The sequence below is a fragment of the Coffea eugenioides genome, chromosome 6, assembly GCF_003713205.1.
Source record: "Coffea eugenioides isolate CCC68of chromosome 6, Ceug_1.0, whole genome shotgun sequence".
In the NCBI taxonomy this organism is placed as follows: domain Eukaryota; kingdom Viridiplantae; phylum Streptophyta; class Magnoliopsida; order Gentianales; family Rubiaceae; genus Coffea; species Coffea eugenioides.
The window spans coordinates 18032958-18105046 of NC_040040.1; the positions used below are offsets into that span (position 1 = coordinate 18032958).

General features: G+C 35.2%; 5 protein-coding genes and 3 pseudogenes across 6 annotated transcripts; 7 read left to right on the forward strand and 1 right to left on the reverse strand.

The window, feature by feature from the left end:
- The first annotated feature begins 14281 nt into the window (after positions 1 to 14281).
- On the forward strand, positions 14282 to 15591 carry LOC113776510 (annotated as a pseudogene).
- A 2202-nt stretch (positions 15592 to 17793) lies between these two features.
- LOC113776508 (zeatin O-glucosyltransferase-like) lies at positions 17794 to 25425 on the forward strand. Its single transcript, XM_027321691.1, has 2 exons — positions 17794 to 17991; positions 23957 to 25425. Exons 1-2 carry the CDS (start codon positions 17797 to 17799, stop codon positions 25313 to 25315), a joined length of 1554 nt encoding a protein of 517 aa, XP_027177492.1. The 5' UTR covers positions 17794 to 17796; the 3' UTR covers positions 25316 to 25425.
- Positions 25426 to 29221: 3796 nt separating this feature from the next.
- Positions 29222 to 30893, forward strand: LOC113776509 (zeatin O-xylosyltransferase-like). Its single transcript, XM_027321692.1, has one exon. It carries the CDS (start codon positions 29335 to 29337, stop codon positions 30769 to 30771), a length of 1437 nt encoding a protein of 478 aa, XP_027177493.1. The 5' UTR covers positions 29222 to 29334; the 3' UTR covers positions 30772 to 30893.
- Positions 30894 to 39792: 8899 nt separating this feature from the next.
- On the forward strand, positions 39793 to 41458 carry LOC113774548 (zeatin O-glucosyltransferase-like). Its single transcript, XM_027319089.1, has one exon. The coding sequence runs from the start codon at positions 39846 to 39848 to the stop codon at positions 41280 to 41282; it is 1437 nt and encodes a 478-aa protein (XP_027174890.1). The 5' UTR covers positions 39793 to 39845; the 3' UTR covers positions 41283 to 41458.
- Positions 41459 to 45633: 4175 nt separating this feature from the next.
- On the forward strand, positions 45634 to 52081 carry LOC113773737 (annotated as a pseudogene).
- A 1721-nt stretch (positions 52082 to 53802) lies between these two features.
- LOC113773738 lies at positions 53803 to 55249 on the forward strand (annotated as a pseudogene).
- A 7485-nt stretch (positions 55250 to 62734) lies between these two features.
- Positions 62735 to 64302, forward strand: LOC113776011 (zeatin O-glucosyltransferase-like). The gene has a single exon (XM_027321077.1). It carries the CDS (start codon positions 62777 to 62779, stop codon positions 64196 to 64198), a length of 1422 nt encoding a protein of 473 aa, XP_027176878.1. The 5' UTR covers positions 62735 to 62776; the 3' UTR covers positions 64199 to 64302.
- Positions 64303 to 65104: 802 nt separating this feature from the next.
- On the reverse strand, positions 65105 to 70885 carry LOC113772873 (transcription initiation factor IIB-2). Of its 2 annotated transcripts, none has more exons than XM_027317367.1 (7): positions 70237 to 70885; positions 68797 to 68821; positions 67814 to 67943; positions 67600 to 67730; positions 67366 to 67454; positions 65789 to 65865; positions 65105 to 65423 (listed from the first exon to the last, which is right to left on the reverse strand). In XM_027317367.1, exons 1-7 carry the CDS (start codon positions 70587 to 70589, stop codon positions 65290 to 65292), a joined length of 939 nt encoding a protein of 312 aa, XP_027173168.1. In that variant the 5' UTR covers positions 70590 to 70885; the 3' UTR covers positions 65105 to 65289. The 2 variants fall into 2 exon arrangements, with proteins under 2 accessions (XP_027173168.1, XP_027173169.1); XM_027317368.1 differs by lacking the exon at positions 70237 to 70885 and adding an exon at positions 69051 to 69760.
- Positions 70886 to 72089: the final 1204 nt, after the last annotated feature.

Here is a 72089-nt window from a genome sequence, read left to right on the forward strand (position 1 = left end):
TCAAAAGAGAGTACAAAAGAAAGAGTACAAAACCCTACGAAATAATTTTCAGGTCCAAAAAGCATCTAAAACTTAAAATACAAAAGAGTCTAAATAGCACTAAATGCTTAATGACCCAAAGGCCCATGACTTGCTCTTTTGGTTTAATATCAAACTAAAACACCTCTTAGACTGGGACATAGGCTCCCTAAAACTCTCTTGGACTGGTGCATATGGCACTTGGATTGATACCCTTATCACAATTAAATTCACTTAAATTCATTATATTTATAACTACCAAGAGAAGATATCTCTTTATAAAAGTCTCGATGTGGGATATAAAGACATACTCAACAAATCTCCAATTTGGCGTGTATCCAATATCGGTAAATAGTAAAAAAATAGCAAACACTCCACCTTCTCCATAAAAGTTTCAATGGATCTCAATGAATCACAAAAGTCCCAACGAGCCACCAACGAACCAAGATGCAAAAGGTTCAACAAGTTCTAAAGGGCCAAAAATCATAAAAGGTTCAACAGATCTCAATAAGCTACAAAACCACAAACATAACAATTATGATCCACTTTCTTCTTAAAACCCTCAAGAGTTCCAATAGGCCAAATAACTTTTCTCCAAAACCCAGCTAAACTCCAACAAAAAATTTTTTTTCTTCGCTTTCTGTAACATGCAAAACCTATTATTGTCATTAAGAACCCAAAATCTGACCATGATTCAAAACCTGAAACTCTGATACCAATGTCTTGGAGATTGCTTTAATCCACATAAGGATCTCTTTAGTAAACAAACATAATCTTCCTCTCCTCAATTTCAAATCTCTGAGGTTGTTTCATATAAATTTTCTCTTCAAGTTCACCATGCAAGAAGCTGTCTTAATATCAAACTGTTCCAATTCCAAATTATACATGACAACTAAAGCAAGCAAAATACAAATAGAATTATACTTAACAATAGGTGAAAATATTTCATTAAAGTCAACATCTTGTACCTAATTATAACTCTTTGCAACCAATCGTACTCTGTACCTTACATTTTCGACCCTTGGAATTACTTCTTTCTTCTTGAAGACTCATTTGCATCTAACAATTTTCTTATGATAGAGTATTAATTGTTAGTAATTTTACTGTTAATTTTTCCCTTTGTCCTTACTAAATATTGTTTTAAATTGTTAATATATACTTATATTTGGTATTTGGACCTATCTACAGGAAGTGGAACTGATAAATGCTAAAAAGGAGATTTTATTGAGAAAAATCCTGCACACACTAGAGCCTCCGGTGGATATACAAGTTGGGCCCGCATGGTGCTACAAAAACTCCATTTTCGGGTGCTGATGGAAAGCTCTTATTTATTGGTAGTTGACTTGTACGTGTAGGAGTCCTCCTACCAAGAGGAAACAAGAAAAGTGGATTGGCAGGGGCTTTCCTCTTGTACTTGGACTCCCAATTTGCTCGCGGGACCACTGGAGATAGCATTAGTCATTTTTAGCTTTTAAAAACAAGGACAAGCGTACAGAGGCGGGTTATCAATAGTTTTAGGATAGTTTAGTTTAGTTTTAGTTTTTCCTTCTTTTTCCTTTTGTCAGGCGCACGCCAACTGTTCGACGATATTTTTCAACGGGAAAAACATCTTTTACTCTTGTTTTCTAGTGAAAAACGGGATGCCTTTGCACTTAATTAATTTGCGTGAAAATTTATTTATGCGGCGTGGCTAAGCTTTTCATCTAGCCGAAGGCAACTTGAAGGCGCGGTTCCAAATATCTGTGAGATCGAATTATTTTATTTATTTTTTTATTTATTGGTATTTGTACGTCTCCTGATTTAATTGCTTATATTTGTTATGTTATTTGAATGTCAAGGGCCCGATATTCGAATTAACCTAATGATCTAATGCCAAATTAATTGATTGAATCCGTAATTGTTCAATTGATTAATACCAGTGGCGACTAGCGTGATTGGTTTCATGTTAGGGAAACGTATGATCTAATTTAAACAAACCCTCATAGCGTGTTTGTTGGTTAGGGTTGGGCTTTTCTAATTATTAATGCAATCGAGTAATTAAATCCTACGGTCGTATTTAGGGTTATTTCTTGGTTAGAGAAATAGTTAACGGCCGTACCTTCACTATCGAGAAATTAAGGAAAGGCTGGTTGTTCATCGCGTGTATGACAACTATAACCAATCTAGTAATGAGTAATTGAATTATCTTTACATCGATGATCAGTTGAATGGATCGTGTCTGAAAAGTTACACCTTTGGCTAGAGTCGCATTGGTTATTGATTAATTCTTGTTTATTTCTATTAGTTGTTTCATTAGTTAGTTAATTAGTGAATTTATATTTTCCAAAAATCCCCCATGCGTTGAACTCTAGAAGAAAAGAATTATCCCCAGTCCCTATGGATTCGACCCTACTCACCGCTATATACAAAATTTATATTTTTCTTGAATAGATAATTATTATTGCATAGGCTCGACACCCTGTCAATTTTTGGCGCCGTTGCCGGGGATTGGTGCCTAATTAATTTGTTTCTTTTTAGTTCATCTTGTTTTCTTCTTTTTTTTTCCTTTTTCTCTTTTTTTTTTTATATATATAGTTTATGACTGCTAAGATTCCGTATTTTGGTGATAGCCTGGATTTTATTTCTAGAAGGGGTTATGAGACTCATGCTTTTTCTAATAATCAATTGGCTGTTGCAAATTGTGAAAGTTATTTTGTCTCAGATCATTCAACCAACATATACCTCGCATTTCAAGATGGCCGAAGTGCTCCAATAGATACTTTTGGAGATTTTTCACCTCAATATCAAACGTGGTATGACCCCTATTCAAATGGGTATGATCCAGGATGATGGGATGATTCCAATTTCAGTTATGCGACCAGGCCAATGGGTTTTCAACAGCAAGAGTCTCAACAACCATCACCCATGTCAGGTATGTCTCTTGAAGAAATGATGGAATTACTAGTTGCTAATACATATCACTTTCATCAGGAGATACAAGCGATGGCGGATCAAGTGCAACTATTGATATCCGAGATGGCGGATCAGGTACATCTATTGATATTCAGGATAACGCAATTAGCTTCTCACATGAGTGAAAAATTACCCTCACAAACCAACATCGACCTTGAAGAAGATGAGAGTGCAATTATCCTAACAAGTGACATGGAGCTACAAGAGTTTCAAGAAAATGGATCTAAAGATGCAATTGAAAAGGAAGTTGAAGTGCAAGAAATGAGATCCCAACATCAACTCGTCCAAGTGAATGAATCCAATGAACAATCTCCAAATGCGGTAACATCTTCTCCATTCCTTAATCAATATTCTCCTGACTCTTATTCTTCAATTCCTGTTAATGAAATTGTCTTTATTATACCAGAAAATTTTGAATTTCATGACAGAAATAAGTTAAGAGTGGCAATAGCAAAGTATTTTGAACCAATAAATGCGCGTGATGGAGGAGTGAGTGAAGAATCCAGATTATTGTTGACTGGTTTAGCGCCATCTACTAGTTCATGGAAGATCGTAGCTCGTGTGCAGAACGATTACTCTATTTACGAGAACTATCAGGACTATATAGAGAATGAAGTACTGAAACGAGCCACAAGATTTTATCCTCCCTGAACAAAATGACAACATCTAGCCAAAGACGTTAAAGAAAGACGCTTTTTGGGAGGCAATTCAAGTATTGGTTTTATCATTTTTTCGTTGTTTAATTCTTTCGTTTTTTCGTTTCTCATTTGGGTGGTAGTCGATTTTAATATTTTCCTCCACTGTGGTCAGGACAGGAATTTGACGTGCCCACGCGGTGTCAGTGACTCCAAAGGTCAGTGGACGTTTACCAATCTTGGCGTGCCTGCGCCATGTTGATCAAATCTCAACATCTCGCGACATTGGAAGGAAATGCAATCTTGACGTACCCACGCGGTGTTAGTGACTCCTGAGATCATGGACGTTTTATAATCTTGGCGTGCCCACGCTGTGTTTGACGACCCAAAAACAAAGAAAATAATTTTTCATTTTCAAAAATAAAAATAAAAATTTTTAAAATAAAAGTAATTTTCCGTTTTCATTTTTAGTTTTGGTGTTCAAAATTCGAATAAAAAAAATTCCAAAAGAAAAAAAACTTTTTTTCTTTTTCTTCTTCTTTTCTTTCTTTCTTTTTCTTCTTTCTTTCCCTTTTCTTCTTCTTCCCCGCTACCTGGTTTCTTCTTTTTCCTTCTTTTCTTTTTCGGCCGACACTCTGCCATCAGAGCGTCTCCACATCCGCAGCCGCGTTAGCCACCAGATCTCTCTCTCTCTCCTCCTCCTTGCCCGACAACCGCGCGCTTGTCAGTCACCCATCTCCCACAGCTGCCGCCGCCTCCGCCATACCCACTCTTTACCCGCAATCGTCAATTGCGCTCGCCGCTCCTCCTCTCCACCGCGCGCGATTCATCTCCCTCGCTCGCCGCTGTCGCAAGCCAACCGCAGCAGCCCAGCTCGCCACAACCGCCTCCCTCGCGTTTCTCTCCTCTGCCACGCCATCACCACCTGTCAAACAAACTGACAGGTGGAGGTATTGCTTTTCCTCTCTGTCGTTCATACTTTCCTAGATTTTAAATTGCTGGAGTTGTTGCCATTTTCCTGGGTTTCTGGGTGGATAATAGCAAGAGGTATATTGCTTGATTTTTAAACCTGTGCTTTGTTTGGGGCTTCTATTGCATATTTGGGGTTGACTTGGGAGTTATTTGCCCAAATTGACTACCATTTTGGTCTCTTCTATTTCTGGTATTGCTTGGTGTTATCAGTGCTTTCGGTTGGCCATTTGATTTAATTTTTCCCTGTGCTTGCACCAGTGGTACTGGTTGGGGTGTTTTGAATACATTCGTTGATTTTATGTGGTTGCCTGTCTGATTGCGAGCTAATAACCTTGTGATTCGGTTGTTGTTCACGTTTTGAACTGTGGTTGCTGAAATTGCCGATTTCTTGGGTCATTTGCTACTTTTAGCAGGTTGAATTGGGTAATTGACTGTCCAATTGGAGACAGTTGTTGAGATTTTGGGTGGATTTGTGTCCAATTGCTGATATTTGTTGCTTTGTTTAGTCACTCGCACTGCTCCTAGTTTGTTTGAGTGAAATTGGTTGGACGTCCTTTGTCTGTTGAGTTTAACTGTTGCATTGTTTGGGGTGGTTTTCCGGTATTGATTGAATTGTTGGGCGTAAATTGCTCAGGGCTTTACATTGCTAATTTGGTAGGCCATTTATTGTGCATTACCCTTTTAAATTGGGAGATACCTGTGCTTATTGGGTTGATTATTGACTTCACTAGAGGATATTGATTTCTATTGATTTGCATTTACTTGTTCCTCTATCTGTTGACAATTTTGTTTCTGTTGATTGAGTTGCCTGTTAGCGACAATGGTACGACCAAAGTTCTCTTCTAGGTCCAGAGCCTCTCGACCTCAGCCTACCCCAACCCAACCCACCATTCCTGCCTCACCCACCGCTGTGACCCCGCCACGGTCCCCGTGATTTCAGGGAAGTTCTGTTGCCCTTCTTCTTACTATTACTATTTATTTATCACATTGAGGGCAATGTGTCATTTAGGAGTGGGGGGGGAGGATTAGTTGTGGTGCTAGTTTTTTCAGTTTTTAGTTTCTAGAGGTTTTTCCTTTATTTTTAGTTTGTTTTTGTCCATCTTTCGTGTATTTTCTTTTTTTTTTCTTTTTTCTAGTAGTCAGTTCTTATACGAATACCAAGTTTTGATGTTGGATTGTTGTCTCTAATTCTGCTATTGCCGAGTTTTAGTAATAAAAAGGATATCAAGTTAATGTGGTTGAGTTCAAGAACTTCTCTTTGGTGAATATCAGTAATTGCTTGACTCTTCTAAATTTTGGTTAATTTTTCTAAGCATAGGGAATGATTGTTGGCATTTTTCATGTGAATTGGTTCAGTTATTAATTTTAGTTCTCCATGTTTGGAAATATGCGGCTGGTTGCTGTTGCTTTTGTGTTATTTTCAATTATTGTGCTATATGGCTGCAAATAAAAATTGATTGTACCTCGCTAGGGTCACTACTGAGTAACCGAGAATTTTCACCAAAAGTGTCGATTCTCACGTCAAAAGGTAGTGATCACTATGAGTATGTGATTTTATAGCGATCGGAGCTGAGTAACCGGGCTCCTTCATCTGACAAATGTTGGAATTCGCGTCAAAAGGCTCTAATGGTTAGAAAGTAAGTCTTTTGTTATTATTAAAAAGAAAAAAAGAGCAAAATAGAAAAAAGTGATAAAAAGCGAAGGTTGTTTTAGTGTGTGATATAAGTCAGATGGACTAATTATGGATTTAATGTTGAGATTTTGGTTAATAGTTGGACCATTTGCTGATAAATGTTGAGCGTCATTCCCTTTTCTTAGATTAGTTTGCTATAATTTGGAGGAGTTGGTGGTTTAGAAACTAACTGGGGTGATTTTTCCTGGATCTTGACCTGTGATGCTTGATATATATTTTTCTTGGTACTTTAGCAATGCAACAGTTGGAGTAATGTCCATTGTCAAATTTTGGTGTTCAATTGTTGTTCTCATGCTTGAGGGCAAGCATGATTCAGGTGTGAGGGGAATTGATAGGGTGTTAATTGTTAGTAATTTTACTGTTAATTTTCCCATTTGTCCTTACTAAATATTGTTTTAAATTGTTAATATATACTTATATTTGGTATTTGGACCTATCTACAGGAAGTGGAACTAATAAATGCTAAAAAGGAGATTTTATTGAGAAAAATCCTGCACACACTAGAGCCTCCGGTGGATATACAAGTTGGGCCCGCATGGTGCTACAAAAACTCTATTTTCGGGTGCTGATGGAGAGCTTTTATTTACTGGTAGTTGACTTGTACGTGTAGGAGTCCTCCTACCAAGAGGAAACAAGAAAAGTGGAATTGGCAGGGGCTTTCCTCTTGTACTTGGACTCCCAATTTGCTCGCGTGACCACTGGAGATAGCATTAGTCATTTTTGGCTTTTAAAAACAAGGACAAGCGTACAGAGGCGGGTTATCAATAGTTTTAGGATAGTTTAGTTTATCTTTAGTTTTTCCTTCTTTTTCCTTTTGTCAGGCGCACGCCAACTGTTCGACAATATTTTTCAACGGGAAAAACATCTTTTACTCTTGCTTTCAAGTGAAAAACGGGATGCCTTTGCACTCAATTAATTTGCGTGAAGATTTATTTATGCGGCGTGGCTAAACCTTTCATCTAGTCAAAGGCAACTTGAAGGCGCGGTTCCAAATATCTGTGAGATCGAATTATTTTATTTATTTATTTTATTCATTGGTATTTGTACGTCTCCTGATTTAATTGCTTATGCTTGTAATGTTATTTGAATGTCAAGGGTCCGATATTCGAATTAACCTAATGATCTAATGCCAAATTAATTGATTGAATCCGTAATTGTTCAATTGATTAATACCAGTGGCGACTAGCGTGATTGGTTTCATGTTAGAGAAACGTATGATCTAACTTAAACAAACCCTCGTAGCGTGTTTGTTGGTTAGGGTTAGGTTTTTCTAATTATTAATGCAATCGAGTAATTAAATCCTACGGTCGTACCTAGGGTTATTTCTTGGTTAGAGAAATAGTTAACGGTCGTACTTTAACTATCGAGAAATTAAGGAAAGGCTGGTTGTTCATCGCGTGTATGACAACTATAACCAATCTAGTAATGAGTAATTGAATTATCTTTGTATCGATGATCAGTTGAATGGACCGTGTCTGAAACGTTTCACCTTTGGCTTGAGTCGTATTGGTTATTGATTAATTCTTGTTTATTTCTATTAGTTGTTTCATTAGTTAGTTAATTAGTGAATTTATATTTTCCAAAAATTCTCCATGCGTTGAACTCTAGAAGAAACAAATTATCCCCCAATCCCTGTGAATTCGACCCTACTCACCGCTATATACAAAATTTATATTTTTCTTGAGTAGGTAATTATTATTGCACAGGCTCGACACCCTGTCATCTTATCTGAAGGCGGCTTCACAAGAATCCAAATTTCATTTCGATGGAGAGATTCAATATCTTCATTCATTACAATCAATCACTTAGCAAAGTCATCACAACAAACTGCATCTGAATAGGTAGTAGGTTCACCAATTACATCAGTTTGTTCTACAATAGACAAAGCATATGCAATCAAGTTTGCATATCTTTGTGGTAGTCGAATATCCTTCCTTGATCTATGTTTGGCAATGAAATATTCTTCCTCTTCTGAATTATTTGTATCAATAGATTCAGATGCATCTACTGGTACTTATTCAATAGAAGGATCAGAACTACAAATTTCAAGCTCTACCCGCTTCTGCATGCTATCATCTGCATGACAAGAACTATAAGACTCTTTCTTGAAAGATAACACAGAGAATTCATCAAAAGTAACATCTCTAGTACATATAAATTTTAAAAATTTGGAATCAGGATACCACAATCTGTGTCCTTTTAGCCTAAAAGCATATCCAAGAAAAATACACTTTTTAGCACGAGACTTTAATTTTTCATCATTGCATACATGTATGCTGGATATTCAAAAATTTTTAGATCAAAATAATCAACAGGAGTACCTGATCAAACTTTCTCAGGAGTTTTGAAATCAAGAGTTGTAAAAGGAGCACGGTTGATAATATAACAGGCCATAAAGATTGTTTCTGTCCAAAAGTCCTTTGTCAATTCTCCATTAGAGATCATGCACCTCACTCTCTCTAAAAGCGTTCTATTCATATGTTCGACCATACCATTTTGTTGAAGTGTCATCCTGACAGTGCGATGTCGAACAATTCTTTTATTTTTACAAAAATCATCAAATTTTCTTTCACAAATTTCATATCATTATCTGTTCGAAATTGCTTGATCTGTTTACCTGTCTATTTTTCAATCAAAACTTTTCATTGCTTGAAAGTAAGGCAAATATTATTCTTATGTTTAAAAAAATAAACCCAAGCTTTTCTGAAAAAATTATCAATAAAAGTTAACATATACCTAACACCACCCTTAGACGAAACACGAGATGGATCTCATAAATTTGAATGAATATAGTCAAGAGTACTTTTCGTCTTTTGGATTGCTGGTGAACTGAAACTAACTCTTTTTGCTTCCCAAAGACACATGTTCACAGAATTTAAATAACCCAGTACTCTGATCGCAAAGAAAGCTCCTTTTGCTCAGTATACCCCAATCTTACTTGCTCATATGTCCCAAACGTATATGCCACAATTTTGTAATATCAGAATTAGATAAAGATGATGATGACAAAACTACAACCGAACCTGTGACAGTAAATTCCTATAAAATATATAAACTACCAACCCTGTAAGCTTTCACTACAGCAAGAGCATTTCAAAAAATCTTCATAACTCAATTTTTAGCTGTGTATTTGCTCCTAAGAGTCTCCAAGGTGCCCAAAGAGATGAGATTCTTTTTCAAATCAGGAATATGTCTAACATTAGTGAGCATTCTCATAATACCATCATGCATTTTAATTCTGACTGTACCCTTATCAACATCATAAACGACATTATTGCCCATCAAAATAATTCTGCCATTACAAGATTCATAAGTAAAAAATAAATTTCTATTAGGACAAATGTGATAAGAGCACCCCAAATCTAAAATTCATTTATTTTTAAATCTTATCCTATTATCAGTCACAAAGAAAATATTTCTTTCATTCTCATCAGTTGCAATACCAGTTTCGACAGTTTCAATATTTTTCTTACCAAGTTTCTCGTTTTACTTCAATCTATTTTTCAATTTAAAATAATTTATCTTAATGTGCCCCATTTTATGACAATAATTACATTTTAAATTTCTATGTCTGAATTTAAATCTAAATTTAGATCTACTACTGTCGAATTCTCTTTTCTCGATTCTACCGCTAACAACCAGACCTTCCGCCTGACCTCCATTAAATTCTCCAGTAATATTCCTATCTATCCGCTACTTAGATTTTAATACATATTTAATTTCTCGATACAAATTTTTTTTCCATAAATCATAATATTGGGGAAGGGAATACAAAATTAATAGAGTTTGATTCTCATCATCAATTTTTGAATCTATATTCTCCAAATATATAATAATGAAATTAAATTTATCAAGATATGAGAGTATAGATGTACCTTCAGTCAAGCCAAACATATACAAACTTTGCTTAAAATAAAACTGATTCTCAACTGTTTTCTTCATATACAAGGCCTTAAACTTGTCTCATATGACCTTTATCGCAATCTCAGTGGCTACCTCTCGTAAAATCTTGTCAGAGAGATTTAAAATAATACTATATCTCGTCTTCTTATCCATCTCGACAAAATTTGCATCTATCAAATTCTTTGACTTTTTCTTAATTTCCTGTATCGCTAAATCAACTCCATCTTGAATCAAAATGGCCTCCATCTTGAGCCGTCACATCCTGAAGTTGACATTTCTATCGAATTTCTCAACAACAATCTTTGTTGTTGTCATTGTTGCCACAAAATTCAAAGTTTTCAAATAAATTCTGATACCAGTTTGTTAGATCTACTATCAGGAAATTGACCAATGAGAATAATAGGGTCCTTGGCAATTCAATAATGACAATAACAAAACAAATAAATCAAACAAAGAAATACAAAATTTACGTGATTCTGTCAAACTGACCTACGTTCACGGGCAAAAGGGTAGCACATTTATTATAACCAAAATAGAGTACAAAATCCTAGAAAAAAATTTTCAGATCCAAAAGGCATCTAAAACTGAAAATCCAAAAGAGGTTAAATAGCACTAAATACTTAATGGCCGAAAGGCCCATGACTTACTCTTTTGGTTTGATGCCAAACCAAAACCTCTCTTAGACTAGGGTCTGGACTCTCTAAAATTCTCTTGGATTGGTGCATATGGCACTTGGGTTGATACTCTTAGCATAATTAAACTCACTTAAATCCACTATATTTATAACTACCAAGAAGAGATACTTCTTTATAAAAGTTCTGATGTGAGCTACTAAGACATACTCAACACAATCTACTTTTTGGTTGTAAGAAATCTGTAATCTTGCCAGTTGTATGTGCAATAATTTTTTAGTGTTTTAATTTAATTGTCCATGTTAGATAGACTTGATAGGGAAGAGATCACTTTTGTTAATTGTTATTTGTGGTATAAAATAAGTTTATTATCATAATTTTTTTCATTTATAGATTGCATCTATTTCTTTTTAACTATTAGTTACGATAATTTTCAAATCATTTGTTACTTTATAGATGATTCCATTTAGGCAATTTTTACTTCATTTAATTTGCCAATGTGTTTAACTATCTACTTAAAACTATTTGGCTACAAATCTAAAATATGTACTCTATTGCTTTTAATTGTTTTCGTGAATTGAGTGGGTTAAGTTGCTTTAGTACTTATTTTGAGGTAATTATTCCTCTAGATTAGCGTGTTAGTTGTTGTATATCTTTGCAACTAATTCAAAAACTGATGTTTCGTCATTTTAACCCCTATCGAGAAGGAGATGCTTTGTTATATGTCCTAAATCATACAATAAATTATAATTAATTGATTGGTCAATGTGAAGGTCTCGTGATGATATGTCATTGGAATCAATATAAATTCAAGAATTTATCTTGCAAGAACCGAAATTCGACTAGCAATGATTTCTTTAAATATGCTAATTGTTCCAATCTCAGTTATATGACAAGATGATGTAGTAGATTGCTCTCATATCAAGATCAAATTCAAACTAAACAATAGATTTTAATATCTCTAAAGTGCATGGGCAGATATAATTAGGTCTTTTATTCTATTAAGTTAAAAGCAAAGTGGTTGATCGTATCTTATAATTATGTTTCATAGCATATTATATTTTTTGACTCAATGTGTAACTTATGATTTTTCTGTCTAATATTAAATAATAAAATTGTCATACTTCACTTCTTATACTACAAAATACCAAATAATAATTATTAACCATCTTTAATTACAGGTACGTGCGGGCTTTTCCCCCTAGTAATGAATATACAATGTTCTAAAAATCTACAAATCAATACATTGTAAGTTTAAACTAATATTATTGTACACCTACACAAAGATCCTGGCTCTGTCACTGTCTTTAGAAGTTAAAGCTGATAAATATCAAAATTTTGAGAAATGGGAATCTTAGAAAACAAACAGGCAATTAAAGTGAACATGCTCTTTGGAGATGAAAACAGAGCTTGGCACGATAGTCCGCTGGACATTTTGTCTTTGTCCAACCAAAAATAATCAAACCTAATTCATCCAGCAAAAATGTAATTTGGCAGTTTTCAGTTCATCAAAGAAATTACATCATTCAATCTTTAGTGGATACGAAATAAACAAGAAAACTAATATTTTTTTCATGTTTTATTGTTATTGTATGGCTAGTCGTCTATTGCGGGCTTCCGCTGACAAAGCAATTTCCAATCTTGAAGATGTCGTTCTAACGGAACTTTCTGAAAAAAAACTACTTCCACAACCTTCTGGACTTGTTAGTTGCTTTGTCTTAAGATCAACGTTGAAAGAGGGATTAAAATATCTATTGCAGGCGTGGAATTCAACAAGAAATAGTTGTCCAGCAGAAGACGAAGGTACAGCTGACAATCAGGTTTTGGTCTTCGTCGTATAACGACAAAAGGATTGAATGTTCAAATCAAAGTGTAACATCTCGGATTAAAGTTTACTAATGGTGCATGATCAGCCATTAGTTTTTCCAGCAATTGGAGAGCATTGAATACGTTAGTGCAATATGGTGATGCTTTTTCTTTATTACTTTTCCAATGCCCTTTTTCTTTAATGCTGATTTTGGGAAAACATTGTGAAAATTCTTTACTGTTTAAATTGATTGAGGATGAATAATCAGAATGAGTCCACTTTTCTTTGGGTTAAAAACCAGAAATTTTATTGACTTGCATTTGCAATCTAAGTCTGCTAGGTTATTCGAATAGAAAACACTATAGTCAACTGAATCTACCTTAAACTAACAAGGACTTGGTAAGGAATGGGTCGAGTGGGACTGGGGAGGAGATGTCAGTGAAATCTCAAGTTCAAAACCTCCCACTTAATTTTAAAAAAGGGTAAAATATAGAAAAGCTCCTTGAAATTAAGTGAACATACAAAAAATCCCCTATAGTTTCAAAACATACACTCCGATATCTCTTGGTTTAAACTAATTTAAAAAAGCTACAGAAATCATCTGAACTAACGGGTTTGAAATACACGCGTTTCTTTTGTGAGTATTTGTACTGGACACAAACAAACTTTAGTTAACTTACCTGTTATACCCTTAGATTTATAATACATAAAAGCCTCTTGTGGTTAAACAAACTTATAGAAAAAGTCTCTTATGGTTTGGAAAACAAACAAATTTTTAACCTATTATACCCTTAAAGTTATAATATATATAAAAACCCCATGTGGTTAAACAAACCTATAGAAAAAGTCCTTTATGGTTTCAAATTATACAATCCAGTCCTTTACGGTTTCAAATTTGATCATACAATCATTTAAATTAACGAGTTTGAAGTTGTTTGACATGGAAAATAATTTTTTAAATCAAATTTTTAATTGATATACCTATTAAACCCCTTAGAACTCAAAAATTTTCAAAAACAATCCAAACTCCCGAATACAGCTCACCTTATTTTTATACATAAAATAAATAAATAAAAATTTCCAAATAAAACTCACCTCATTTCTATACACAAAATAAATAAATGAAAACTTCCAAATACAACTTAGCTTATTCCTATGCACAAAATAAATAAATAAAAATAACATTTAACCATAGGGGGATTTTTTGTAGGTTAGTTTAACCATATGAAGTTTCTTCGTAAGTTAATTTAATAGGATAGTTATTAGATGGTCTTTTATTGCTTATATATATATTAGGGTAATTGTGTCATTTCGTCTCCTTCCATTAGTTTTGACAATTTCCATTGCTATTTCAAATTAGCTCAAATCATGAGGGGTAAAAAATATATGATTTGAAATCATAAGGGGTTTTTCTCTAGGTTAACTTAACCATATGGGGCTTTTTGTATTTTACCCTTCAAAAAAATTAAAAATAAAAGGACCCTATAGCTGTCATCATACACCTTACATAATCAAAGCAATTCTAACAAGCTGAAAAAATAGAGAGCTTTCTAACATTTCCAATTCCCAAACCTTTCCAATGGCCATAATTTAACATTCTACAGCCCACTGCCAAAACCAAAACCAAAACCAAAACCAAAATGGTAGTATTCAAGAAATTCATGAAGTAACCGTGGTCATGGTTCCCCTTCCAGCACAAGGCCATGTCAACTAGCTCCTCCATCTCTCCCGCCTCATCTCCTCCCATGATATACTTGTTCACTATGTTGGCTCGGCCTCTCACAACCGCCAGGCAAAGGTTGGCGTCCACGGTTGGGATCCTCTTGCCATTTCCAACATCCATTTCCATGAATTTCCATCCCTTCTTATGAAACTACCCCTCCCGACACAAATGCCACAACAAAATCTCCCACACAACTCATCCCAGCGTTCAACGCATCGATCAAACTCCGCTAGCCAGTTTACGCACTTCTGCAACAACTTTCTGGCACAACAAGAAGATTGGTAGTTATTTATGACTCTCTGATGCCATATGTCATCCAGGATGTGGGTTTAATCCTGAACGCAGAGGCCTACTGCTTTCAAAGCGTCTCAGCCTTCACTGTCTACGCATTTGTTTGGGAACAAGAAGGGAAACCTGGAATATCCGAGCCTGAACTACTCAAACCTCTCGAAGATCTTCCAACACTTGAAAGCTGCTTCCCCCAATAGCTGATAGATTTTGTAAAATTGCAACATGATAACAAGCCAATTACCTCTGGTTCCTTGTTCAATACTTGTAGTATAGAGGGTCCATACCTTGACCTCCTTGCAAAATCCAGAATAACTGACTCAGACAAGCAGAAAAACTCAAAGAAGAGACACTATTGCCTGGATTGGCTGGACAAACTCGGTCATTTTCATTTCCTTTGGTTCAACAACTTCAATATCAGACGAAGAAGCCGAGGAGATCGCAATTGGACTAGACAGAAGCGGGCAAAAATTTATATGGGTACTGAGGGATGCAGACAAAGGAGCTGTCTTCCAGGGAGAAGATAGGATCATAGGAGAGCTCGGTTGCCTGAAGGATTCGAAAACAGAATTGAAGGAAGAGGAATAGTTGTGAGGGATTGGGCTCCCCAACTGGAGATTCTTGGACATTCATCAACTGGTGGATTCATGAGTCAATGCGGATGGAACTCGTGCATGGAAAGCATTAGCATGGGAGTACCCGTGGCAGCATGGCCCATGCATTCTGACCAGCCCAGAACGCGCTACTACTGGAAAAGGTGCTCAAAATTGGTCTAATAGTAAGGGATTGGTCGAAGCAGACTGAACTTGTGACATCCATAACTGTTGAAAATGCTGTGAGAAGATTGATGGATTCAGCTGAAGGAGAAGAGAGCCAAACTATTGACCAAAGCTGTGAAGGATTCTGTTATGGAAGGTGGTGTTAGTCGCTTGGAGATGGATTCTTTCATTGCTCATATCCGCAGGTAGACTTTCAGCTCATCCAAATCGTTACGTTCTTCAACCAGCAGGAATTTTGAGTAATAAAAATTGTAACTTATTAAGTCAATTGCAATGAAATTTTCAGTAAAACTGCGGCTGACCAGCTTCCTAATAGTATTAATTTCGATTAATGAGACACTTAGCTCTTCTTATTCGATACTCCACATGATTCAAAATATAAAGAAACAGAAAGCATCATCAGTCCTAGGTAGAAGCACTTTAATGTTTGTGTCTTGGCCTTCTCCTAGTCCTACGTAAGTTGTTAATTTGATGAACTTATTTTATTCCGTCATTATCTTTAATGCTGATTTTGGGAAAACATTGTGAAAAATATTTATTTTTTAAATTGGTTGAAGAAGAATAGTCAGAATGAGTCGACTTTTCTTTGGGTAAAAAAACAGAAAAATGGGCCCATATGGTTATCATTGAATCTGGGGGACGTACAATTGTATTGAATCCGATTCCTCGATTACTATATTTGTTATAATATTTAGTATACAATCACATTACATCATTATATCGAATATATATATACATATATATTATTCATTTATATTAATATTTTTAAGAAATACAACGATGTAGTGTATTGTGCTCCAAAAAAATATAAAACAACTGCATAGAGCTGGATGAAAGCACAATCGCATCATTCCCAGGTCAGGTATCATTCCTCTATGTTGAGGTGAGCTGTGAACTTGATAACATACGGTTCTGATCGAGCAAAGCCACAAAAATTGGTCCCGCAATATTTAGTTCGTGAAGATTGGACCATAAAATTTATCATGAAAAGTCAGATGGATTTTGGGTGTTAAAAACGAGATTAGAAAAAAGGATCTCGTGAGAATTTGTTATTCCTATAGGTTGTTGAATCGAAGCAAGATAAATAGAGATTTAATCAATGGTAAAACTATACAATTGTGAATAGTTATCCTAAAGCTCAAAATTTATTAGTATGGCAAGGAGTGATGGAAAAAAAATGTTTAAAATTAAGTGGTTTAAGTGAAATTCGGGTAGGGGTTTCAGCTAGTCGCCCATCAGAAGAAACATAGGAAACGAAGAAAAAGTTGTTCTTAAAAATTATGCTCATGTTAACGAGTGAGAAATTGTATATGAGATTTTATTTTCATTCTCAAGTGTCTCACATGTTCTAGGACGATATTTGATTGAAGAAAAGTCAAATTGGGGCAATTTACAGTGACGAGTCTATACTTTTGTTTGCTGTGGTAGATAAGTTTTGATGAAGACAATTGATTAGAAGTACTGACATTGACTTTGATGTGGTTGAAAGTTTAATTTACCTTTTTCTATGTTTAAGGTGATAAAGAGTGGAAGATTTTTTATTTTTTTTCCTTTTAAGGGTAAGAGGTGAAGAATTTATGACTATGAAAGAGGAAAGTGACACTCTGTTTGGATTGCTTGTTTTTCAAAAAATAAAATATTCAAATATAATATTATAATAATATATAAATATATAAATCTCAAAAAAATCTCAAAAGTTTTTTTTGATATACATTGATACCTTAAAATTTTTCAAAAACACACCCAAAAACGGTTAATCCAAACAGAAATACGCGCTCATTCAACTAGCAACTTTTTTCTCTTTTGATCTTTGAGAGATGTTGTAAGCCTGCCTACCCTTGGCGCTTTCATGGACAATCCAATGGCACACACCCCTATCCTATTATTAACATCATATTTTCACTCTTTAATGGTTTCGAAATTTAACTTGAAAAAAGTTAAACCACTTGCGAGAGAATTCAATTAAGTGACAAAATACAAGAGATAATAAATAGAAGCTCATGAGTTTAAAATCACTCTACTTTTCTTTTATACGCTTCCCAAATTACTTACTTTCCTTTTATCCACTGAATCTACTATCTTATCCTATTCTTCACTCGTAATAACAAGATTTTACAAAACAGAAGAAAGTGGAAAAGCCAAATTACATTTCGAACAGCTATTTTTTGTTTTACACCCGTCACTCATATCGAGAAGATTCCATCAATTTATGACACACATTTGGGGAGGGCCTGCTACAACAATGTCACTTTCGCATTTATCTCCCACAATAATGGATTGAGTACGGGGCTCATTTTCTTCAAACCCGCAAGACTTGGATGAATTGGTAAATGTTGCCCCGCAACATTATTACACATCCGAAGAGTTACCAGCCACAGATTCTAACTCCGATTAATGACCCTAGCTTCCATCTTACAGGACCGAACGAGCAAATCAATTCTAACGAGCGGACAAAATAAAAGAGCTTTCCAAAATTTCCCAGTTCCAATTATCTTTCCAGTGGCTATGGATGATCATTCAAGAGTTCAAAGCCAATACCAAAGGCCAGTTGGTATTATTCGAGAAACCCATGAAGTGACTGTGGTCATAGTTCCCCTTCCAGCACAAGGCCATCTCAACCAGCTCCTCCATCTCTCCCGCCTCATCTCCTCCTATGATATACCTGTTCACTATGTCGGCACGGCCTCTCACATCCGCCAGGCAAAGGTTCGCGTCCACGGTTGGGATCCTCTTGCCATTTCCAACATCCATTTCCATGAATTTTCCATCCCTTCTTGTGAAACTCCTCCTCCCAACCCAAATGCCCCAACAAAATTTCCCACACAACTCATCCCAGTGTTCAACACATCGATCAAATTCCGCGAGCCAGTTTACGCACTTCTGCAACAACTTTCTGGCACATCAAGAAGATTGGTAGTTATTTATGACTCTCTGATGGCATATGTCATCCAGGATGTGGGTTTAATCCCGAACGCAGAGTCCTACTGCTCTCCGGGCACCTCAGCCTTCACTGTATACTCGTTTGTCTGGGAACAAGAATGGAAACCTGGACTATCCGAGCCCGAACTACTCCAACCACTCGATGATCTTCCAACATGGGAAAGCTGCTTCCCCCAAGAGATGACTGACTTTGCAAAATTGCAACAGGATTTTAAGCCAATTAGCTCTGGCTACCTGTTCAACACTTGTAGAGCTATAGAGGGTCCATACCTTGACCTCCATGTTAAATCCGAAATAACCGACTCAGACAAGCAATGGGCTATTGGACCCTTCAATCCAGTTGAGATGAATGGGCAGAAAAACTCGGAAAAGAGACACTATTGCCTGGATTGGCTGGACAAACAAGCGCCAAATTCGGTCATTTTCATTTCTTTTGGTTCAACAACTTCGGTGTCTGATGAAGAAGCCAAGGAGATCGCAACTGGATTAGATAAAAGTGGGCAAAAATTCATATGGGTACTGAGGGATGCAGATAAAGGAGATGTCTTCCAGGGAGAAGATAGGAGAGCTCAGCTGCCAAAAGGATTTGAAGAGAGAGTTGAAGGAAGAGGAATTGTTGTGAGGGATTGGGCGCCCCAACTGGCGATTCTTGGACATTCATCAACAGGTGGATTCATGAGTCATTGCGGATGGAACTCGTGCATAGAAAGCATTAGCATGGGAGTACCCGTGGCAGCATGGCCTATGCATTCTGACCAGCCCCGAAACGCGATACTACTGGAAAAGGTGCTCAAGATTGGTCTAAAGGTAAGGGATTGGTCGAAGCAGAATGAACTTGTAACATCCATAACTGTTGAAAATGCTGTGAGAAGATTGATGGATTCAGCTGAAGGAGAAAAGATGAGGCAAAGAGCCAAACTATTGACCAAAGCTGTGAAGGATTCTGTTATGGAAGGTGGTGATAGTCGCTTGGAGATGGATTCTTTCATTGCTCATATTCGTAGGTAGACTTTTAGTTCATCCGTATCGTTACGTTCTTCAATCAGCAGGAATTCTGAGTAATAAAAATTGTAACTTGTTAAATTAAATCAATTGCAATGAAATTTTCAGTAAACTGCTGCTGACCAGCTTTCTAATAGTACTAATTTCGATTAATCAGACACTTGGCTCTTCTTATTCCATGATCCTCACTTGTTCACCACATGATTCAAAATATAAAGAAATACAAAACATCATCAGTCCTAGGTAGAAGGCACTTTAATGTTTGTGTTTTGGCCTTCTCCTAGTCCTACGTACGTTGTTACTTTGATGAACTTATTTTATTCCGTCATTATCTGGAAATTGTCATCCAACAGGTCAGGATGGACGAAATGCAGTCTTTACAAGACCACATGCATCTAGTGGTCGGACAATTTGGTTTATTAAATTTAAAAATGTTGTTTCATTGTAATTTCCTAGCTATTAAAAGATATAAATCCTATATCCGCATGAAGACTTTTATGTTGCCAAAAGGAATTTGGCTCTCTATCATTCATGAAAAGAAGTACCCCAAAAACCAACCCAATTGCCTTTTCTTACGCTGCAAGTTCTTGAGACTTTCGGTCTTCAACTTCTCGACATCTTTAGACGGTGGCAGAGCCACATGCATTCTGACCACTCCCTCAATAGAAACTGTAAAATAATCTGTAAAAAATTTAAAATTTTTTGTCTCGCTCTTGCTCCTTGTGAATTTTGATAGTATTCCTTCTAACCCTCAGACTGTGCCCCAAAAGTATTAAAATTTTTAAAACTACCTTCAATATTTCCACAATGAAACATTTGAACCAAAATATATGATAGGATGTTATCTTTTTCCTTTCTTACATATGTTATTTACTTAATATTGAACTTTTCTTAATGTTAAATCACATGAATTACAAGTGAACCAAGTAATCATTTCATGGTTCGATTGCATACAAAATATTCACTTTCTAGACGTATTAGAATTTAAATATTGTATTCTAATGCTTAATTTTAATTACTATACCATTTTATACGATCAGAATAACCTAGCAAACGAAAAATCACGAGCTATTGATTTTTTGTTCAATTTTTGTAACATTGGTTATTGAACAAATTAGCCTGCTTGTATAATGAATATACAATGTTCTAAAATCTACAAATCAATACATTGTAAGTTTAAACTAATACTATTGTACACCTAAACAAAGATCCTGGCTCTGCCACTGTCTTTAGAGCTAAAGTTGATAAATGTCAAAATTTTGAGAAATGGGAATCTTAGAAAACAAACAGGCAATTAAAGTGATGAACATGCTCTTTGGAGATGAAAACAGAGCTTGGCACGATAGTCCGCTGGACGTTTTGTCTTTTTCCAACCAAAAATAATCAAACCTAATTCATCCAGCATAAATGTAATCTGGCAGTTTTCAATTCATCAAAGAAATGTTACATCATTCAATCTTTGTTGGATACGAAATAAACAAGAAAAGTAATATTTTTTTCATGTTTTCTTGTCATTGCATGGCTAGTCGTATATTGCGGGCTTCCACTGACAAAGCAATTTCCAATCTTGAAGATATCATTGTGACGGAACTTACTAAAAAAAACTACTTCCACAACCTTCTGGACTTATTAGTTGCTTTGTCTTAAGATCAACGTTGAAATAGGGATTAAAATATCCATTGCAGGAGCGGAATTCAACAAGAAATAGTTGTCCAGTACAAGACGAAGATGCAACTAACAATTAGGTTTTGGTCAATGTTATTAAACTCGGATTGGATAGCGACTTGGCTAAACTACTGGGTCAGGGGTCAATTTGTCGGATCGGTTGGACCGTTCTCAAAAATCCACCGACATCAACATGATTGCATAATTATTTTATATTTTTATAAGTTTCAGAAATATTGAAATTAAGTTTTTGGTTATATTCGGCCAATCATAGAAAATTTTCCAAAAATGTTAGAATTGCAATCAAATATACACCTAATAATTATATATAAAAAAGTAAGTTCATGGCTAAAATATGTCCATTCATCAAAATTATTTGAAAAACTAAATTAAATAAATTAATGCAAGTTGAAATCACTGATGCAAAATTGATAAGATCATAGGGATGGAAACATTTTGATTTAGAGATCATTCAGGAAAGCGAGTGATTTTCGTACTTACACTAAGTGGGTGGCGTTTCATTATTCCTATTAATAAATGAATGTGTTACAAATTAGGTAACTCAAATTATGTTTGGGGAAAAGAGGAAAGAAAAGTATGAGAATTGGGTCAACCAGTCGAACCGGATCACTGATTTAACCGATTTTTTACGGTTTTGACTGATTTTTTATCAAAGCGGTTTTGCGCTATAAACCAACTCGAAAAAAAAACAAAGGCCGGTTCATGTTAATGATTGGTCTGGTGAAAATTCGGGTAGGGGTTCAGCTAGTCGCTCATCAGAAGAAACATAGGAAAAGAAGAAAAAGTTGTTCTTAAATATTATGCTCATGTTAACGATTGAGAAATTGTATATGAGATTTTATTTGCATTCTCAAGTGTCTCACATGTTCTAGGACGATATTTGATTGAAGGAAAGTCAAATTGGGGCAATTTACAGTCACGAGTCTATACTTTTGTTTGCTGTGGTAGATAAGTTTTGATGAAGACAATTTATTAGAAGTATTGATATTGACTTTGATATGGATGAAAGTTTAATTTATCTTTTTCTTTGTGTAGGGTGATAAAAGATGGAAAAAAAATTTCTTTTAAGAGTAAAGAGTGAAGAATTTATTATTTGTGACTATGAAAGAGGAAACCCACATATTGGTGGGGAAAGCATATGAGAATAGTTTAATATCTCTATAGCGGAGTGGAATTTGCAAAATACGTGCTCATTCAACTAGCAACTTTTTCTCTTTTGATCTTTGAGGTATGTTGTAAGCCTACCCTTGGCGCTCTCATGGACAATCCAATAGCACACGCCCCTGTCCTATTATAACGTCATATTTTCACTCTTTAATGGTTTCGAAGTTTAACGTGAAAAAAGTTAAACGACTTTCAAGAAAATTGAATTAGATGATAAGATATATGAGATCGTAAATAAGAAGTTATGAGTTCAAAACCGTCCTACTTTTCTTTTATATACTTTCCAATTTACATTTCGATAGCTATTTTTTCTTTTAACAAGAAATTTATGACACAAATTTGGGCAGGGTCACTTTCGCATTGATCTCCCCTGTGCCACAATAATGAGATTGAGTACGGGGTTCATTTTCTTCAAACGCACAAGACTTGGATGAATTGGAAAAGTGTTGGACCGCAACATTAGGGATATTATCACTTTATTCCCTTAAACTATATTACTATTATCAATTTACTTCCTAACGTTATCTTTTAGTCACTTTACCCCTATAAGTAATTCAACTCAATATGTTAAGAAAATTTGGACAAAAAAGCCCTTTTATTTTATAGCATTACTATATTATTATTATCAGTTTATTCATTTGAATTATAGTGATACAATCACTTTAGTTCCTAACATTATTTTTTAGGCATTTTACCTCATCATTAATCTAACTAGTATGGTCAAAAAATTTTAAATATATTTATCCTTTTTATATATAAGTAAAAAAAAAGTTGGAATGGTTATTCTTCCTTTTTTTCACTTTAAGAGATCAAAAAACATAAAAATAAAAATGTTTTCTCAAATTTCTTTTTTCACTTATTAATACTAGGAAAAGAAAAAAAAGATAGGAAAGAAGGAGACAAAAAATTAGATTTTGCAAAAAAAAAAAGAAAATAAAGAAAAGTCTGACATTATTATTTTACTTTAAGGTTGTCGAGATTAGAATTGAAATTTGATGGTAAACAAAAAAGTGAAATAATTTTAAAATAATAAAAGTATTTAGTTCTTTCCTATTTGTATTTTTTAAAAAAAGAATTGAGCTTTCTCTCTCCCTCTCCCCCTCCCCCTCTCCATCTTTCTATTTTTTTCAATATTAATAAGATTGCTAAGAATAAAGAAATTAATACTTTGACGTTTTTTCTTGATACTAAAAAAAAGAAGAGTCACTCTAAATTTTTTATTATTTTTATTATGCAAAGAGGATGTATTTTTTTCTAAAGTTTTTTAACTTACCATGTTGGTTTAATGGTAGGATAAATTACCTAAAAAATAACTCAAGGGGGTAAATTGATAATGAGACTATATTTTATGGGAGTAAAGTGATAATAATTTGAAATGTTAAACATGTCTTTTCACTTTAATTAACAAACTCCGTTAAATTTAGCCGTTAGTCTTGGGGTAAAGTGACTGAAAGATAATGGTAAGGGGAGAAATTGATAGTAGCGTCAAACGTTAAAGGGTTAAAGTGATAATAATCCGCAACATTATTACACATCCGAAGAGTTACCGGCAACAGTTCTAACTCCGATTAACAACTCTCCCAAGCTTCCATCTTACACTTATAAGAGCAAACGACCAAAGCAATTCTAACAAGCTGACAAAATAAAAGAGCTTTCCAAAATTTCCAGTTCCAAAATCTTTCCAATGGCCATGGATGATCATTCAAGAGTCCAAAGCCCAGTTGGTATTATTCGAGAAACTCATGAAGTGACTGTGGTCATGGTTCCCCTTCCAGCACAGGGCCATCTCAACCAGCTCCTCCATCTCTCCCGCCTCATCTCCTCCTATGATATACCTGTTCACTATGTCGGCACGGCCTCTCACATCCACCAGGCAAAGGTTCGGGTCCACGGTTGGGATCCTCTTGCCATTTCCAACATCCATTTCCATGAATTTTCCATCCCTTCTTATGAAACTCCTCCTCCCGACCCAAATGCCCCAACAAAATTTCCCACACAACTCATCCCAGTGTTCAACACATCGATCAAACTCCGCGAGCCAGTTTACGCACTTCTGCAACAACTTTCTGGCACAACAAGAAGATTGGTAGTTACTTATGACTCTCTGATGGCATATGTCATCCAGGATGTGGGTTTAATCCCGAACGCAGAGTCCTACTGCTTTCTGGGCGCCTCAGCCTTCACTATATACTCGTTTGTTTGGGAACAAGAAGGGAAACCCGAACTATCCGAGCCTGAACTACAAGAACCACTCCAAGATCTTCCAACATGGGAAAGCTGCTTCCCCCAACAGATGGCTGACTTTGCAAAATTGCAACAGGATTTTAAGCCAATTAGCTCTGGCTACCTGTTCAACACTTGTAGAGCTATAGAGGGTCCATACCTTGATCTCCATGTCAAATCCAGACTAACCGACTCAGACAAGCAATGGGCAATTGGTCCCTTCAATCCAGTTGAGATAGATGGGCAAAAAAACTCGGAAACGAGACACTATTGCCTGGATTGGCTGGACAAACAAGCACCAAACTCGGTCATTTTTATTTCCTTCGGTTCAACAACCTCAGTAGCAGATGAAGAAGCCAAGGAGATCGCAACTGGATTAGATAAAAGTGGGCAAAAATTCATATGGGTACTGAGGGATGCAGATAAAGGAGATGTCTTCCAGGGAGAAGATAGGAGAGCTCAGCTGCCAGAAGGATTTGAAGAGAGAATCGAAGGAAGGGGAATTGTTGTGAGGGATTGGGCGCCCCAACTGGAGATTCTTGGACATTCATCAACAGGTGGATTCATGAGTCACTGCGGATGGAACTCGTGCATAGAAAGCATTAGCATGGGAGTACCCGTGGCAGCATGGCCTATGCATTCTGACCAGCCCAGAAACGCGATACTACTGGAAAAGGTGCTCAAGATTGGTCTAATAATAAGGGATTGGTCGAAGCAGAATGAACTTGTGACATCCATAACTGTTGAAAATGCTGTGAGAAGATTGATGGATTCAGCTGAAGGAGAAGAGATGAGGCAAAGAGCCAGAGAATTGAGCAAAGCTGTCAAGGGATCTGTTATGGAAGGTGGTCTTAGTCGCTTGGAGATGGATTCTTTCATTGCTCATATTCGTAGGTAGATTTTCAGTTCATCCAAATCGTTAGGTTCTTCAATCAGCAGGAATTCTGAGTAATAAAATTGTAACTTATTAAGTTCAATCAATTGCAATGAGATTTTCGTTATACTGCAGCTGATCAGCTTTCTAATAGTATTAATTTCGATTAATCAGACACTTGGCTCTCCTGATTCCATAGTCCTCACTTGTTCAAAATCTGTGTAGTCACCATATGATTTGATTCAAAGTATAAAGAAAAATAAAACATCAGTCCTAGGTAGAAGCACTTTAATGTTTGTTTTTTGGTCTTCTCCTAGTCCTAGGTACAGATTCGTTGCTATTAATTTGATGAATTTATTTTATTCCGTCATTATCAGGAAAATGTCATCCAACAGGTCAGCATGGAAGAAATGCAGTCTTTCAAAAACCACCAGCGTCTAATCGACGTGCAATTTGGTTTCTTTGTAATTTCCTAGCTACTAAAAGACATAAATCCTATAACTACATGTTGACTTTTATGTTCCAGAAAGGAATTTGGCTTCTTTAGGGGAAAAAATAAAAAAGGAAGAAATGCTCATAGAATTTTGATTTTCAATGACTAGACAAAGTAGTAGGACAAGAAGCTTTTCATTTTTGCTGTAAATTGGCTGGGCCATGTGTGTTCTCTATCACTCATGAAAAGGAAGCACCATAAAAAACAATCAAATTGCCTTTTCTGACACTATAAGTTTTTGAGAATTCCGGTCCACAACTTCTCAACATCTCTATACAGTGGCAGAGCTTAGAAAACAAACAGGCAATTAAAGTGATGAACATGCTCTTTGGAGATGAAAACAGAGCTTGGCACGATAGTCCGCTGGACATTTTGTCTTTGTCCAACCAAAAATAATCAAACCTAATTCATCCAGCAAAAATGTAATTTGGCAGTTTTCAATTCATCAAAGGAACGTTACATTATTCAATCTTTATTGGATACGAAATAAACAAGAAAAGTAATATTTTTGTCATGTTTTATTGTCCTTGTATGGCTAAGTCGTCTATTGCGGGCTTCCACCGACAAAGCAATTTCCAATCTTGAAGATGTAACGGAACTTACTAAAAAATACTAATTCCACAACCTTCTGGACTTATTAGGTGCTTTGTCTTAAGATCAACGTTGAAAGAGGTATTAAAATATCTATTGCAGGAGTGGAATTCAACAAGAAATAGTTGTCCAGCATAAGACGAAGATGCAACTGACAATCAGGTTTTGGTCAATGTTATTAAACTCGGATTGGATAGCGACTTGGCTAAACTACAGGGTCAGGGGTCAATTGGTCGGATCGATTGGACAGTTCTCAAGAACCCGTTAACGTCAACATGATGTCATAATTATTTATATTTTTATAAGTTTCAGAAATATTGAAATTAAGTTTTTGGTTATATTCGGCCAATCATAGAAAATTTTCCAAAAATGTTAGAATTGCAATCAAATATACACCTAATAATTATATATAAAAATGTAAGTTCATGGCTAAAATATGTTCATTCATCAAAATTATTTGAAAAACTAAATTCAAACAAATTAATACAAGTTGGAATCACTGATGCTAAATTGATAAGATCATAGGGATGGAAACTTTTTGATTTAGAGATCATTCAGGAAAGCGAGTGATTTTGGTATTTACATTAAATGGGTGGCATTTTTTTATTCCTATTAATAAATGAATGTGTTACAAATTAGATAACTCAAATTATGTTTGGGGAAAAGAGGAAAGAAAAGTTTGAAAATCGGGTCAATCAGTCGAATCGGATCACTGATTTAACCGATTTTTTACGGTTTTGACTGATTTTTTATCAAAGCGGTTTTGCGCTATAAACTAACACGAAAAAAAAAAAGCCGGTTCATGTTAACGATTGGCTTGGTGAAAATTCGGGTAGGGATTTCAGCTAGTCGCCCATCAGAAGAAACATAGGAAAAGAAGAAAAAGTTGTTCTTAAATATTATGCTCATGTTAACGATTGAGAAATTGTATATGAGATTTTATTTTCATTCTCAAGCGTCTAACATGTTCTAGGACGATATTTGATTGAAGAAAAGTCAAATTGGGGCAATTTACAGTCACGAGTCTATACTTTTGTTTGCTGTGGTAGATAAGTTTTGATGAAGACAATTTATTAGAAGTACTGATGTTGACTTTGATATGGTTGAAAGTTTAATTTATCTTTTTCTTTGTATAGGGTGATAAAAGATGGAAAAAAAAAATTTCCTTTTAAGAGTAAAGAGTGAAGAATTTATTATTTGTGACTATGAAAGAGGAAACCCACATATTGGTGGGGAAAGCATATGAGAATAGTTTAATATCTCAATAGCGGAGTGGAATTTGCAAAATACGTGCTCATTCAACCAGCAACTTTTTCTCTTTTGATCTTTGAGGGATGTTGTAAGCCTACCCTTGGCGCTCTCATGGACAATCCAATGGCACAGACCCCTATCCTATTACTAACGTCATATTTTCTCTCTTTAATGGTTTCGAAGTTTAACGTGAAAAAAGTTAAACGATTTTCGAAAAAATTGGATTAGATGATAAAATATATGAGATCGTAAATAGGAAGTCATGAGTTCAAAACCGCCCTAGTTTTCTTTTATACACTTCCCAAATTACATTTCGATAGCTATTTTTTCTTTTAACAAGAAGATTCCATCAATTTATGACACAAATTTGGGGAGGGTCACTTTCGCATTGATCTCCCCTGTGCCCAATAATGAGATTGAGTACGGGGTTCATTTTCTTCAAACGCATAAGACTTGGATGAATTGGAAAAGTGTTGGGCCGCAACATTAGGGTTATTATAACTTTATTCTCTTAAACTATATCACTACTATTAATTTACCCCCTAACATTATCTTTTAGTCACTTTACATGTTAAGAAATTTTGGACAAAAATACCCTTTTATTTTATAGCATTACTATATTGTTATTATCACTTTATTCGTTTGGATTATAGTGATACAATTACTTTAGTTCCTAATATTATTAGACATTTTACCTCATCATTAATCTAACTAGTATAGTAAAAAAATTTTAAATATATTTACCCTTTTTATATATAATTATAAATAAAAAGTTGGAATGGTTATTCTTTCTTTTTTTCACTTTAAGAGATCAAAAAACATAAAAATAAAAAGGTTTTATCAAATTTCTTTTTTTTTCACTTATTAATACTAGGAAAAGAAAAGAGATAGGAAAGAAGGAGACAAAAAATTAGATTTTGTAAAAAAAAAAAAAAGAAAATACTGAAAAGTCTAATATTATCATATTACTTTAAGGTTATCGAGATTAAAATTAGAATTTGATGATAAATAAAAAAGTGAAATAATTTTAAAATAATAAAAGTATGTAGTTCTTTCTTATTTGTAATTTTTTAAAAAAAGAATTGAACTCTCTCTCTCTCCCTCTCCCCTTCCCCCTTCCCTCCCCCTCTCCATCTTTCTATTTTTTTTTAATATTAATAAGATTGTTAAGAAGAAAGAAATTAATACTTTGACTTTTTTTCTTGATACTAAAAAGAAGAAGAGTCACTCTAAATTTTTTATTATTTTTATTTTGCAAAGAGGAGGGTATTTTCTTTTAAAGTTTTTTAACTTGCCAAGTTAATTTAATGGTAGGATAAATTGCTTAAAAAATAACTCTATGGGATAAATTGATAATGAAACTATCGTTTATGGGGGTAAAGTGATAATAATTTTAAGGGTTAAACATGTCTTTTCACTTTAATTAACAAACTCCGTTAAATTTGACCATTAGTCTTGGGGATAAAGTGACTAAAAGATAATGTTAAGGGAGAAATTGATAGTAGCACCAAAAGTTAAGGGGATAAAGTGATAATATCCCACAACATTCTTACACATCCGAAGAGTTAGCAGCAACAGATTCTAACTCCGATTAATGACTCTCCTTAGCTTCCATCTTACACCTTATAAGAGCAAACGACCAAAGCAATTCTAACAAGCTGACAAAATAAAAGAGCTTTCCAAAATTTCCAATTCCAAAATCTTTCCAATGGCCATGGATGATCATTCAAGAGTCCAAAGCCCATTTGGTATTATTCGAGAAACTCATGAAGTGACTGTGGTCATGGTTCCCCTTCCAGCACAGGGCCATCTCAACCAGCTCCTCCATCTCTCCCGCCTCATCTCCTCCTATGATATACCTGTTCACTATGTTGGCACGGCCTCTCACAACCGCCAGGCAAAGGTTCGCGTCCACGGTTGGGATCCTCTTGCCATTTCCAACATCCATTTCCACGAATTTTCCATCCCTTCTTATGAAACTCCTCCTCCGGATCCAAACGCCCCAACAAAATATCCCATACAACTCATCCCAGCGTTCAATGCATCGATCAAACTCCGTGAGCCAGTTTACGCACTTCTGCAACAACTTTCTGGAACAACAAGAAGATTGGTAGTTATTTATGACTTTCTGATGCCATATGTCATCCAGGATGTGCGTTTAATCCCGAACGCAGAGTCCTACTGCTTTCCAACCTCCTCAGCCTTCGCTATATACTCGTTTGTTTGGGAACAAGAAGGGAAACCTGAACTATCCCAGCCCGAACTACTCGAACCACTCGAAGATCTTCCAACATGGGAAAGTTGCTTCCCCCAAGAGCTGACTGACTTCGTAAAATTTCAAAATGATTTTAAGCCAATTAGCTCTGGCTACCTGTTCAACAGCTGTAGAGCTATAGAGGGTCCATACCTTGACCTCCATGTTAAATCCAAAATAACCGATTCAGACAAGCAATGGGCTATTGGACCCTTCAATCCAGTTGAGATGAATGGGCAGAAAAACTCGGAAAAGAGACACTATTGCCTGGATTGGCTGGACAAACAAGAGCCAGATTCGGTCATTTTCATTTCTTTTGGTTCAACAACTTCGGTGTCTGATGAAGAAGCCAAGGAGATTGCAACTGGATTAGATAAAAGTGGGCAAAATTTCATATGGGTACTGAGGGATGCAGATAAAGGAGACGTCTTCCAGGGAGAAGATAGGAGAGCTCAGCTGCCAGAAGGATTTGAAGAGAGAATTGAAGGAAGGGGAATTGTTGTGAGCGATTGGGCGCCCCAACTGGAGATTCTTGGACATTCATCAACAGGTGGATTCATGAGTCATTGCGGATGGAACTCGTGCATAGAAAGCATTAGCATGGGAGTACCCGTGGCAGCATGGCCTATGCATTCTGACCAGCCCACAAACGCGATACTACTGGAAAAGGTGCTCAAGATTGGTCTAATAATAAGGGATTGGTCGAAGCAGAATGAACTTGTGACATCCATAACTGTTGAAAATGCTGTAAGAAGATTGATGGATTCAGCTGAAGGAGAAGAGATGAGGCAAAGAGCCAGAGAATTGAGCAAAGCTGTCAAGGGTTCTGTTATGGAAGGTGGTGTTAGTCGCTTGGAGATGGATTCTTTCATTTCTCACATTCGTAGGTAGACTTTCAGCTCATCCAAATCCTTATGCTCTTTAATCTGCAGGAATTCTGAGTAATAAAATTGTAACTTATTAAGTTCAATCAATTGCAATGAGATTTTCATTATACTGCTGCTGATCAGCTTTCTAATAGTATTAATTTCGATTAATCAGACACTTGGCTCTCCTGATTCCATAGTCCTCACTTGTTCAAAATCTGTGTAGTCACCATATGATTTGATTCAAAGTATAAAGAAAAATAAAACATCAGTCCTAGCCTCCTAGGTAGAAGCACTTCAATGTTTGTTTTTTGGTCTTCTCCTAGTCCTAGGTACAGATTCGTTGTTATTAATTTGATGAATTTATTTTCCGTCATTATCAGGAAAATGTCATCCAACAGGTCAGCATTGAAGAAATGCAGTCTTTCAAAAACCACCAGCGTCTAATCGACATGCAATTTGGTTTCTTTGTAATTTCCTAGCTACTAAAAGACATAAATCCTATAATCACATGCTGACTTTTATGTTCCCGAAAGGAATTTGGCTTCTTTAGGGAAAAAAAAAGGAAGAAATGCTCATACAATTTTGATTTTCAATAATTAGACAAAGTAGTAAGACAAGAAGCTTTTCGTTTTTGCTGTAAATTGGCATGTGTGCTCTCTATCATTCATGAAAAGGAAGTACCCCAAAAAACAACCAAATTGCCTTTTCTGACGCTATAAGTTTTTGAGGATTTTGGTCCACAACTTCTCAACATCTCTAGACAGTGGCAGAGCCAAATTCAGACCACCCTCTCAATTTTTTAGCAACTGTGAAGTAATCTGTAAAAATTTTAGAAATTTTAATATTGTCTCACCCCTCCTCGTCCTGAATTTCGATAGTAATTCCTCTAACCCTGAGATAAAATATTGAAATTTCTTACAACTATCCTCAATATCTCCCCAATGGAACATTGAACTAAAACATACAATAGGATGTTATCTTTTTCCTTTCTTATAAGGGTAAATTATATTTTACCCCCCTGTAATTTAGCATTTTTTACATAACCCCCATGTGGTTTCAAAAGCTATACGTAATCCTCTCATGGTTTGGATTAAAGTGTCAAAGTGACGGAAATAGTCATTCATCACGGAACTTCTAAAAATGTCGAAATTACCCTTATAAATACATGACACACTAACTCCATATGATTTTTATATTTTACCATATAACCCCCTTATGATTTAATACTTTACCATATAACCCCCTTATAATTTTCAAAATATACACATAACCCCCTTTGGTTAATAAATAATTTTCAACTTTACATAAGGGTATTTTTGACATTTTAGGTGACTCCGTTACCAATGATCATTCTCGTCACATTGACACTTTAATCCAAACCATGAGGGGGTTATGTATAGCGAGTTAATCACATTTAATCCCCTTAAGGTATACCTAATTTCTCAATTTACCCCCTAACCTTTAATTTTGCTCACTTAACCCCCTATAGGACAAAATTGCCCTTACATAATTTTGACTTTTCATTTACCTTATTTTCCTTTCTTTTATTTCTTTTTCTCTTTCTTCTTTATTTAATTCTTCATCTTTCCCACAAAAATTTTCACCTTAATGATTGAAATTGAAAAAGAGGAATTGCAGAGATCTATTTTCTCCTTAAATGATTAAAAAATATTCAAATCACTTTCCTAAAATATAATTTTTTTAACCTTTCAATTCTTTTAATTTTGGGTTTTCCTCTTTCCTTTCTAGTTTCTCATTTTATTCCCAAGAAAATATCTTAAGATGAAATTGTGACCTGATTAATAATCGTACAAAAATTAGTTTTTGATGCAAAAATTAGTTTAATAATCATACAAAAATTGTGACCTAATTAATTGAAATTTGTGACACGTGATATCATACAAAAAAATAAAATTAGTTTTTGATGCCTTTTAAACCTTCACCCAGAAATATGCAATTACAAACTTAAAACAAACATTTTCGTTGAAATGAAATTTTCTATTGGGAAGGATGAAAGAGAAAAGAAAAAGAAAAAGAAATAAAAGAAAGGAAAACAATTTCATCTTATGATATTTTCTTGAGAATAAAATGAGAAACTAGAAAGGAAAGAGGAAAACTCAAAATTAAAAGAATTGAAAGGCTAAAAAAATTGTATTTTAGGAAAGTGATTTGAATATTTTTTTTAAATCATTTAAGAAGAAGATAGATCTCTGCAATTTCTCTTTTTTAATTTCAATCATTAAGGTGAAGATTTTTGTGGGAAAGAGGAAGAATTAAATAAAGAAGAAGAGAAAAAGAAATAAAAGAAAGGAAAACAAGGTAAATAAAAAGTCAAAATAATGTAATGGCAATTTTGTCCTATAGGGGGTTAAGTGAGCAAAATTAAAGGTTAGGGGGTAAATTGAGAAATGAAGTATACCTTAAGGGGATTAAATGTGATTAACCCTGTGTATAGCTTTTGAAACCATAGGGGGGTTATATAAAAAACTTTAAACCACAGGGGGATAAAGTGGAATTTGCCCTTCTTATAAATGTTAGTTACTTAATATTGAACTATTTTGAATGTTAAATCACGTGAATTATGAGTGAACGTAATAGTCATTTAATAGTTCGATCGTGTACAAAATATTCACTTACTTCACATATTAGAACTGAGATATTGTATTCTAATGCCTAAATTTGATTACTGTACCATTTCATACCGTTAAAATGACCTGGCAAATGGTAAATCACGATTTGTCAATATTTTGTGACATTGATTATATAACAAATTAGTGTACTTTTGTAATGAATGTATAGTGTTCTAAAAATCTACAAATCAGTACATTGTAAGTTTAAATTAATATTACTGTACACCCTGAATAAAGATCTTGACTCCGCCACTTTCTTTAGAAGTTGCAGCTGATAAATATCAAAATTTTGAGAAACGGGATTCTACAATCAGGTTTTGGTCTTTCGCCGTAGAAAGACAAAAGGGTTCAATGTTCAAATCAAGGTGTATCTCGGACTAAAGTTCACTAATAATGCATGATCAGCCACTAGTTTTTCAAGCATTTAGAGAGTACTGAATACGTTAGTGCAATATGGTGGTGCTTTTTCTTTATTATTTTTCCGATGTCCTTTTTCTTTAATGCTGATTTTGGGAAAACATGGTGAAAATTCTTTGTTGTTTAAATTGATTGAAGAAGAGTAGTCAGAATGAGTCCACTTTCTTTGGGTAGAAAAAACAGAAAAATGGGTACATATGTTTATATATCATAATTGAATATGGGCAGGCACAGTTGTATTGTGTCCTATTCTTTGATCATTGTATTTGTTCTAACATTAGATGTAAAATCATGTTACACTATTGTATCAAATGTATATGAAATATTTTATTTACGTACACTAACATTTTTACAAATACAAAAATATAACATAAGCACAACAACCGTATAGGATCAGATAAAAGCACAACCGCAACTATCCCAATCCTGTTATCATTCAATCTACGTAGAGGTGTACCTGATAACATAAAGTTCTTCTTTTAAGTATTGCTTTTTCAATTTTAATCACTTGCCGTTTAAAGGAAAAAAAAATTAATCACCTGAGATTTCTGTACAGACTCCTGACTGCGTATCGTACCCTACGTTAAGGAAACCAGTCCTGTCGTTCACAATTTCTCCTGCTGTTCCATTGTCATTATCTACCATCACATTTTATAACCTGATCGCTTCGAATAAAAAAGAAAAGTTTTTCAGTTGGAAGTTTTATTATTCACTTGGTTTTCCAGGCAATAGGACTACATTAATTTGTTTAGTAGTTTCATCTCCCAGTTTTAAAATCGGGTTGTTTCTTTTTGGGCTTCAAGAATCAGTTTGCTTGCTGTAAAGCTCATATGCGCATGGAATACCTAATGCAATTCTTTGATGATTGAAAATTCCATGTGTCTAATCAAAATTAACTTCGACTAATCAGACACTTTGCTCTTGTGATTCGACACTCCTCACTTGTTCAAAATCTGTGTAGTCCACCATATGATTCAAAGTATAAAGAAACATAAAACATCAGTCCTAGGTACGTAGAATGTGACAGCCCCACTTCCCCCTTAGGCGAATCAGAGGGTTCGGCGAGCCGCCTGCCCAACTCTCGCCGGGACTCAGTCGTTCCCTCACACAAATCAGAAATAGAACCACAAGAAAGAGCAAAACGAGGATCCAAAACTTAAAACAAAACTTATATACATTGCTATCTCAGAAAGAAGTACAACCGTCGAGAATACAAAAGTTCTCAAGTCACCATACAACCAGCCAGTGCCAAGCACTAGGGCGAGAACCAAAATAAAACCAAAACTAGACCCATCCAGTCTATACAGAGCTCTCGTCCTTGCTCGCATTCCCCTGTTAAGGAAAACAAAACTAAAGGGATGAGCTAAAAGTTCAGTGAGGTTCCGAACATAGAATCAAGTCATAAATCAAACGATAAGTCAAGAAACAGTTACAACATTTACAATAAACCATACATGAAAAGGATACGTTCGTTCGTTCATTCGTTCGTTCGTTCGTTCTCCTGTCATTCCCCTTTTCTTCATTCATTTGAAAATGCATTTTTCGTTTATACATAAAACCCTCGTTCGTTCGTTCGTTCATTTCATTCACCCTCTCCTGGACATTGGTCAGGCTCCACCAACCTCCACCAACCTACAAGGTAATACTCGAGTATACCAAACGTTCACCCAGGTCACCATATCACCCGACCGAGTCCGCTTCTGACTCGAGTCGATCGGTAACAAGGGGCAGGGCCCAATTCAGCCAAAAGGCTTACATTCATGCGCAACTAGCATTTAATCATTTAATCATTGAAAATTTCACATTTATTTAAGTCGAGTGCGATAAAGTACACACTCGCCTAGAAAACTCGTTTTAGCTAATCATTGAAAGCGTTTAACATGTTATCAGTCATATATACAAGTCATATAATCAAGAAACATAACAAACAAGGAACACTCACCGAATTATGCAAAATAACGTCCAAAATGTCCTATCGGATCTTACCCTCAGTCACCGAGAAAACCTATGATTCAACGAGAAAGAATATTACTATTCATCTAGCAAAACAAGTAAGTGGAATCAAGGAACTCGACTAGTTACGAGTAAAACGGATAAAAGTGACTTTAAAGTGAAAAACAACCATTTGGATCTGTGGACGGAAATAACTAGGGTGTCATAAACTAAACTCAAAGGGTTATAACAGTTTCAATGGAAAACACTTGAATCAAAATCAAGTCGGAATCCAACTAGATAGGCTCAGAAATATTATTTTTCGGAATCGTGTATGTGGTTCAAAATCGATATACCTTCAAGTAGGTATTATAGCCTACATGTTTTGACTGAGAAAACCTTAGGTCATACCTCTATATTTTGGTATGAAGTAGTGAATAAACATTTGAAGGTTCAAATGGAAAAGGTATCATGTTTTAAGATGGAAAACGGTCATAGGATTTGCCAAACGAAAAATAGATAAGTTTAAATAGAAACTTAGCCCTCGAGCAAAAATTTGGGCAGCACGCCCTTTGTATTTTTCTATTTCCAGCCATTTATGGCTTCATTATTTTTCTCATCCAGTCCCAAAGTCACACACAAAATAAGTTCATTCAATAGCCGTTCAGTAAGCTCCAAGTAGTACAAGTACAATTCAAGCTAGAGAAAAGTCCGGAAATGAAAGTTAAGCTCTAACCATAAAAACAGTTTTTGACATCATTTTGCGGTTTTGGCACCATTGGCACTACGATTATTGGATGGAGGTACAAGATACACCGTTTCAAATCTAAGAGATAGGGCTACAATGTTGAAGAAGGCTACTCAGACCAGTTTCTAGTGCAATCAGGTCAAAAATTCAATATACTAAACCAGAACCGCAAAAACAGGTTCACCAACCGCATTCTGGTTCAAATATCATAAGTCAGGCTACCTAAGTCCAAATTAAGTGATTCCAAAGCCATACGAAAGCTAAGATACAAGGCTACAATTCATCAGAAGACATCAACAACCAAATCTGAAGTATTCCCAACCAAATTAACCAATTACAGAAGCAATTTTCAAGTTCGGGTAAAAACAGGGCAGCAGGGGTAATTCAGTCTTTTCACAAGCTACGTTGCTCAGATTGACCTGAAATTTTGTAGGCATCTCTAAAATATCATTCCCTACAACTTTCATGTTTTAACCCAAGGCCAATTCGGCCTCTAACTATGAGGTACTGTACCGAGCAGAATGTAGGACATGAAACCCTAGTTTCCAATTTTCTTCCAAAAAGAAATTTCTGCACTTAACCACTTTTTCCACTTATCTTGCTTCCTTAAATATCACATTTCATCATCATAACATGACCACATAAGATAATCATATGAAAACAGAAAAATCACCAATAATTATAAAACTTCACCAATTCAACCAAAATCAAAATATAATCCATAAAATTACATCTTAAACTACCACCAATCATGAATTAAACATCATTAGATGGAGGAGAGGGGTTCCTTCACAACTCACCTTAGCAACACAAGAGAGAGAGCAACTAGTCACCTTAGCTTTCCAAACAACTTCACCAATCACCTCACCAACACTAAGTGAAGAGGTTTTTTGGGAAAATTTGAAGATTAAACGGTTGAATTGAAAGATTGGGCAAGATTGGAGACTAGAAAATTGAGAGCTTTTCTTTCCTTTTTGCTTGATAAAAGTCGGCCAAAAAGCTTGCAAAATTGAAGTAATTTTGGTCAGTTTTTAGTTTAAATGGTAAAGTCATGAATAGTGGTCCAAAAGGTCAAAAGGTAAGAATGAATCTTCAAGTGATACTTGTCACTTCATTTAATACATCTCTATCCCTTTTGTCTCTCCAATAATAATCCATTTAGATAACTTCTAATTATCTCGTAACACCTGCTAAAAGAAACCCGGTATACACAACTTAACCTAATTGGCCGAATTTTACCGAACGTTCTGCACTAGTGGGTCCCACGTCCGATATACGCTCTTAATTTCACATGAACTAACTTATATTAGGAAAATGATTTAAAAACTATATTTGCTCATAAAAAAAATTATCTGGGGAATTTTCTAATAAAGAAAAGGTATAAAAGTGTGCAATTAAATAAAATAAAATCTAGAAATTCGGAAAATTTTCGGGTCCTCACATAGAAGCACTTTAATGTTTGTGTTTTGGCCTTCTTCTAGTCCTAAAAATATAGTTTTATAATGAACATATAGTTGTTCTAAAAATCTACAAACCAATACATTGTACATTATGTATTAAATCATACTTTACAAAAAATTGTTTAATTTCCTTATATCTGTCCAAGCAAAATATCCCAATGTGTTAATTACATACAAAAATTCTTTAAGTGATTGATGTTAACAAAATTCAAGTTAACCACCTCTTTTGTTACCCCATCACCACTTCGATATTAAGAAATATAGACCAATATAAGATGACAATTTGGTTATTTTTTTTCATATTTTAGTTGTTTTTCTGTTTTCATTTTTTAGGTTCAATATTTATTAAGAGTGTAAGGTGTGTCATCAATTCACGACCTTTGATGGAGACATTTGGTTTTAGGGATAATTTCAGAAACCTCCCTTGAAGTTTCTAACTATTGCACTGGCCTCCCTCTAGATTTCAAAAATTATACTAACCTCCCCCTGAAATTAATTATCTTGTAATATTTAGACCCAATCGATAATTAAAAACTAATATTATGAGAGAAAAGATAATATGATTCCATCATTGTCTCTTATCTAATACATTATTTAATTAATATAACACCAACTCACACATTAAAAAAAACACTACAATTTGTTGTTTATCATTAGCGATCAAATCTCATATAGTATCAAAAAATAGTATATTATGTTATATTTTTTACTTAATACAAGATCCAAATTACTCTTTTCAGTTACATACCCATTTTCAAACATGATCAATGACAAATAATAAAAAAATTTACAACCAGAATATTACATAGAACAAACTTTAACATCATAAATATTCTTATTAACACAATAAGGTTAGTTGTTGAGAATTTTATGATGTTAAAGTTCACTCTTTGTAATATTTTGGTTACAAATTTTTTTGATTATTTGTTGTTGATCATGTTTGACGATGAGTTTGTAACTAAAAAGATCAATTTAGATGTTACATTAAATAAAATATATAGAATGATATACTATTTTTTTATGCCATATGTGATTTAATCCCTGATGATAAAAAATAAATTCTAATATTTTCTTTAATGTTTGGGTGGGTATTAGACTAATTAAATAATTTAATAGATGAGGGGTAATGGTGGAATCATATTATTTTCTCTCTCCTAATATTACTTTTTAATTGTTGGTTGGACCTAAATGTTACAAGATAATAGACCTCAAAGGAGATTAGTACATTTTTTAAAATCCGAAGAGAGGCTTTTGAAATAGTCAGAAACTTTAGGAGAGGTTTTTGGCATTATCCCTTGGTTTTGTCAAACTGACAGGGTGGGTAGTAAAGATTTTAGAAAATTTAAGAGGCTGAGTGATATTATGAAAAGCGTGAGAGTGGTTTTGGGAAATTATCCCTAACAACTGTCAATGGACAACGACCCCAGCACCTAATCCTCCATGTTCACATCTTCTGTACAGTTCTTCTGCTGCTTCCTTGCTAAAAGGTGACAAAGAAATCCACCTCACACATGCTCTATTACAGATCCAATAATTGAGTCCTTGGATCAAAGTCAAATTTGGCTAACCGGGCAATCTTGGTGGTCAAGTAAAAAGTACTTTTTCAACTTTGTCCAATAACCAATTATTTTCACTATACATTAAAAATGATGGGAGATTAACAAAATCCACTTCTCTTTCGAGGGTATTCAACTTTTCCTCAATTGCTTTGAGATGCTTCCGTAGCCACCAATCCATGGACTAGTCCGTGTTGGACGTCAAGTAATTCTGACTACGACTAAGGACCCCATCTTTCATCTTGCACGCCTTATAAGAGCAGGGCAATTTCAACAAGCTGAAAGTAAAGAGCTTTCCAACAAGCTGAAAGTAAAAAGAACTTTCCAAAATTTCCAAATCCCAAATTCTTCCAATGGCCAAAAATGATCATTCAACAGTCCAAAACCAAATTGCTAGTATTCAAGAAACACATGAAGTAACTGTGGTGATGGTTCCCCTTCCTTTACAAGGTCATCTCAACCAACTCCTGCATCTCTCCCGCCTCATCTCCTCGTACAATATACCCGTTCACTATGTTGGCACGGCCACTCATACTCGCCAAGCAAAGGTCCGAGTCCAAGGTTGGGATCCTCTTGCTATTTCCAACATCCATTTCCACGAATTTTCCACCCCTTCTTATGAAGCTCCTCCTCCCGACCCAAACGCCCCAACAAAATTTCCCACTCAACTCATCCCAGTGTTGAATGCATCCGTCAAACTCCGGGAGCCAGTTTACGCACTTCTGCAACAACTTTCTAGCACAACGAGAAGATTGGTTGTTATTTGTGACTCTGTTACGCCATATGTCATCAAGGATGTGGGTTTAATACCGAATGCAGAGTCCTACACGTTTATAAGTATCTCAGCCTTCGCTATTTACACGTTTTCTTGGGAACAAGAAGGGAAACCTAGAGTATTTGAACCTGAAATACTTGAAGCACTCGAAAGTCTTCCATCACATGAAAGTTCTTTACCTCAGGAGGTGACAGATTTCTTAAAATTGCAAAAGGAATCCGTGCCAATTATCTCTGGCGATCTGTACAACACATGCAGGTTTATAGAGGGTCCGTACCTTGATCTTCTTGCAAAAGCCAAAACTGCCGATTCCCACAAGCAATGGGCTGTTGGTCCCTTCAATCCAGTTGAGATCAATGGGCAGAAAAACACAGAACAGAGACACTATTGCCTGGAGTGGCTTGACAAACAAGGCCCAAACTCGGTCATTTTTGTTTGCTTTGGTTCGAATACTTCAGTATCACACGAGGAAGCCGGGCAGATCGCTATTGGATTAGAGAAAAGCGGGCAAAAGTTCATATGGATACTGAAGGATGGAGATCAAGGAGATATCTTCAAGGGAGAAGTTAGGAGAGTTCAGTTGCCCGGAGGATTCGAAGAAAGAACTGAAGGAAGAGGAATAATTGTGAGGGATTGGGCACCCCAACTGGAGATTCTTGGACATTCATCAACAGGTGGATTCATGAGTCACTGCGGATGGAACTCGTGTATGGAAAGCATTAGCATGGGAGTGCCCGTGGCAGCATGGCCTATGCATTCTGAGCAGCCCAGAAACGCAATAATACTGGAAAAGGTGCTGAAGATTGGTCTATCAGTAAGGGACTGGTCTCGGCGGGACGAACTTGTGACATCCATGGCTGTTGAAAATGCTGTGAGAAGATTGATGGATTCAGCTGAAGGAGAAGAGATGAGGCAAAGGGCAAAAGAATTGAGCAAAGCAGTAAAGGATTCTGTTATGGAAGGCGGTACTAGTCGCTTGGAGATGGATTCTTTCATTGCTCATATTCGTAGGTAGATTTTCTGTTCAGCCAAACAAAATAATTATGTTCTTTAATCAGGAGAAATTCTGATTAATAAGGACTGTAACTTCTTGAGTTAGATTAAGTGCAATGATATCTTAATTAGACTGCAGAAGATCAGCTTTCTAACAGTATTTCCATTAATTAAACACTTGGCTCTCCTGTTGCGATAGTTCTTGTTCTATGTTTATGTTTATTGGCTAGTAGTTCTTGCTTGTTCAAAATTTTTGCACATCTCGATTTTGATCTCTAATTGTAAAGTAGAGACAAACACAAAACATCAGTTCTTGGCTCATTCAATTGTCTTTTTAGACAATAATATTAAATTGTCTTTTTCCTTAAAGATAATTGAACCTCATTCATTCATCCAGCAAAATCCAATTCATCCAAGAAATGTTACGTCATTGAAGAAGAATAGTCAAGAGTGCACATGATTCCTGGTCATTCATTTGTATGTGCCAGTTAACCACTGGGCCATTGGCCCAGTGGCCACCACCTAATTGGTGGGGTGGGAGGCAAGGGATCCCATAAAAAATGCCACATTTAAGTGACTTGTTTCCAAAAAAAATTCAGGCAGGTGTGTTGTGTACCCGTCTAATCCGGTGGTGGTTTAGTCCCCTCCGGATTATTCCTGTACTTCCTTAAGTCCGCCTCCTTCCCTTAGTGTAGGATAGATTAGGTTTATCGTCTCCGGAAAAAAAAAAAAAAGTGATGTGCCAGTTGTACGTGACAAACATAAAAATTTTCTTCTCTGAAGAATTTTGCTTTTTCAATATTTAATCACTTAAGATTTTTGTACTGGTTCCCAAGTCCCAATTGTATATCATATGCTAAATTTGTGGCATGGGATTGAATGACGCAGCAATTGTGATGTCGTGCCGTTCTGTACTATTATAGTGCTCGTTCCATCATTTGATTTACAAATACATTATTAATTTATTATATTGTTGTACTCGTAAAAAAAAAGTAATCTTCATTATTAAAATAATTCACACATATATATATATGCCTATCTACCTCGTATATAAGAAAAGATGAAGGTTTAGTGCTTTCCTTTTCTTTTGCCAAGTGGCTTCTTAATTATTTGACAAGTGACAAAGTCAAATATTTCTTGCAAGTTGTCTGAAGCCTTCTCTTAATATTTCTTTCAAATTGTCCAAAGCCTTCTCTTTCTTTTGGCATTGAACTGTTTATTTCTCATTAGTGCTTTCCTTTTTCTTTTGCCATGTGGAAAAGTCAAATATTCCTTCCAAATTGTCCGAAACATGTTCTTTCTTTTGGCATTGAATAGTTTCTTTCTCAAATTGCCGTTGAAGCCTTTTCTTCCTTTCTCTCTATCAGACGGCTATTCTGAGCCAAAATTCGGCGTGCCTATTCTGAGCAAATCCAATTCCAAATGGCTAGTCTACCAAACCTAATTCGAAACGCCTATTCTAGCCAAAAAGTTGGGATTTTTACATGATTTGGGAGATGGGTTTTGTGAGTCCCTTCTTCAAGCCAGTAGGTCAACTGCTACTCCTGCAGACACTTGATTTCATGTTGCAGAGATTGCTGGTCACTCACATGGTGTTTGTACTTCAAAGGAGGAAAGTTAGGAGCAGGTGAACTGCTCTTGTCTACACTTGCCGTGGTTTCCTCTTTCTCTAATATCAAATTAACCCATTTCATGTTGCAAGAATTGATTTCATGTTAACCCATTTCTCTTTCTATTGATTTCATGTTGCAAGAATTGTTGGACACTCACGTGATAATTGTATTTCAAATGAGCGAAATTGGGAACTTTTTGTTAGATTAGGTATGACATTCTATTCTCATTAGCTTTGCTATTCAATTTTCTGCTCAAATCATGCTTTCTTTTCAATTCTCATCAGCCGTACGATTATGATGAGAAATATCTTTTCAGATGTGATTTTTTCCTTATTCCAATTATGATAAGAAATAGGTTTCCAATTCATTTAGCCCGTAACCTTTCCAGTGAATTACGAAATCAAAAAATGGAATAGAGGTATTTATCAGTGCATGGTGCTAGCTCCTCTGTCTTATAAACTGCAAGAAGAAGCATCTTGATCTTTACACTTTCTCTTTGGAGTCTCTTTGGTGAGAAAAAGTCTTTCCTTTTTTTTGTCAAATTTTCCCCGTATGAGTAATAAACAGATTAATAAATTCTATTATACACATATGCGTCAATTGATAGGTTCCTTCTGCTGCAGTTCATATCATCAGTCAAGGAATTCTTTAACTTGAAGGTCAGCTTGTTGTCTTTCTTGAATCTATGAGCAGCTTTTCTTCATTTTATGTGACTATATTTTCAAAAGTGAAATTTCACCGTTCCCTTTTTTTTAGTAGTTTTTCCTCAGTTTCTGCTTCATTTATTTTAAGTTTGCTGGTGCTATTTGTTTTGTGTGATCCTTTGTGAAACAAATAGTTGTTTATTTGAGTAGGTGATTGTGTTAATATTTTCTCAATCCAATTGTGCTGCTGCAACCCATTCACCTAAAAAAACAAGCCAAAAATGAAAATACGAATCCAGCTCCCAGTTCAATAATCCTTATTTTGAAATTTGGTGAATTCTTGAATATATATATATATATATATATATATTATTAGTGGAATACCTACAAAAAAGAGAGATCCATTTGCTGATGTGATTCTGGCCAATTGAGCTATCCTACTGGTTTATATATAATCAATGTACTATCAAACAGTCAAATTGCTATATACACTAGAAAAAATATTGTAGTAATGGACATCAATAACAGATTTTGTGAGCCAAAGTCATTAGCACAATATATTTTGTGAGACAAACTTTTGCTTGTGCTGATTTTGGGGTTGTGGCTGCTATGCTAAAGTTATTATTACATGACAAGTTCCTTTTTAACTAATTTCAACCTCCTGCTACTGGTGCTTTTCTCTTTACTCACAATGGACAATTTGGTAACACATAAAAATAAGAAGTTATACAGAACCTAAGATAGTTTTTCTTAGAATGAATTATAGTTATAATATCTCAGATGAGATATGTGACATGTTGTTGTTCTAAATGAGAAATAGGAGTGATTAACTATTTTTCAGAGAGCTTTAAAGTCAATGCAGAAAGGCTATTATCGGCAAAACTTTTAGTATCTAAGTGACTATTGATTAAGCAACTTAGTGTGTGCCTTGTTTGCTGTTTCGTTTAGTCTAGACTTGTCTAGGGCATGAAAAGCTTTTAGAGAAAACCCCATCTTTCTCTAACCTTTATTGTACCTTCTCAAGTTTAAACCATTGATCAACCTAGAGATCATTGATAGATTTGATGCTTCCTTTAAGCTTTTTTCACAAGTAATCATGATCATTTATTTGGTTTAAGAAGGATAAGAAAAAAAAAAACAATTGGTGTTTTGCTCTTGTTGCTTCACTTTCCCCACGTGGTATGGTTAATTTTTTTGCTATCTTTTTTTGTTCATCTTTCACCTGATAAATAACAATAAATTACCTTTTCTCTCTTGCTTATTTATATTGATTTATTAATATTTTTTAAAATTTTGAACTTTTCCCCCTTATCTGCATTGAATTTTATTCTTTTTTTTCGTTTTAATTGCAAAACTAAAATTTTCATTTAAATTGAAATTGCCTCTGTTGTAGGCTATTTGTGCATTGTTCTTGCAAGTCTGCATATGTTGCTACGAGGTTTGTCTAAAAAACTCAAGATCAAATTTAAGCTTTATGCTTTTGATTTGCACTTTTTTTTATGTACTTAGAGTTTTGAAACTGTTATGTTATTGATTAAATTAGAGGCTGCATGTTTTCTGTTGGAAAGTTTTAGCTTTTATTAACATTAATAACCATTAAGAAACATAAAATATGTTCTTCTCCCTAAAATCTGATAGTAAGTTTTGTTTATTGTATGTGCTTGAGTTCTTGGTTATTATCTTGGCATCTATACATGACATGTTTGGCTCAAGTTAAAACTGACTATGTGTATGCACTTTTAGTTGCTATTGCATTAGTTAATCATTAGTCAGACCTCTGTGCCATGCTATTGAATGCGAAAAAGAAAGACAAGCGAACACTCAAATTCAATAAATGGTCTCTTTGACGAAGTTAGTAGTAGTCAAATGTTATTAAAACAGACAAAGAGCTCATATATATATTGGCATATTATATAGACCTACTCATATATATCAGCAGAGTGTATAGGAGCAAAATATACAATAAGAACTTCTACTTCCAAACAAATAGCTAATATTTTAGGATACACTTAATAATTATTTATACTTTAAAACAAAAAATTGCAGGAGCTTAACTTTTCTGCTGAACTAGCATCTGCAATCGGAAAACATTCGATTGTGTGTTTTATCCGCTACTATGAGGCAGATTATCAAGGCTAGAAGGAAGGCAAGTATAATATTGTCAAGGCATACACTACTGAGGAATCAGCTCACATTCCAATGGCAATCACGGCTGCAGAAACGAATGAAAAAATTCCAGACCTTCATGGTACTGTGCTGTAGTCTGCTAACAAAAATGAATTTTTCAGTCCATCAACCAAAAAACTGCTTGATACCATCGCTGAAACTTCTACTACAGCAAACAAAGTGCAGCCTCCAGTGACCACAGCAAAGAGAGCCTTGGTTTTTGGAACTATACCTCCTAAAATTGGATCAAATTCTGCTGAAGCTATTACACCTGCCTCACTGCCCACCAATGCACTCTTAGCTTTCGCTCCAACTAATCTTGCACCAAGAAGTCCCTTGAAGAATCAGCATGATAATGAACTCTAAACTTGCTTGAAGCCTTTTGAATTGCTAATCTTGCTAATCTTGAAGCACTTTATAGCTGAATTGTTAATCTTGCATCTTTTGACACAATATTGACATCCATTAAGAAATTGTTCTTTTGTGCAACTTAATGGATCTCAATATTTGATTTTTAGTAATTGCAGCTTATCATTGCACTTTATATTAAGCATTCAGCATGTCTTCTCCCGTCTCTGTAAGACTAACTTACACTTGAAGATATCAAGCTATTTGTAAAACTACTTGCCAATCTTTTGTCATCTTCTCTTATCTTTTGCAATGTTGATGGTTTTCTGATTTTGTTTAGTCTTATATTGTTAGCCACATGTTTGATTGGTAATTTATGATTTTAAGAATGCTATTTCACAAACATTACTATTAATCTTATCTTATACAAAAATATATGACAACAGATTATATGCACAGCAGAAAACCTCCTAGTTATATAAGAAGAAAGTGGAGTTATTGTAGCAATTTCAATGGTTGCCAAGTGACTCTCCCTTCATTTTGACACATGGCACATTCCTTTTCTTTTCTTCCTTTTGCTTCCTTTTTTTTCACCTTATTTCCTTTCTCTTGTTTTGCTAAGGACAACTAAACGAACTCTTATCTACACTGCAAATTCCTTATTTAGTTTTTACTCTGTATTGCTCTTCTTTTCTTCCCTTCATCCAAATCGTTTACTCTACTTTTTTCTCAATTGGATTAGTTGATGCATTTTCTTTCAATTTTATCCATAATTAACTAAATGAATGGTTTAGTTGGAGGAGATCAAGATTGGGTTTGATATTTCCTTTCTTTCTTAGTCCAATAATCATGATTCATGATCTTCTACTTTTACCGTCTCTGTTTGTATATACTATTTATTATTTTTTGTCATTTTTTTTGTGTCCTGATCAGAAACCTTTGCTTATTCCTTTTCTTACCACTTCCTCCTTTTATCTGACATTCTTTTGCGCCCTAAAAAAGGCAAGTTGAAGTTTGTATGTGATGCTATAAATACTTTTCCCCTTAAATCTAAAGAAATGTGTTTTTTCATTTTTTTTAATTTTTATTTATTCTGTGTCCTTTTTATTTTTGGAAAAAAAAATTCCCTGTGGCCGACAAAAAGACGGGTATTGATTACATGTGTAGACACCAAATTTTTGTCAATTTTTAATGTTTCCTGAAATTTTATCTATTTGATAAGTTATTATTATTATCATTTTTTTTAATATATATTAATGTATGATTTTCTCATTTTTGTAGGTTTGTTTTTGGAAAAAGAAAAAAAAAACACAAAACAAAAGAGAAAAATCAAGAAATAAAAAATCACTTTCATCATTTTCCCTACCAAAACCACTATTAACCCATTCCACACTCAATTGCCATGGACTTTTCTTTTCATTAGCTAAGAAATCATCATTTTGGCAAATCCAACACACAAGCTCCACTTTGGCTACAAGTCCCTCTCGGTTCTCTAGACAGAGAGACAGGAAAAAAAAAAAGCACTCTAGCTCCCAGACAACTCTCGGCTCTCTCCCTCGCAGAACAAGAAAAGAAAAACACACAAAAAAAAGGGGGCTCTTGGCTCTTTCTTTGGTCTCAACCGAAAAAAAAGAAAAAAAAAGAGAAAAGCTCCTCACCTCACCCTCTCCCTCTCTCGGACTTGGGCAGAAGAAAAAAGACAAGAGGAACAAAAAAAAAGGGGCTCCCTCTACACATTTTCTTCCACAAAATCCAAACACAAAAAAAGGGAAAAGGCAGCTATCGGTCAAGGCTTGGAAATTTCATCAAAACTTCAACCGAAAGATTTTCATATTTATTGAGGTATACTTTTAGTTTTTTTTGTCACATTAAATCAATGCTTCATTGTTTAGTTTTCTTTCGTTTCTGCTGGCTGCCTTGCATTGTTGTTGTTGTATTGTTAAAAAATTGGGAAATGGCATGAACCAGATTTAGGGAAAAAATGTTTCTTGTGAATGCATGTTAATTGTTTGAAAAAATGCCAAAATGAAAAAAAAAAGAATTTTAGGGGCTGTTTTGATTTAATGCATCCTTTTGTTGTTGTTTACTTGTCAAACTAAGATTATAGTTGTATTGTAGAAGTTATAAGGAGGGTTTTGGCATAATTTTTATGATTTTTGGTGAAGATTTGAGGGTTTTAAAAAAAATAAAAACTGAACTGATTTCTTGGCATTTTGACCACTCTTGGCTCAATTTTTGTTAAAACTAAGCCCAGAAATGGAATCTACGCGAAAAATGGAGTGGGGAAGCGTATTTTGAGAAATTTTGGCGACTGAAAAGTCGCCGGCGGCCGCCAGCTGAAGAAGCTTCAGCTGGCCGAAGAAGAAGGAGAAGAAACGTAGGGGGAGGAAAGAAGAAAAAGAAAGGAAAGAAAAGAGAGAAAAGAATTGGGCTAATGTTTATTTTTCGGTTGGGCCAAGAGTTAGTTTTGGTTGGGTTCTGGAAATGGGTTTTGGTTTATTTTCTTTTGGGTTTCTGTTGGGCTAAGAGATTGGAGCCCATATATTTTTGGTCGGGTTTGAGGGATAAAAAGATGGGTTGGCCTGCTAGTTTCTCTTGGACTTTCGGCTGGGTTCAGATAATGTTTGACCCAAAGAAATAAAAATGATGGCCCAGTAGCCTTTTTTTGCCCAAATCAGAAACCGAAGTTGCACTTTAGCCCCTGATCTCTGGAGTACTTTCACTGCGGCCCAGAATATTTTAAATTCCTTTCAACTCGGTCCTTAAATTAATTTCACTTTGGACCCTGAATTTTATCTTTCATTTAATTTTGACCCCTGAACTTTGGAAAATATAATTTTTGTCCCCCAAAAGTTTTCAATTTTTGCAATTCAATCCCTGATGAATTTTGACTCTCTTTATTATGATTGTTTCTTTTCTTTAATAGCTAATTATGCTACTTTTGAATATACTTAATTTGGAAATTTTTTAGATTTACTTAAATTTCTTTACGTCTGACATATTAGCGTGAATTTAGTACTTGTATTATTATTTTCTTTTTCAATTAAATTGGTGTCATGATCCTTTTGTTCATTGTGAGTATAAATAGGACAATTTGACTCCATTTAGTCACCACTTCAAACGGGAGGTACTCCTATTTTATTATTTCAATGTCAATTACGTGCTCTTATGTGCTCCTATGTGTTCCTATGTGTTTATATATTTTTATATGCTTTATTTATTTGATTTAAATATTCATTCAAATTTTCTTATATATGTTTTAGTTAGTTTTTATAATGATTCGAGAGGTATTTAAATACCTCAAAAATGTAATAGATAGGATAATTAGATTTGTTTTATTATATTTTTCCCTCCTAGATTGTAGTTAGGCGCTCCCCGGTGTAATAGATAAGTTGCGTGTTTATGTGGCTTATGTGTTATGTGTTTTATCCGCTTTTCTTAGGATTTTGGCATCTAAATATTATGCTTACGTGTTATGTGTTATGTGCTCTTATGTGTTTATTTGTTTTAATTTATGCTTTATTTGTTTCACTATGAATTGTTAATGCATGACTTCACCACACTAGTCCAATGCTAGTTGTGGCTTCTCCCTCCGCTTACTTGCTAGTCCAACGCTAGTAAGAATTTTTAGAAATGGGTTAGTCCAACGCTAGACCCTTTAGGCCGTCTTGCGTTAGATTCATCTTTGTGTAACATTCATTACATTTTCATGCATATTTTCATTTTTAGGATCTTTTCTCATTTGCATGATATTCCCTATTATATTATCCCTTACTCTCTATAGGTACTAATCATATCATTTAGAATTGCATCTCATTTAAGCTAGTTCATTTGCTTGTTCATGTTAGGATAATTATTTTTCAAATATGGGAAATGGGTGATTATAACTTTTTAGTTTAAATACCCTATTAATCCATGTATAAGAAAATTATGTCACGAGTTTTTGCCTCCCGTACCCTTTATGTTGCATTCCCTTTTTCTTTGATCACTTATATATGTATATAATTTAATTTCTTTTCTTTTATTTTAATTTCATCATCCGCATACTCGTGACACTTTCAAGGAATCATTGTGGCCTTCGCAATTAATGCGATTGGTTCGATTAAACCCTTGAATGGATATTTTGACCCTTTCGATATTTTATAAATTTAGATTTGCACCCATGTAGTAAACATCCAAATATGATAAATTAAGGGTTACATTAGGAAAATTTTGACTAAACCTCGCAACTAGCTTAGACTAGGTTGAAAGGGTGCCTTAGGCTTGAGTTAATCGAACCTTTGCCTTCCCTTTCTTCAACCGTGACTCCCGAATCCATTTTCTCTTATTTTTCAAAGACCTGGAGTTGTCGAAAAGGGTTTTATTTTATTTTATTTAAAAACACTTTTTGGGTGACTTGGTACACCCAAACTCGATACCAAGTGGCGACTCCTATTTTTTCTTAAAAAACCCTTTTAGACTATATTTTTGGACCCAAATTGTCGCATTTTTTTAAAGTCCCATTTTAGGTCCTTTTTCATTTTTCATTTATAGAATCAAATCTTTTATAAATCCTTTTATTTTCCATTGCGAAAAATGGGGCGCGACAACATGAAAAATCTTTAGGCTAAATGAAAGAATTGTAATTACTTCCCCCCATAAAATAATAAACTCCATTATACATATTCATTTTAATTTTAATTTTTTATTTATTAAAATTGTTATTTGATAATAGGGTGATAGTACTAGAGCGGAGGAGAAAGAATATGACAAATGAAGATCCAAGGAAAACAATGATTAGGAAGGAAATGTTGAGGCCTGTTGAATTAAAAATTAATTAGAGTCTCTTAATTTATGGATAGATAATTATATTTTGATATTTTGATTTATATAAAGTTTCTTAATAGTGAAAAATGCTTATTTACTAGATAAGGTTATTGATATGTAAAATAATTGTTGGGGCCAAAAATTAAGGATGTGAAGAAAATATTTCGTATCTTTTCATTCAACATTTTGAATTACTAGCCTGTATTCATGATAGGTAGTTTATTTTCATGATTTTAATTTTCGCAAATAAGAATAAAAAAAGTGTAAAATTAGATTTCAGAATCTTTTGTTTAAATTGGATCTATATGACTTTGTACTCTTATCCTTTTTCATTGTCCCTAATGATAGATAATGTAATTAGAGTTTGAGGTGATTGTTAGGTGTAGAACTGGACATTCGTTATTATTTGAGTGAAGGAGTTGGTAATACATGCAGGTTTATAGAGCGTCCATACCTTGATCTTCTTGCAAAAGCCACAAGCAATGGGCTGTTGGTCCCTGCATTCCAGTTGAGATCAATGAGCAGAAAAACACAGAACAGAGACACTATTGCCTGGAGTGGCTTGACAAACAAGGCTCAAACTCGGTCATTTTTGTTTGCTTTGGTTCGAATACTTCAGTATCACACGAGGAAGCCACGCAGATCGCGACTGGATTAGAGAAAAGCGGGCAAAAATTCATATGGATACTGAAGGATGGAGATAAAGGAGATATCTTCAAGGGAGAAGTTAGCAGAGTTCAGTTGCCTGGAGGATTCGACAAAAGAACTGAAGGAAGAGGAATAATTGTGAGGGATTGGGCACCCCAACTGGAGATTCTTGGACATTCATCAACAGGTGGATTCATGAGTCACTGCGGATGGAACTCGTGTATGGAAAGCATTAGCATGGGAGTGCCCGTGGCAGCATGGCCTATGCATTCTGAGCAGCCCAGAAACGCAATAATGCTGGAAAAGGTGCTGAAGATTGGTCTATCAGTAAGGGACTGGTCTCGGCGGGACGAAGTTGTGACATCCATGGCAGTTGAAAATGCGGTGAGAAGATTGATGGATTCAGCTGAAGGAGAAGAGATGAGGCAGAGAGCCAAAGAATTGAGCAAAGCGGTAAAGGATTCTGTTGTGGAAGGTGGTGTTAGTCGCCTGGAGATGGATTCTTTCATTGCTCATATTCGTAGGTAGATTCTTACAACACAAATAGATGGTTCGGGTGATAAACATGAGACGGCTGTTTAGGGATGAACACTGAGCTCGGCACACGATAGTCCTTTGGACGATATTGTCTTTTTCCTTAAAAATAATTGCACCACGTTCATCCAGCATAATAAAAGTCTCGAAAAGATTTTGAGCAAACATATAAAACGAAGAAATAGCTCCTAAGTCCTAACACTAACTCGTCAAGCTTACATGGAAGAGTTTACTAGGCAAAATTCTATTACAAATAAATCGTCCCAATATGTTCCATATGTTTTTGGATCTGTAACAAAATCTCGAGACTTGACTTAAATTTTCCATTTTTTTTAACCTACCACCCCTCACCATAATCTTCCCACCTCCAACTATTTGGTTCAAAATTGGGTTATTATCAATTTACTCCCATAAAGTATATTACTACATTAATTTACCCCCTAACGTTATTTTTTAGTCACTTCACCTCATAGGTAATTCAACTTAATATGTTAACAATTTTTTGACAAAAATCCTCTTTTATTTTATAACATTACTATATTATTATCACTTTATCCCTTTAAATTATAGTGGTACAATCGCTTTACTCTTTAACATAATTTTCTAGGTATTTTACTCTCTCTCTCTCTCTCTCTCTCTCTCTCTCTCTAATATTCTATTTTTCCAATATTAATAAGATTGTCAAGAAGAAAGAGATTAATATTTTGACTTTCTTTTCCTTGATACTAAAAAGAAGAAGGGCTACTCTAACTTTTTTATTGTTTTTATTATACAAAAATAGGGTATTTTCTTCTAAATTTTTTTAACTTGTTAAGTTGGTTTAATGGTGGGATAAATTATCTAAAAAATAACTCTATGAGGTAAATTAATAATAAAGATATAGTTTATGGGAGTAAAGTAATAATAATTTTAAAAGCTAAACATGTCTTATCACTTGAATTAATAAATTTCATTAAGTTTGATCTTTAATTTTGTGGGTAAAATGACTAAAAAACAAAGTTAAGGGAAAAATTGATAGTAACACCAAATACTAAGGGGGTAAAGTAATAATAATCCTTCAAAATTGAAATACTAAACTTAACAATGGAAGAACTCTGACTTAAATTTTCCCCTTCTCAAGGAAAATATCAAATTTTAAATAGCTTTTCCCTTAATCAGATTTGAAAAAACTTTCATCCAAAATATAGGTACTAGAATCATAATCGGACTCCAATTCCACAAATTGTTTTGGACAATTCAATCTTCTCTCCTTTATGATGGTTTGAACAACTTTTTCTCAATGTTTTTATTTGTTCATTGTTGTTGTAGCCCCCATTGTTCTTCCACTTGAGGAAACAATAATGTAAGGGTATTTTAGAAAAATAATAATTTAAATTTATTTTTTTAATAAAATTAATTATTTTTTTTTAAACTGTATGGAAAAAAATTAGAACTATTAAAATGGGACAGACGAGTATAACAATTCAAGGGACAACAACAACCGACCCTCCACCTTATCCTCGATGCTCGTATCTTCTGTACAATTCTTCTGCGGTTTCCTTGCTGTAACTGCAGTAAAACCCGCGCGTCGGTCCTACTACAGATCCAACAATTTGGGTTTTTGGATCAAAGTCAAATTTTGCTGCTTCCTTGCTGTAACTGTAAGCATGATGGAAACCCAGATCGAATAACTGATGAGTACTTGGATCAAAGTCAAATTTTGCCAACAGAGCAATCTTGATGGTCAAGTACTTTCCAACTTTGTCCTCTAACAGAGGTTCCACTTGCAATAATATTACCAATCATGGAAAGAGTTCTTGGGAAGGTTAGGAAGCCTACAATATTAACAGAGGGTCCACTTGCAATTAAGATGAGTTGTAGAAGCTTCTCGAGTTGTAGAAGCCTACAATATTAGCAGAGAGCAAAGCAAGTCTTACAAAGAGCTTTCCAAATCCCAAATCCAGCCAACATTCTACTGCACAAAACCAAATTGGTATGTTCCCCTTCTGAAGGTTGGGAGCCATTTCCAACATCCATTTCCACGATTTTCCTGTCCCTTCTTATGAAACTCCTCCTCCCGACCCAAACGCCCCGACAAAATTTCCCGTACAACTCATCCCAATGCTGAAAGCATCCATCAAACTCCGGGAGCCAGTTTACGCACTTCTGCAACAACTGTCTAGCACAACGAGAAGATTGGTGGTTATTTATGACTCTGTTACGCCATATGTCATCCAGGATGTTGATTTAATTCCCAATGCAGAGTCCTATAGCTTTATGAGCGTCTCAGCCTTCACCGCGTACGCATATTCTTGGGAAAAAAAAGGGAAACCTAGAGTATTCGAGCCTGAAATACTTGAAGCACTCGAAAACCTTCCATCACATGCAAGTTCTTTACCTCAAGAGTTGCAAGATTTCATAAAATTGCAAAATGAATCCAAGCCAATTAGCTCTGGCGATCTGTACAATACATGTAGATTTATAGAGGGTCCATACCTTGATCTTCTTGCAAAAGCCAGAACTGCCGATTCCTACAAGCAATGGGCTGTTGGTCCCTTCAATCCAGTTGAGATCAATGAGCAGAAAAACACGGGACAGAGACACTATTGCCTGGAGTGGCTTGACAAACAAGGCCCAAACTCGGTCATTTTTGTTTGCTTTGGTTCGAATACTTCAGTATCAGATGGGGAAGCCACGCAGATCGCGATTGGATTAGAGAAAAGGGGGCAAAAGTTCATATGGATATTGAAGGATGGAGATCAAGGAGATATCTTCAAGGGAGAAGTTAGGAGAGTTCAGTTGCCCGGGGGATTCGAAGAAAGAACTGAAGGAAGAGGAATAATTGTGAGGGATTGGGCACCCCAACTGGAGATTCTTGGACATTCATCAACAGGTGGATTCATGAGCCACTGCGGATGGAACGCGTGTATGGAGAGCATTAGCATGGGAGTGCCGGTGGCAGCATGGCCTATGCATACTGACCAGTACAGAAACGCAATACTACTGGAAAAGGTGCTGAAAATTGGACTGTCGGTAAGGGATTGGTCTCGGCAAGACGAACTTGAGACATCCATGGCTGTTGAAAATGCTGTGAGAAGATTGATGGATTCAGCTGAAGGAGAAGAGATGAGGCAAAGGGCAAAAGATTTGAGCAAAGCAGTAAAGGATTCTGTTATGGAAGGTGGTACCAGTCGCTTGGAGATGGAATCTTTCATTGCTCATATTCGTCGGTAGATTTTCTGTTCATCCAAACAAAATAAATGTATTCTTTAATCAGGAGAAATTCTGATTAATAAGGACTGTAATCTCTTGAGTTAGATTAAGTGCAATGAAATCTTAATTAGACTGCAGATGATCATCTTTCTAACAGTATTTCCATTAATTAAACACTTGGCTCTCCTGTTGCGATCATGGTTCAAAGTCGCGGTCGCAGCCCGGATTGTTCCACATCGGTCTAGACATATCGGTCGCAATCTTGGCGAGAAGCGATCATGGTTCAAAGTCGCGGTCGCAGCCCAGATTGTTCCACATCGGTCTAGACATATCGGTCGCAATCTTGGCGAGAAGCGAATTTTTGAAATATTTAATATTCTAAAAATTGTAAAAAATATGATAATAAAAAATAATTAAAAATTAGTAAAAATAATAAAAATTCGAGTTAATTCGAGATGATTCGGTGTGATTCGGCCATTTCAACTCTTCACAGTGACGTCTCAGCGAGTCAAATATCTCGGAATCGTATTGTCCCGATATCGTATCGAAAGGGACCGAAACGGTGACGACTCGGTCGAGTCTTTAAACCATGGTTAGACGACTCGGCCGAGTCTTTGAACCATGGTTGCGATAGTTCTTGTGTTATGTTTATGTTTACTAGTTTTTTCAGCCTCACGCAATGCGTGAGGATGCCCTGGGTCTATGTTAATCAAGATCAAATGAAGGCAAGTGGATTAATGTAAAATGGTTATATATTTAATACATGATAGATGTTAATAAATGTGGACAATTTGACTTTAGGTAAATTGACTATTGTTGTTACTCATTTACTCATTTGATTTGTAATTTTCTCTTAGATAGTCAGTCTTTGGCTTAAGATCTTTGCGAATTCTTGATCTTATAAATAAATGATGCATTCATTTAAAATGTACAAGTACATACATATATCATAAATATGGTGACGCTGATCACTTTTAAAATTATGCACACACTATTTGTATCTAATCAAGAATGAAATAAGTTTAAACAAGATCAGCTAGGTGAGAGTGCGAAAACTTCACCTTGTAAAACCGCCAAATCCAGGTCTTCAATTGGAGAAAGAAACACATCCAATATGTTACTTTACAGATGGCTTTCTCTCAAGATTACATAGGCAATACAGCTTTGTGCGGCTCCCACAGACCCCTTCGGACACCACCCACCGCCCACTCACCAGTGGAGCTCAAGCAACTACAACTATACGATGAATATACAAATACACGTCTGAACTCTGAAGCACAAACACAAAAGCCCCCAAAGTTGACCAAGCACACAACTGAAGCACGAATGCAAAAACCACCGAAGTTGCCCATAATTTAGGCGGTGGATCTATTTTACAAATGGGGTAACAAACTCGTGTTTAAAATCCAAAAATAAGTATTTATAGAATCGTTTTTTCATGCTCGAAAGAAAATTTGGAACTACTGTAAAAGTTTAAAAATTATATTCCATTTCTTAAATTGCATATTTTTTTTATGAAGAAAGTTTATCCTTTTGCAAAAAAAAAAAAAATTTACACAGCCACGGGATACCTTCATATTTTTAGTAACAAACTCGTGTTTAAAATCCGAAAATATGTATTTATAGAGTCATTTTTTCATGCTCAAAAGAAAAATTAGGACTACTGTAAAAGTTTAAAAACTATAATCCATTTCTTAAATTGCATATTTTTTTTTTATGAAGAAAGTTTATCCTTTTGGAAAAAAAAAGAAAAAATGTTTACATGGCCACAGGATTCCTTCATATTTTTTTAAATTTTTTTTTTCCAAAACAGGAGGACCCCTATTGTTTATATTGACAGTATACATTTTCACATTTTAATGCATATTATTTAATCCAAATTTGAATTCTAATATCAACTTTTGTATATATGACATGTATCCAAAAATGATAGTGAGTGTGTTTGGATTGAAATGATTTGAAAAAAATAATTTGCTTCACAAATTTCAATCACCTTTTTATCTTCCAAATCACCTTTTTATCTCATATATATCACATCATAAAATATGCTACAGTAATTATCTCAAATAAATCATCCAAATAAACTCAGTGTATACTGTATATTCTGAAACTCTTGGTTGAAATGTAAGATAATTAAAGAATATTTCGTAAAGCTACATATTCAAAACAGTGGAAATGTAAGATGCTGCTTTCAACGTGAATCAAACACAAAGATACCAAGTTTCATCGTTCTATTGCAGCAAGAAAAGTTTGCTTGCATGATATTGCACTATTAATGCCTTACACGAAGAGAACTAAAGAGGGTAATAATGGATATGCCATATTATATCTAAAAGTTGAAGTACTCAAAACTGGTCCAACTTCCACCATACATACACCCAAACCCTAAGAAAACAAATCGAATGTTCCAATTTCTAGGTTTCAATTTTATAGCAAGCCTAATTAAGAATATAAACAAAAATTAAAACTCTGAATGAAGAAAATACGAATAAAAGTATCTAAAACTAAAGGTTGGGTAGTACATTACTTTTCTGAAATTTCTTATCAAGAAATAGTTCAAACATGTTCAATAATTCTTTTCTCGTTATACATAATAGTGATTAAGGCACACTCAGATGTGTGTATAACTAATTAGAATAAAAATATTTGTAATAATAATTCTCTTATAAAAGTGAAGTATTATAGGGGAAACAAGTGCATGGGCTTAATTTCGGTGATGTTAATAAAGAAAAATTGAAGAAATGTGTGTCAAATATAGTAGATAAACATGGAGAAATTGAACGTAAAAATACGGGAAGATTCGAAGTTATAGTAAAATTGTTGTTTTATTATTTTATTAGAGAATAAATCCATTTTATCCTTTTTAATAAAGGCAAAAAAAATAAAAAGAAGAAGAAAGAACTAACAATACAACACCGTAAAGGGCATCAAGCTTTATATATGGCACATATATGCTTCCTAAAAAATGCCACTGGAGGGAGAGGGGAAAGAATTCTAGTATCTGAACTCTGGAGCAAGAGGACAAGCCCAAACAAATTCCTATGAAATGCCATTGGAATTGTCGAAATTTACAGCATAACCAGTCCATCTGCCTATGAAAAAGCCACCGAAATTGCTCAAAATAACCGGATAACCGGTCCATGAGCACTATAGCAACTCCAACTCGCGCTTTTAGTATAGTAAAGATTGGTTAGCAGTTCTTGCTTGTTCAAAATATTTGCACATCTCGATTTTGATCTCTAATTGTAAAGTAGAGACAAACACAAAACATCAGTTCTTGGCTCATTCAATTGTCTTTTTAGACACTAATATTAAATTGTCTTTTTCCTTAAAGATAATTGAACCTCATTCATTTATCCAGCAAAATCCAATTCATCCAAGAAATGTTACGTCATTGAAGAAGAATGGTCAACAGTTCACATGATTCCTGGTCATTCGTGTATGTGCCAGTTGTACGTGACAAACATAAAATTTTCTTCTCTGAAGAATTTTGCTTTTTCAATATTTAATCACTTAGGATTTCTGTGCTAAATTGTGTATCATGTGCAAAATCTATGGTATGGGATTGAATGACGCTGCAATTGTGGTGTCGTGCCGTTCTGTCCTACTGATCTAGTACTTGTTCCATCATTTGATTTACAATTACATTATTAATTTATTATATTGTTGTACTCGTAAAAAAAAAAGTAATCTTCATTATTAAAATAATTCATATATATATACATATATATATATATATATTCATTCATACGGGATTGTTGGGTGTCTTGTGGTGTTTGGCTTGGCCACGTTGTGTTGTCTTTCGACACCAAGCAAATTCTTTAAGTGGATGGCTGTGGTAACATACTAACTTGCATGTTAAGGATCCCACAATGCAAGTATAAAAAAAACGTTTCACGCTGCCCCCAACCATCCCATGTTCTTGCATGAACATCCGACCAATTCAATCCCTTTTTCTACACCTAACATCGATCAGAGTAGATATATTACTACGAGATAGGACAAAAAGATGAAAAAAAAAACTACAATAACTATACACTGAATAATGCTGGAGAATATATATATATATATATATGTATGTATGCATGTATGTATGTATACATGTATATGTGTGTGTAACAAATAATATGACGATAGTAATATAGTAATATGTTATCGTTATCGGACCGGCTTAGACATCACTCCGATAAGGTTACCAATTCAACGGACCAATGGTTCAAGCTCAAGTTTCAAGTATAATATAATAAAACACTATATTTAAATAAGTAAGAATAATATAATTATTTAATTGGTCCCTTAACCTATGTTTGAACCAACCAATTTTCTGGAGTTTATCTATTAAATTCATAAATTATTGTCTAGGCAATGAGTTCCTCTGTTATTTGGTCTAAGGTCTTACTCGAGGTTAAATGGTTAATTTATCGAGTTGACAGGTTTAATCGTCGAGTTGACAGGATTTAATAACTATGAATAATGTGCCAAAAAAAATACTCCCTCCCTTTTTTTATAACTGACGTTTAAGAAATTTGCTCTAGTGTACTTTTATCTGTTGTTTTATTATCCCCATATAGTATTAATTATTTTTTCACAACTTTACCCTTTTATCTCTCTTTTCCAATACAGGGTTCTTAATTACTACTCCTAGTAATTATTGCTTCTCTCTTTGTAACAACCCTAGTAACTATCTTCTGCTCCTTTGGACAATTAATGAGGGTACAAAAGGAAAGTAGTGTACAGATTTAAGCAATGAAAAACTTTTCTTAATTGGTGTGCAAAACCTTAAACGTCAGTTATAAAAAAAAGAGAGGGAGTAAATAAATAAAAGATCGTGCCAAAAGTTCATTGTTTAGGAATTCTGCTCAGGAACTACAATTCTAGTTAGTGTACAAAAGAAGGCTTCAAAATCATTTGAGGTCTAGTACCATGACATAAACTATTTTTAGGGTTACGCGTGGGGTAGATCTTTTACTTACAAATTTCAATCTGAATACATTGGTTTCTACTTCAGATAAGTAATGTTATATTGCTTCTAGGGTAAACCCAATCCCTTACTTTATATTAATTTGTCATCATTGGCAAGAACAGTTTTTGAAAAACTACATGCCACCTATAATAGGCCATGTGTGCTGTCTTCCACGCATGCGCGAAATGCAAGTGCTCCACTCCCTCCATTAACCAACTAAAGTGCCTCTTCTGACACTACAAGTTTTTGGACACTAAGTACAAAGGAGAATCTCCACAGGAGCATCTTCCTGCCACCAATTGGCTGGATGGGTATTTCTTGTGGTCCCTCTTAGGTTCAACCTCAGAATGTTTCGGTTAATTTTAATCTAACTTATGTGTAACTGTTTGACAAAAAAAAAAGATACAAAGGAGAATCTGCCAATCGCTTCTTGACCTTTCATTTTGTCATTTAATTGTGACTTTTTGCTATTTTTGATGGAATGGGAAGTCAATCTTGACCTTTCATTTTACCATTTAATTGTGACTTTTTCCGTCGACTCCTTCTCCTCTTAGATTAAATTAGAGTAGGTTATACAAATATTATTGTTGCGACAAAAAAAAAAAGTACAAAAGAGAATCTAAACTATACACAAGACTGGCTAAACAGAAGCACTTTTAGGACAGGCCTCATGGCAAGGCTAATTTCCTATGCATGTGGAATCTTACCAAGTTCCCACTACATGTTCTTCTTCATTCACAATGGTCATTGTAATACTGACAGCTGAAGTTGCCTAAGCTCTAAAAAATGCAGCATTACACAGAGTTAATCATTACAGGGTTGTGTTGAACGCCATTGCACAAACTAGTCTGCAACCCAGTTCATGGACAGGAGATTGTCCGCTTATTGGGTCGAGAATGAGAGGCACTTTCGAAACTAACCAATTGATTGGGTGTAGGATATTGAGCTCGTAATGGTGGTATAAGATGGAACCGAATTGTCATTGATAATCAATACCAATATCCTTTATTATGTATGTCATTTATTTGTTTTCTTTGCTTGTCGAGTATTATTTATGTCAGGTCTATGTATGCATCTAAAATTTAAATACACGGATCTCACTAAGCTGTGTAACTCACTCCAATATTAACAAATTTTGTGGACACTGATTTGGATATTGAAATGCCATATGAATGACCTAACAATCAGTAGATCGAGTGTTTTAGTTGAATCTCATGTAAAAAGACTAGGAGTGAAGATTGTTTGGTTTATTCCGCTAAAATGTGTTATAATATTTTTTATTGTAAAATTTAATAAAATAATTTGTGTTACAATAAAAAAAATAAACTATTATGTTAGTCAAGTGAGTCCCGGCAAAAATTAGACAATCCACTACCAATAAAAACCTTGCTACAGGGTGGAGTTGGGGTGTGACGAATGCTACTTGTTTACTATGTTTTTAGACTCAGACCGGATATCGACTCGGTCGAGTTCAGGGGTCAATGTGTTCGATCGGAGTTGAACTAGATGACGTCATAAATAAAAATTATATTGTATGTAAAATACTTAAGAGCATGTTAATATTAATAAAGGTATATTCATATATATTTGATGTTTCAAATATATTTAACAAGAAAATACAAAGAAATTAGAACGATCAAGTAGCAATTTATATTATTTAATGAACATTAACAAGTTTAGAATTAAAATTATGGACTTGATTGAAAAATAACATCAAATTTTTGGACAATTAATAATTTGTAATAACTTAGGGATCAAAACATAATATTGAAAATGTTTGACCTTTTTTTAAAAAAGGCTCTGACTAAACCGATCCTTCCGGTTTTTTTCGGTCAAACTCAATTTTGATCAGATTTAATCGAGTTTTTACTCAACCAATTTTTTAGAATAATTCGGACCGAATACTTGGCCGATTCTCAGTTCGATCGGTCGGACCGACCGGTCCGATCTGAGTTTAAAAACATAGCTTATTTATCACTACTTCCATGAAAAGGTACTGCTGCATAAAATATACTAAACCATATTCAGGAAGAATTGAAAACTGTAAGTCCACGTCATATTTGATCCGGCCAGCAGACGGATTTGCGCATGAAGACGGTAAGTGTAAGTCCACATCATTTGTGTTAATTTTTATAATCTCGATGGAGATGCTTTCCAACTGGGATAAGTAATACAAGACTAGAGTCATCCAAACCAGACCATTGGGCCCTCAGCCTCTCACAGCATTGTGATTTTTCTTCCGACCAAATTAAGCTGTTTTTGCTGAGGCCGGCCTTAAAAGTGGTGAATGTGGGACCCAAATTAGCTATGTAAAAGAGAATTAATTGGCAAAAATTATCCTAAATGTAAGCTGTTAATAATCTGAAATTCTGGATTAAACATTCTGAGTCGTATATTTGCTCAAAAACTACTTAGACCCCATTTGAATTTGCGATGACATATAAAAAAACAATTCTCATGCAAGCGATTCTAACAAAAGTTTTTTCAGATTACCAAAAATTGGACTTCTTAAACCACAAACACTGAATCACACAAATATATATATATATATACACCACAAACACTGAATCACAAATTGCCTGAAAAAAAATTACTTTTTCAGATGGCAAAACTTGAAGTGCCCGGGGCAAAAGCCGGCTATGACGAGAAAACAGATGTGGTGGTGGTTATGGTGCCCCTTCCAGCGCAAGGGCATCTCAACCAGCTCCTTCACCTCTCCCGCCTCATCTCATCCTACAACATACCCGTGCACTTTGTTGGCTCGGCCACTCACAACCGCCAGGCTAAAGATCGAGTGCATGGATGGGATCCTCTAGCCATTTCCGATATCCGTTTCCATGAATTCCCACTACCTTCTTTTCCAACGCCTCCACCTGACCCCAAAGCCCCTACAAAGCTGCCCACACAGCTCGTCCCGGCCTTTTTCGCGACGTTGCATCTCTGTGAGCCTGTTTGTGAACTTGTAACCAAACTCTCGAGCACAGCAAGAAGATTTGTAGTAATTCATGACTCTCTCATGTGTTATGTTGTCCAGGATATGCCATCCATCCCGAATGCCGAATCTTACTGCTTTCAAAGTGTTTCGGCTTTTGCTCTCTACTCTTACGTCTGGGAAGCCATGGGAAAACCCGTCCTGGCCGATGGAGAACCAGTAAATGACCTTTTATCCACTCCCGCAAGCGGCTTCCCAGAAGAGTTTTCAGAGTTCTTCAAGGTGCAACAAGAAGCAAGAAAGTGTAACTGGGGAAACCTGTATAATTCATCCAGATTGATAGATGGTGAATATCTTAACCTTCTTGCGGAAATAAAGTTCGGTGAAACAGAAAACAATTGGGCAATCGGTCCATTTAATCCTCTGGTGATAACTGAGGACCAGAAATCTAAAAAATCCCATAAATGCTTGGAATGGCTGGACAAACAAGCTCCAAAATCAGTGATATTCGTTTCATTCGGTTCAACAACTTCGTTATCAGATGAAGAAATGGAACAGATCGCGATTGGATTGGAAAGAAGTGGACAGAAATTCATGTGGGTCCTGAGAGATGCAGATACAGGAGATGTTTCTATTGGAGAAGGTAGGAAAGCTCAACTGCCAGAAGGGTATGAAGAGAGAGTTGATGGAAGAGGATTTATACTGAGAGAATGGGCACCGCAGTTGGAAATTCTTGGCCATCCGTCAACAGGTGGATTCATGAGCCATTGTGGATGGAATTCATGCGTTGAGAGCATTAGCATGGGGGTGCCTATAGCAGCCTGGCCTATGCATTCTGACCAGCCAAGAAATGCTATCCTGGTGACCAAGATTCTCAAAACAGGTCTAATGGTGGGGGATTTAGCCCATCAAGATGAATCTTTTAAAGCAGAAGTAGTTGAAGATGCTGTAAAAAGACTGATGAATTCGACTGAAGGACAAGAGATGAGGAAGAGGGCAGAAGAATTAAGTGATGCACTTAAGCAGTCAGTGATTAAGGGTAGTGATAATAGCACTGAGATGGATACTTTCATCGCTCACATTACTCGGTAGATTTGTTTACTAGAGGATCATAAATTTAATCGAGGGAGGTCACCAGGCTTTTGGAAAACTTTTCTTGAAAGCTGAAATCCACCTAGCTACCAGATTCATGAATAGTACTATTTGTCAATCCTTAATGTTACAATTATCAAAACTTCTAATTACCTTTTTGATAAAATAATTTCTCATTAAGTTTTCTGGTTGTATGGCAATAAGCCAGTGCAGAATGTAACCACAGCCTTCACCTATGACAAAGCCCAAGACAAAGTGACTGAAACCAATTGTTACAGCTACAAAAGAAACACCAGAAAAATCAAAGCATTGCCGCCCAGAGCAACAGCAGTGGTGGGTTCATGATTTCGAAGAGACACTCTCACTTTTACTGCCAATTCATACGCGTGCGTGTTTCTCGAAGTATTATTTGTCCCATTCTGCATTTGCAATTTTGTCCTTTTGAAGTTCGAAGTCTCAACTTCTCCATTAGTTGAAACTTGTAGTCTAATGACATGGATTACAATGGAAAGCCTCGAGAGGCAATGCTAATCAAGTTTAACAGATTGAATTCTTTTCTAAGTAATTGACTGGTTACATCCTTCAATTTTAGTTTAAGAGTGTTCTTACTTTCCTACCGTCACGACAGAAAAAGAAAATGTCCGGTAACAAGAATCTCTGTTTTGGGGTTGTTGACGAGGAGGAAAATGGTTACAGCATTTTGCTACATATTCTACATTGACACTTAAGTGTAGCATATGTCAAGAAAATTTCAAGTCATGCTTGGATACCATCCACCTGATAAAAAGAAATTTTACTAATCATGAAGTTAAAATGCAACTTAATCACGCAATGAGCTCAGCTTCAGGTAATTTTAGCTCGAAAAACATCACTAAGGAGAACATGTAGAACTTGGATTTCTATTGCTACAATTTTCTTGAAACTTTCCTTCGATCAAAGCATAATTTAAGATTATTCTGTCAATGCAAAAGGTTAACATTTCAGAGTTATGTATCCTAAACAAGTATTACAACTAACATTGAGAAATGTAAAATAAACAAGTATAAGAACTAATTTTGAAAATGTCCATCTTCTATTGCTTAGTCGACGAATCAGGGGCTGCAGAGGTTCTTAAGATCCTCTTCCAGGGCATACCAACTAGGTATTATCTTTGGAAGATGGGGATGGAGATCTTTGAAAGAATTTCTGATTGTGCCTTCTGCAACTCCAGTAGCAACTGAAACATCTGCAGCCATAATATCTTGTTCAAGCACGTGAATACAATAGCCACATCAAGGGGGAAAAAAAACATGTTTCATGAGTTTCTAGTGAGAATCAAAATCTGATAGAGGGAGTGGTAGTTGTGAAGTAATTTGGACCCATGCATCAAGGAGCTCTTCAAATTTCCAAAACAGATACTTACGAAATGGCATCCTTACGTGAGGATTACTTACTTTTGTAATTTTGTTTGGACTATGAACATTACAATTTCACACGTGCATCCCCAACTATTCACAGATAATTGTTTACAAAGTGCACTTTTTTTAATTCTGTTTTATTTGGAAGAGGGTCAAGTCCTAACAAATGAGTCGACATGGATTCGAACTTTACCTTTAAGGGGCTTCTTATTGTCTGAAAGCTGCGTGACTATGTATATAACTGCAGCAGCAATAGATATGGGACTCCTCCTGAAAAGAGAGAGAAGGGCAAAATTAACAGAAACAAAGTTTGAGGGGAAGAAGCCATTGAAATACATGATTATCCATGTGCTTGGCAAACTGGAAAAGTTAACGAAAGCTCATGATAACTAAGATGGCAAACCAACACAAGATGCAGAATACCAGATAGGCATCCAGTAGATGTACTTAAACATACAGATATAAACAATCCAACAGAACCAGATAATAACAGACAATAACAGTTTCAAATTGACCCCTGCACCCTTGCCTCATCTCTCAAAACAAGTTACATGGACAACCAACAACTAGTAATCCAATCCATGTTCAGCCTGTTTACACAGAACACAAATTTGAGAATGTCAAACTTAAGGTACATAGTAACTCATCAATGTTCACCCTATTTATAATAACTAATCTATTGGAAGTTTCGTACCACCCACTACAATCCAAAAAATGGTATACCTCTACCCCTTCTGTCAATTTCAGCTGTTAGGCTCACTCTTCTCCTTTAGTTTCATGGGGGTTTATCTCAACTCACGAAGAGTTTATTCCACCTCACAATTTATCATTTCTTTGCAGTCAACACCGGATCCTCCATCTGCCCTTTTCATTCCTCTGCCCCTAATCTCTTTCCTTGTCTGCTGCACCCTTATTTGCACGACCTTGCACCAGTTTCACCATCCTAAAAGCTGGCATGTATTCAGTCCCTTCATAATTAAAGGAAAGAGGTGCAAGTAAACATTGCCACTAAAATATCTCCAATCAATCCCATTCTTTATTTGTCAATAACTCATTATGGCTAGCACAAAAAATGAGGATGAGAAACAGCCTGAAGAAATGGTACAGAGATGTCATCATCGTGGATGGATGAGGCAGGGGCTTTCATTGTGTGATCATTGTAGGGTTTGGCAACTGGTTGGTCTAGATCCTGGTTTGTATGGTGTTATGGCAGAGCCGGGGGGTTTAATTTTGTGGTCATTAAGGGATTTGCCAATTGGATGGTGTATCTGTTGGTAGACTTGTTAGATGGGGTATCTGTTCGTAGACTTGTTAGGGGAATGTGGAATGGAATGATAGATCTGGTGATAGGGTTGCGGCGGTTGCCCAGTAGACATACAAGATTGTGACAGAGGGCTGGGAGAGATTTTGAAGAATACAGATGGTGGTGGAGATGTTTAGCAACAGGATTTGGTCTCAAAAAGCTGGAGAAGTCCAGGGTAAGAGAACCACCCCTTTTCTCAGTCTCATGTTTCTCTCAACATACTAAGAGAGAAAAGAGGAGAGCCTTTTATATAGACTTATTGAAGTCTTCCTCTGCTATGCTATATATTTTCAACTCTCATCTTATCCTTGCAAGGATTTTAGTTTAACAAATTGCCACTCACACAAGGGGACAAAACAAAAAATGAAGTTGTTGTGTCCGTTGAAGTTCATTATATCAAGTGTGCTCGTTCAAATTCATTGACTTGTAGATCCAAGCATGTGCATGTCAAACATAAACCAGGTTACCTTATGTCAAATTCTTCTGATTTCTTTACAGCTTCCTGGGCAGCCTTAACTGCTTGATTTGTCATCCCAAGATAAGAACCAAACCGTCTCTGAAAGGACAAAAGATTTGGCCAAAAACAAAGATTAAAAAGTTGCAAAAATCATCAACCAACAAAGAAATAGGAAAAGACGTTGCTTCAAATTTTTTGGAGGAAATGGGACAAAAGGTACATGACAAATATTCACAAACCTTACCATGAAATCCCCAGCATGTATTGCTCCCATTTCCACAGACTGACCCATCTCAAGCTCCAGCTGTTTCACAATGTATTCTTTTGCTCGGCCAATTTCCTTCTTTGTTGCACCATTGGCAACAGAGCAAATTTCTATGTGAAATCCACAGGTTCAAGAAAACTCATTCACGGTACAAGATAATTCAGTATGCATTCAATTTAAACTTAGTCTGTACCCTTTACAGTGCGTGGCTTATCCTCTTGTCTACAAGCAATATACAGGCAGGCAGCCAGTATAGCATCCTGATTTCTCCCTCTACTAGACTTTTGATCTTCTACCTTCTTGTATATCTCATTAGCCCGATCCTTTTAATCATATCATTAAACCAGCCAGTAACAGTAATGTAGCCAAAGAAATTTCAATCAAAGAAAAGATAAATAAAGACATGAAGGTAAGAAAGGGACGACAAGAAAGAACAAAGTTCATCCACAAGTCCATGTTAATTATGAATGTGCCCGATATTTCGGCCATGATATGTCCTGAAAGAAGCAAATTCTATGCATGCAACTAGAAAAGCAAGAAGTAAAACATCAAATATCCATAATGTGGGAGGCAATCAAGATGAAAAGGCCATTTAAGAACTCAACTGCAAAAGAATCCTAAAGGACATAGTTGACCAACTTGGCTTGATAAATCAAAACGATAGAAGTTAGGAGCTAAACTTCAGATTACTTGCATCTTAAAACAGAACTAATCATTTCCAAACCTTATTGTCCTGGTAAAAGGGGGGGGGGGGGGGGGGAAGCATTTAGTTTGACATTTATACCACCTCCTAACCCTGCCACCCTAACAACCCAGCCCTAAAATAAGGAAAAAGGCAAGAAAACAACTCTATTTCATACCTTAGCCATAACATGGTTTAAGCATAGATCTCGTATAATGTTTTCTCTTACTTGGGCTAAGTTTCAGATAGTATCATTGGCAAAGGCCTAAAAATGCTATGCAGAAAAGAAAGATAGATGGATACTACAGAATATTAACCATTTCTACTCCTAGGATGGAGTATACAAGTAGAAACCAAAATCCACTCATTTTTAAAGAGACGATACATCCAAAAGCAAACATTTTCTTTTGTAAGAGACTAAATATCAAACAAGAGTCCTATGGCCAAAAATGTTAACATGATAATGAAACTAAAGATGAGTGAGACCAGTATACCTTAATTGTTGCAACAAGGCCCAACCTGCAAACAAATTTTAGAGGGTTAGTATTTTAAGAAAGATGACTGACATGATGAATAGACAAAAAGAGGGACAAGATAATGTACATGCAAAGCAATAGACTGCCCAAAACATTGTGCAAGTTGAAAGTCCACAATCAACCATAAAACAATCAATTGACTTGTGGAGAAAAGCAAGCGAATAACTGAATTAATATCCTGAAAACATTACAAAGTTAAAATGAGCAATTACCTGAGATGACAGTACAACATATTGATAAACCTTAGGTACAGGCATAACCCGTGAAAATTGGACAATATAGACTAGTTCATTCCTGTCACTCCATCTTCTCCCTCCCACAATCTAAGCATAACAGGCTTGGATGTTGCAAAACCTAACACCCAACATTGATAAGATAGTACCTTCTTTAACCTTCCAAGGATCAGGTAAACAGCGCTGAATCTTACAATGAAGAATATAAAGCAGATGAAATCTAGAGACACTGGGCTAAACTACAAATTGTGCTGATCGTGACCTAATTCAACAATTCTTCCATCCAAGTAAATACAAAAATAACAGTACAGTGCAACTGCACACATGTGCAACAGTCCTTTCATATCTGTGTAATTTATGTCTGTCCACAAGCACACAAATTGTATGATCAGAATGTCTACCATCATCACAACCGATAGGCTGAAATTCCATTCATTAACTTCCAACTGGAAAAGCACTACTTACCCTCATGACAACGATTTTGCCCCAAATTCTATCTCCCGCACTAACTTCCATAACGGGAATGAAGGATGGTAGGCTCAACAGGTAACCAAAGGACAATTGAAGTAACAAACCAAATCGAACTGACTATCACTTGCACACAGCATGCCTCCATTGTCTTGACATGGTCAATTACCTTTTCCAAAATATCCCTTCATTTCCTTAATACTTTGTATAGATAATCCAAGATTCTCAAAAAGAAAACTTTAACAGTAAATCTCTCCAAAATTTGTTCACAATATTGCATAAATCAACAAAAAAAAAAAAAAATTCACTCCCAACAATCATCTCACAAATTATTAGAATAAAATGATCCCAAATTTCATTGAATATCACTTTTCCAATTTCTCATGACACCAAAAATTCCCTTTCCCAGTGAGCATAAAATCCAAAATACATCACAATTTTCAACCTAAACCACAACAAATAAATTGAATAACATCCCCAAGAATCCATAAAAATGTCAAATTCCCCACCCAAAATCCAATTTTTCATATAATTCCACAAAAACCAATCCCGAAGATCCAAAAATCACATTACATGCATGAAAATCAAGAAACAGCAAACGACATGCAGTCAGCTAACACTAACCCAATCCCAGAATATAAAAACAAAAAATTAGAAAACAAAAAAAAAAAAGAAAACTCCCTGTAATTTCACAAACCTCTCAGACATGGTGGCGATGGTTTTGAAGGCCAATATGAGAGAGCGGTCAGGGTTGGAGCCGCGATTCTGCCACCGCCCAAGTGAAGAAGTCAAGAAATCACTGGTAGACCCATTGGGCTTGGAGATCACGGTGGACAATCCGCCGTCGGTCAGTAACGGATTACTGGGACCGCCAACTCGAACCGGGTCATTGTCCCCTGACTCATTCGCAAAAGTTCTCCACTCCGAAGTCTCATCGATCGAGTGGGACTCCAAAACCAAACCGCACTCCGAACAAACCATGTCCCCGGCCGAATGGTCGAACACCACTTCCGTACTCTTCTTACAGTCCGAACAATACGCATCCGCCATAAAAGAGAAGAAGAGGGAACGGAAAGAGCTTTTTTGCTTTTCTTTTTTTTTTTGGGTTCCTTATTTCTATCTGGATATATCTGTTTATCTGATTTTTGTTACCATTAATTGAGGAAGAAAACTGGTGGGATTTTGGTGCTACTATTTTTTTATACAGAAATGGAAGCCCAGTGTGTGTACTGTGTGAGAATTGCTTTTTGTATGTTTGCTTGTTTGCGGGTTGGTTTCGTTGTTTGTTAGGAGATGGAGGGAGCGAGGGAGGGAAGAGTGACGTTTCAGGTTTGCTTTTCGGGAAGGGATCAATTAACAAATTTTCGACGTGCTTAATGGTGGTTAACTGGTTTTATACCTGTGCCGGGGTGGCCCCCGCCGGTGGATTTTTGTGACAGGAGGACGTGGGCCGGTGTGGGTATTTGTGGAAAAATATCTATACCATATACAGTTGAGGAAGGAATTTGGAATTAACATTGGAGTTAATATTTATCTTTACTTTGTAAATTTTTTTTTATCCTTATAAAAATTATTTTTATTTTAACTGTCTAAAACTACTCATGACTATTTTTATTTTTAACTATTTAAGTACATGTTTTTAACATAACAACTTCTTCTTTAGTAATAAAAGTTTATTTAAAATATATAATCATAACTATTATTCATTTTTTTATTACACACATATTAGGCGTGCATTGAGCACTAGTACCAATAGTACCTCACATTTTGAGGTTGTTAACTTTTAGTCCTTCATGTATAAAACAGAACATTCTAACCGTATGTTTGGATTGTGAATTATTAGAGATATTTTTACTGTAGCACTTTTTGTGATGTGATGTATGTGAGATAAAAAGGTAATTGAGAAGGTAAAAAGGTGTATTGGAAATTGTAATGATGATGTAAGTAAATAAATTTGGGGAAATAAAGCCCAATCCAAACAATTACGTTTGGTACGCAAGAATTATCGGAAAGACCTTTTCACCCTGAATAATAGGGAGAAAATTTTATCATTTCAATGTCTAGTACGCAAGTCAGAATAAAATATTTATTAATTTTTCAGTATGCAGTAGAATTCATATTTAAATGTCAGAATAGAATACAATTAATGCAAATTTAAGATGTAACTTGTTTTGTTTGTTCTACCATGTTATTTGTTTGTTTACATGGAATCTTGACATTTTTTGCTTACAAAATAATTGATGATTGATATTAAAAATTTTCAATTATAATATTTAATTCATTTTAGCATATAGATTTTTATGTTAAAATTTTACATACGCTAGCAATATAATTAATTAATTAGAAATGTAAAATATACATTATATGAAGCCAAACAATTATAGTACATTTTTAAATTTTATTATGTTTTTATTTTTTATATAAGATACAAAAAAATTTACACAATTCTTTAAAATTCAAAGAATAAAGTATCTCAAAATATTTGTTGGCTACATTATCAAGTTGTTAAATTTTAGTCCTTGACGTACATACGAAATTAAACTCTTTAAT

What these genes read in the sequence shown, in the direction of transcription:
- LOC113774548 (XM_027319089.1), top strand. Translation starts at nt 39,846, where the DNA reads ATGGCCAAAAATGATCATTCAACAGTCCAAAACCAAATTGCTAGTATT.
- LOC113776509 (XM_027321692.1), top strand. Translation starts at nt 29,335, where the DNA reads ATGGCCATGGATGATCATTCAAGAGTCCAAAGCCCATTTGGTATTATT.
- LOC113776508 (XM_027321691.1), top strand. Translation starts at nt 17,797, where the DNA reads ATGACCCTAGCTTCCATCTTACAGGACCGAACGAGCAAATCAATTCTA. An exon ending in ATGAAGTGACTGTGGTCATA is followed by an intron (nt 17,992 to 23,956) that starts GTTCCCCTTCCA and finishes ACTGTGGTCATG; the next exon opens with GTTCCCCTTCCAGCACAGGG.
- LOC113776011 (XM_027321077.1), top strand. Translation starts at nt 62,777, where the DNA reads ATGGCAAAACTTGAAGTGCCCGGGGCAAAAGCCGGCTATGACGAGAAA.
- LOC113772873 (XM_027317367.1), bottom strand. Translation starts at nt 70,589, where the DNA reads ATGGCGGATGCGTATTGTTCGGACTGTAAGAAGAGTACGGAAGTGGTG. An exon ending in GCCTTGTTGCAACAATTAAG is followed by an intron (nt 67,944 to 68,796) that starts GTATACTGGTCT and finishes TATGATTAAAAG; the next exon opens with GATCGGGCTAATGAGATATA. An exon ending in TAAGCCACGCACTGTAAAGG is followed by an intron (nt 67,731 to 67,813) that starts GTACAGACTAAG and finishes GATTTCACATAG; the next exon opens with AAATTTGCTCTGTTGCCAAT.